We start from the raw sequence: 66,902 nt of genomic DNA, 5'->3' as shown, positions 1-66,902 counted from the left end.
GTGTCGTGGATGCGATATCTTGCTATCGACAACTGCTTGCTGAACGATAAAGGAAAAGGCAAACGACGTTAGATGACTTCTTCACAAAAACAAAAAATGTCAAATGAGGAAGAACCTTCATTACAAACATAACTTCTTTACTCAAGCTTTTTTTGATATTCATGAATGCTTTATGAATAAAAATCGATATTAGCAATAAATAAGTCTATAATTAATGTAATAAAAAGTATTTAACAATAAATGTTAAAAAATAAAACAAACAAAAAAACTGATAAATTTTCTTATTCACTATTCTGTTTCACTTATCCTCATTATTTACATGTTAAGATAACCTCGTTTAACGCTGTTTCGTTTAGCGCCGGAACTTATTGGAACGTATCCCCCGCGTTAAGCGGGGTCTTACTGTATGTAAGTTATTTTAATATATTTTGAGGCCTAATGACTTATTTTTTACAATATATTTATCACTATCTTTGGTTAAGTATTCGTTTGAAGTTGTCTTTTCATGCTATTAGCCTTTACATGGTGACTATTAACCAGCAATTGTTAATCAGTTAACCAGTATTAACACTAATGTTAATTAGTAAAGCTATTATTTCCACTAATTATATCTGTATTAATGTAATTCGCTTAATGTTATCAGCGTGTCCCGAACTGATCATTATAAGATGAGGCAAAAAATCTGGAAACATCATTTTATCTAGAGAAATTTGTGAGAATTGACTTTCTCACCCAGTTACTATCCCGGTGCCCGGTGCACGGGATTTATTTTTATGTCACTTATCCGTTAAGCGTAGAACTCATCCAGAAACATAATAGAAATATGGTCTTGCTGTAACACTATTTGTTAGGAGTTATTCACATGCAAATTGTTTACAAAGTGGTTAGAAGACTTGCTTAATGTGTTAAAAGTTTGTTTGAATAAACAAAGGACTGGTGTAAAACACTGCAACACTAGCGCAAAAAATGAAAAAAAATCGTTAAGAGATTCACCAGAGGATCTTTATCTCTTCAATTGCATCTATTACCTCTGCTGATATTTTGTTAACACTTATTTCCGTCAATACAAAGTTTTGCACAACAGATAGATAATAAATTCTAGTTGATTTAAAAAACAAAATTCCTCCTTTATCTATCCAGTCTGCATTATAAAGATCTCAGATTATTTGCTTAAAGTGAAACTTCAAATTTTTTTCTTGCTTTGGTCCAAGATCAAGATATGTCCCGAAAAGTTGCCTAATGTGGAATGGTTCTTAGAAAATAGAGATATTGCAGCGTCATTGTTGGTTCCATTAGCTTAACATAGTGGAGGTAGAAGAGGCTAGAATAACGAGGAAGCCAATTCCTCTGAGTGCCGCTTGTTCTGGAAAGTAGTGTTATGTGAAAATTACTTTTTCTGACATCAGAAATCAATTTTCTTGTGTATCCTGTAAGTACCGTAATTTTCAATGTTACTAATGTAAAGTGTATTGTTTTAGTCACAATGTGAGGTACAGTACTTATTTGTATATCACAGTACAAATGTAATGATAAAACATACCTTTTCGAATCCACCTACAATTTGCCTAAATTGGAACCATTACAAACTTCTTGCAATGAACTGGGAGGACTTTCAATGGGAAACTGGATCCTATTTAAGTGTTGACACGTGAACAATATTCAAAAAACTCCATGTGGCCAGCTAGTTTGTCGAGCGCTAACCCGTGACCAATTACAAGCATTCAATGCTTTTGCCATTTGACGCTACGGTTTGAATGAGTGTGGCAGGATGTATGTAGTTCCTAAAGTTAAAGTAAGTAGCTATTCGTATCATGATTCATTGCGTGCAGTGTTGCAGCTGGGTCCACACACTCATTGTGATAAAATAAAACCCTTGAAAGCAGAAAAATACTACCTTTCTGTGTATACCGTGAGCTAGATTCTTTCATAGCCTACCTTATGCTACAAGAAAATAGGCTAATAATTTTGTAAGCCTGTAAAACAATTTAATTACAGTATTTCTAAAGCTCACAAACGTATTTTCAATTATTGTCGAAACGAAGTGACGAAACGACTTCATGCATTCTTTGTCAACATTATAACTCTAGAATGAGTTGTCCAATCTCGATAAAATTTTCTAGGACGATTCATCATCACTCAAGGATGAACTGGTTAAAATTTCAACTCTCAAAAATGATCCATTTTTGTAGAACGGGAGATAGGGGTCAAAACGAAGATCGCGTTTTTCTTCAGTATGGATCATTTTTGAGAGTGAAATTTTAATCATTTCATCCCTGAGTGATGATGAGTCGTCGTAGAAAATTTCATCAAGATTGGTCAACTCATTCTGGAGTTATAATGTTGACAAGGAATGCATGAAGTCAAGTGTTACTCGCTTCCTGCACGCATGTGTAGAAGCGTCATCTAGTGGTGGGAAAATATGACAAGCACTAAAACGGTAATTTTGAAAGGTAAACGTTATCGCTAACTAGATACACAACAAATATAAAGAATCTTTATAGAATAATAAGTTTTAGTGGAGCAGCAGCGATCAATATTGATGGCTTTGCGATCCATTATCTCCTTCGTCTTCCTATCGTTAGTACGAAATTTCGATCTTTAAATGCAGAAGCTGAACAGAGATTCCAGATTGAGATGAAGTCGCTCAAATTCATCATCATCGATGAAATGTCAATGATTAGTGCAAGAATGCTTTACATGACCGAGAGAAGATTGAGGGAGATAAACCCCGAGGAAGATGAGCCGTTTGGTGGATTCTTTATTTATTTGGTGATTTTCGTCAGCTTCCTCCTGTTAAAGATACTCCTCTCTACTCGAGCGTTTTTTTACAATGTAATGTCCCAACAAGGTAGGGACCCTGTTGGGACATTACATTACATTTGCATTTGATTCTTTTGAGTTCATTGAACTTAGTAATTCTCATAGACAAAATAGTGCAGATAGTTTCTTCACAGATGTCTTACATCATCTAGCTTCGGGTGATATTTCTCTGATACAGATCTGAACATTCTGACGACAAGAAATGGAGCCTATTTATCCAGAGATGAACTTGATCAGTTCCAAACAGCAGTAAAGCTATATCCAACAAACAAGCAAGTTAAACAAAGCAACGTAAACTACTTGCAGTCAACTGGATGCCCTCTTGCTTATATAGCATCTGAAAACACTCCAGATATTGCCCCGCCCTCGTCCAAAGATGACTCATCTCTTGGTCTCTCCAAGTATTTGAATCTCTCAGTTAATGCCAGAATCATGCTGAGAGTCAATTTATGAGTGCAAACAGGTCTCGTCAATGGTTCACTAGGGATGATACGCTACATTCTATATGCTCCTAATGCTTGCCCTCCGGCTCTTCCTCTGTTTATTTTAGTGGAATTCGATAGCTATATGGGACCTTTCATCTACGGTAATCTATTTCCAAGAATCCCCATAACACGCTCTTCGAACGATGGCAGTATATTGCGATCTTGTAGACAGTTTCTCCTTACCTTAGCACACTCGATGACTATACATAAGTCACAGGGATTAACTCTTCCAAAAATCAAAATAGATATAGGGAAAAAGAGACAGCTATCGGTCTTACCTATGTTACATTGAGTCGAGTGAAAAAAATAACTGACTCAGTATTTTTAAAGAATTACAATAAAGATCGCTACGAGTCAATCTGTAAGTCCAAGGCCCATAGCGATGGACAGAATTTCGTGAGACGTTGGCATAGCAATTAATTAATGGCTTATTCTGACCTTATATTTGTACCTTTAAATGATCCAATAGAAATCAAATATATTGTTGAGAACGAATGCTTCTTTGTTTCTTTTTTCCCTCATAATTTAGAAAATAAAAGTGCGAGCAGCTTCGTTCCGACTACACGCTGATGTAGCGTTACTTAACTAGTTAATTTAAGATAGCATAAACAATAAACTAAAAATAAATTGTATGTTTCTTCTTGTTTTTACTTTCAGTTTAGCGTTTTGTAGTCTTGCTTTTATAAATCACGATAAATACATAGATACGTAGCGAAATGATCGCCTTAAATACTCCGGCTATGAATCCGCTAAATTTAATAATTAATACTAAGTAATTTGATACTAGAGGTAGACGTTAGGTGCCATATCTTATCTAAATTAATAATAAATTATTTAAAAATTATAATTAAATAATTTAGAATCATCTGGAAAAAAACTGGCCCAGGACAGGGCCAGTTTTTTTTCCGCCCCGGGCGTCAAGTGGGGCAATTGGCCGCGCGGTGCGCCTGCCAGTTGCGCCTCCTGGCGTCGGGATTGACCGCGTGGGGTTATATCTAAATTTAGGTGCATCTAGAGGTGAAAGCATGCTCGAAGTCCGGGTGGCGCAACTGGCATCAAGTAGACAATTGAAAAAATATCTTAAATTTTCTAAGACATCATATTCAGTTGGTGTCTACTTATTGATGAATGTGCCATTCCGTACCATTCGAGTACAGTGGGTGATCGGTTAACGAACATAATCCGTTCCAAGACTTTGTTAGCTATCCGAATTGTTCGTTAACCGATTATCGATTTATCATAGGTTTTTAATTCGTTCTGGAGACCCCAAAAATAAAAATATATATACTTTCTTACTACGTTTATGTATATGTAATAATAAAAATACATATATACACAGTCTTGCATTTTTATTAGTCATGTTTTTTCCGTGTGTGGTTGTTAAAGAATCTGTCTAATGTCGATTGCTTTTCTCTCTTCAGGATTTTTCAGAAGTAATTAATAGCATTATAATTGTAGAGATCCCCAAGCCTATTAACCTCAACCTGGTTTGGATGCCATTCTAAGACCGTCGTTCTGACATCCTCCCACTTCTTCAAAAAAATGTTTAATAGCAGATATCGACATTAATCCTCTTTTTCAAAAGAAAACATATCTCGCCGAGTTTCTTGGTGTTCTTCATTCAAGAGTTCTTGCTGCTCTTCTGTCGTCAGATCAGTTTCAGGTTCCATTATGAGCTCTTCAATGTTCTTTATTTCTCAGATGTGATTTTTGTTATTCCTTAATCTGTTTGAGTCTTCTTGATAATACAGTATATTTCTTAGATAAGATTGAATTGCGGCCTACTGCAGACCTGTTCGAGCCATACTACCCAGCAACATCAGACATCTTCTGCCCACTGCAACGTAGATTCTAACCTTTGCTATTGTACTTGCACTTTTCGAAAATAAAAGCCCACGCAAAACTTAACGAGTGCCTGCCCGACAGTCTTGAGAATATTATAAAAGAATTGTTTCTGTCAGAAAAATAAAAGGCTGGAATTATAAGGGAGAGTTTCAAAGTTCGGAGAAATACTATCCGACCGGGTTGAGCGTCGATGTCGACTTCTCCCGCACTCCAAAATGTTTCGAATTGTTACCTTAAGACAAGGGAAGACCAATTGGTATTCATTATTTTATGTCGCTTCTTCTTGTGTTTGTTTTGTGAGGTGTTCGATATCCGATCATGTGTCCGTTGTCCGAACATAAAAATCTTTCGCGAAAGTGTTCGTTAACCGATCAGCTACTGTATTGCGATAAACGTGACAATGGTAGGCTGAAATACAAAAACCATATAGAGTTTGGTTTTTAATGTTTGTTATTTTATAGTATTTGTTTACGACGAAAATGGACTGTATACAAGCACACACAATAATTGCACTATTAAAACAACTTTATTACTCACAACAATCCAAAACACTGCGATAATACTGCCCGGACTCCTCTCGAATCCGTTCCACAGCCAAGATGGCATCCACGCTCTCAGGAACAACCAAAAAACGCGCGAAACGAAAGCGCTCTCTCACAACATTAAAGTTTTCCAACAAAAAATAAAAAATAATTTAAACATTACTTTAAACATTACCCCCAGCCTTGACACCTGCAAGGTATCAATTACCTGTAGCTGGAGCGAACCGACAATCATTCGAATCGTAAATATTACTTAATTATTACTGGGTAGTGGACACAATTTTGTAACTGGCCTTATTAGCTTTCCAGTTGACGTGAATACAGTAACAACTCTTACGCGACCATCACTACCAGGATGGGTCTGTATAACACGGCCAATTTTCCATTGGTTTGGAGGAAGTTGTTCATTTTTTAGTAACACAAGGTCACCAATTTCCAAATTCGGTGAGGAACGATACCATTTACGACGTTGTTGGAGAGTTGTCAAATACTCTGCATTCCACCGTTTCCAGAAGTGTGAAACTGTTTATTGTACTAGAGTCCAACGTTTCAGTCTAGGGAGAGCAATATCACTCAAATCAGATTCTGGAATAGCAATCAAGGGTGCACCTATTAAAAAATGACCAGGGGTTAATACCTGCAAGTCATTGGGATCGCTTGACATTGGACAAAGGGGACGAGAGTTTAAGCATGCTTCCACCTGTGTTAACAACGTTACAAACTCTTCGTACGTTAACAATGTAGATCCTATAACTCTCTTCAAATGGAACTTCATTGATTTTACGGCAGATTCCCAAATTCCTCCAAAATGTGGGGCGGCTGGTGGATTAAAAATCCAGGTTATACCTTCACTAGCGATGAAATGAGCCAATTCACTACTCTTGTCGATAAGTGACACATTTTTATAAACTTCTTTCAGTTCTTTACCCGCCCTTTTGAAGTTGGAAGCACAGTCACTCACCATTTTAACTGGTTTTCCTCGACGCGCAATAAATCTCTTCAGCGCAGCTAAAAATGTTGGTGTAGATAGGTCACTAACCAACTCAAGGTGTACAGCCTTTGTGGAAAAACATACAAATATAGAAACATAGCACTTTGACGATCGAACACCCCTTCCACCTCGTAACTTAAACAAATAAGGACCAGCATAATCTAATCCAGTAATAGTGAAGGGCCGACTGGGTTGCACTCTAGGGGCTGGTAAATCACCCATTAACTGAGAGGCAGTTCTTCCCCTGGTTCTTACACAGGTAACACACTTATGTATAACATTACGAACTACACTTCTTCCGGACAATATCCAAAACTGCATTCTAAGAATACTCAAAAGCAACTCTTGGCTAGCATGTAGGTAAACTATGTGATAGTACGTTATAATAAGATTCGTGACATGACTCTTAGAGGGAAGCAAGACTGGATATCGTCGTGTTTCAGGAAGATTGGCATTCTTTATCCGACCTCCCACGCGGATAACACCTACAGCATCCAAGAAGGGAGTCAACTGAATTATTCCACTGTGAACACTTATCTCCTTGCCTAACCTTAAACAAGACATCTCCTCCCTAAAATATGATTGTTGTACAGACTTAATTATTGACATAATAGCTGTCTTTACTTCACTAGTAGTTAGAAAACCATGTAAACGGTTTTCTGGAGGGTTACGGCAATTATGCAGGAACCTCAAACATAATGATACGACGCGATATAATCTGGACCATGAAGAAAACCTTTTAAATATCCCATCTTCTTCAACTTCACAAGTAGCCGTCGTGTATGTCTTCTTCTCCTCAAGGTATATCTTCTCATCATCATCAACAGATTTTTCAGGTTCAGACCAAAGTTCAGGATTAATCTGTCTTAACCACTCTGGTCCCTGGAACCAAATCTCACAGTTAACTAACTCAGAAGGAAGAAATCCTCTTGTCGCACAGTCCGCAGGATTATGACTTCCACCAACGTGTCTCCACTTCACGGTAGGAATTGCGTTCTGAATTTTTTCGACTCTATTGGCAACAAACGGTACCCAACGATAAGACTCAGATGAAATCCAAGCTAATACAACGGTGGAATCCGACCATGCAAATATGTCACGTATGGGAACATCAAGATACTTCAATACGGTTTGCAATAAATTAGCCAATAGGACAGCAGCACAAAGTTCCAACCTGGGAAGAGATTGTACCTTAAGAGGAGCAACCTTGGTTTTGGATGTCAGTAAAGTGACCTTTACGTCACAATTAGTTGACATTGTTCTTGTATAGACTACAGCACAGTAAGCCTTCTCTGAGGCATCGCAGAATGCATGGATATCAAGGACGTTTAACCTTGGAAGTGAAACAAACCTCGGAATCTTTAAGTTCCCAAGAAGGGTTAACTCATTTCGAAATAACTTCCACTTATGCTCCACTTCAGCAGTGATGGGCTCATCCCATGAAAGTTGACACTTCCACAACTCTTGAATCAGAATCTTTGCATATACAACACATGGAGCAAGCCAGCCCAAGGGATCAAAGATTTTTGCTAAATCCGAAAGGATTTCTCTTTTAGTATAACCTGCTTGCTCATCTGAATATGGAATAAAAAATCTGAAACAATCCTCCCGAGGAATCCAGTTGATTCCTAAGATCTTGATTCCATTATCCTCTTGAAGCTTTACAGACTCAGAAGAGTCTCTTAATTCCTTAGGTATCTTCTCTAGTACCGATGGGTCATTTGAAGTCCACTTGCGTAACACAAATCCTCCTTTAGTCATCAGGGCCGTTAATTGGTCGACCAGCAACTGACACTCCTCGGTGCTTTGTGCACCTGATAACAGATCATCTACATAAAAATCTCTTATAATAGCCTTAGAAGCAAGGGGAAAATTGTCTCCCTCGTCATCCGCAAGTTGATGAAGCGTCCTTGTAGCCAGAAAGGGTGCGGGTGTTGTGCCGTAGGTAACTGTAACAAGTCTATATTCATGAATTGGATCACTAGCATCATTTCTCCAAAATACTCTCTGAAAATCTCTATCCTTTTCGTTAATCAATATTTGTCTAAACATTTTCATTATATCAGCAGTAATGACGATGGGAAAGGTTCTAAACCTCATCAAAATTGGGAATAACTCTTGTTGAATCCTAGGACCAACCATTAAAATGTCATTCAATGACACGCCTGAAGAAGATTTCGTCGATGCATTAAAGACCACACGTAACTTCGTTGTTGTGCTAGATTCCTTCATAACTGGATGATGCGGAATATAATAGGAAATACCGCTTGATCCTGACTGATCAACTAATTCCATATGGCCTAGCTCTATGTATTCTCGCATGAACTCCTTATACAACTCATATGTTTCTGGTGTTCGACTGAGCTTATACTCTAAAGCCTTAAATCGTTGTAACACCAACTCCTTAGTATAGCCCAAACACGAGGGGTTCTGTTTAAAGGGAAGTCTCACAACATAACGTCCACTCTTATCCCGGTAATGAGTATCTCGAAAATGATCTTCACATTCTTGGTCCAACTTAGACATTCGCCTTGCCTCCGGGACAGAGTCCAATGCCCAAAATTTCTCAACTAACTCCTTAGTGGTCAATTGAATATTATTCACAGAGAATATAGGTTGATTGATGGTATGGAGAAAGGCAGTTCCCGCAATAATCCAGCCGAGTTTGGTGCAAACAGCAAACGGCAGTGTCTCCTTTCTCCGTATTATATCTCCCTTTAGCATTGTAAAGAAAACATTAACACCCAATAGAATGTCAACTGGTCTTGTTTCAAAAAAGAATGGGTCGGCCAGAACTAGGTCATTAAAATTGTTCAGAAGATGTGGAGGGAGAGGTACATTAGGAACATCCGACGTTATTTTTTTAATCACGAATGCTTTTGTACTAAATTTCAAATCTGAACTAAAATGGGGGGTAAAGGTCAACTCTATTTCACCAGAAGTCACAGCATGAAAAGATCCCAAGCAAGAAATCCGAACATTAGCACTGTTTTTCGTCAAACACAGTCTATTGATACAGTCTTCTGTTATAAAGGATGCCTCAGAACCGCTATCCAGTAAAGCTCGACAAGTTACGAAATTTCCAGATGAGTCGCTTACCTTGACTAGAGCAGTACAAAGTAAGACCTGTTTAGTTCCTTTAAGACCTACTCCGATAGTACTCGAAGGATCAAAAAGTCCAGCACAAGTAGTGGTAGTTGGACTCGATAAATCATATGGCGTCGTTTGGGAGGGAGGAGCATCAGTCAAGGGTGGACCAAATGCCTTCCCAGAATTCAGAGTTGAAGACACTTCAGAGTCTCTACTGATATGTAACATGGTATGATGTAATTTACCACATAGTCTGCATCTACTTAAGCTCATGCAGGTTTTAGCTTGGTGTCGAGCAGTAAGGCAATTAAAGCATAGTCTATTCCTTTTAACTACATCTATCCTCTTCTGAGTGCTCATCTGTGTGAACCTTGAACATTTCGATAAGGAGTGCTCATTCTTACAAAGAAAGCAAGTATTACTACCAGATACCAATGATGTCACTTTGGGATACGAACCACTTCTCGGTTCCTTAGGTGGCAACTTAATAACTTGAAGGGTTCTCGCATGATCCTTCAAGAAGGTAAGCAAGGTCTCTAGCGTGCCCAGCTCATCCTTCTTTAAGGTACGTTCCCACCAACTCCTAGTATTTTTATCGAATTTTTCCGTAATTAAATAAACTATTAGCACTTCAGAAAACCCGGTAATATCCTGGTCAAGCACACTCAACGATCGGACGCATTCATTTGTAATATCCACAGCTTGTAATATAGACTGAGATGAATCAGTGATACTCGGAATGGTTATTAATTTCTTGATCAAAGCATTTACCAGCTCACGTTTATTAGAAAACCGCTCGCGTAAGAGCTCCATTGCAGTTTCATAGTTAGAATCCAATATCGGAAGTGACTGTATAATTTTCAAAGCATAACCTCTACAAGATGATTTTAAATATTGTAATTTCTGACAATTCGACAGATTAGAATTATTGTCCACACTAGCCTTAAACAGGTCATGGAACGATAACCAGTCCTCAACATTTCCACTAAAGGTCGGAAGAGACAATTTCGGAAGTCTTACATCCGGTACCTGTGATTTTAAACTATCGGCATCACTTGTGGAATTAACTCGTTGTTTAGAGTTCTTCCGTTCTACCGTTAACCAAAGTTCGTCAATAGTCTCTTCAATAGATTGCTGTTCCTCTATATACATTTCAATTTCCTTATCGTTACATTGCGAAAAGACCTCGTGAAATACGTCATGTAATTCAACCCTAAGTTTCTTAATTTTAGTTTGGAACAGTTCTATTTGGGTATCGTCTGCGACCTCAACACCAGCACTTATCCTTTCCCTAAGCTTGGTAGTGTTGGACTTAAGGACTTTCTTTTTGGTCAACGCACACTTAAGACCCTCCATAACACCGGGTAATAATAAAAGGTCAACTCACTTGCTCGAGCGATTTAATCCTATCTCTGCGGAGTTAATCCAGAAAAGGGGAGTACCAATACTCGAAGGAGAAAGTTTCCAAAGTTTCCAATCCAGCAGAATATGCTACACGTCCATTACAGTATCCGCTGCACTCCGTTACAATCCGTTGCGATCCGTTGCCATCAGTTGCCATCCGCCTCGACGGACCAAATGTTTACGACGAAAATGGACTGTATACAAGCACACACAATAATTGCACTATTAAAACAACTTTATTACTCACAACAATCCAAAACACTGCGATAATACTGCCCGGACTCCTCTCGAATCCGTTCCACAGCCAAGATGGCGTCCACGCTCTCAGGAACAACCAAAAAACGCGCGAAACGAAAGCGCCCTCTCACAACATTAAAGTTTTCCAACAAAAAATAAAAAATAATTTAAACATTACTTTAAACAGTATTTGATTTATATAACTACAAAGGTTAACTTACATAAGAGTTTATCACATCGAGTGCCCACTCTAACACATTTTAAAAATTCGTTATTTCTGTACTGTACACAATTTAAAGAATTTTTAAAATGTGTTAAGGGTTTATCACACCGAATGACTAATGTATAAGATAATCTTCGTAGTTCTATATCATAGTGTTGGATTTATATTATAATAGAAGGGTTCCAAGACTAAATTTATATTATAATAAAGGATTCCAAGTTCGACGGCCTGATGGCCGAGCGGTCATGGTCCACCTAGACCATTCTGGGGGTCCCAGGATTGAATCCGGACGGGTCGAAAAATCCCCAGGAATTTTTCGGGGTGGTCTGTCCGGATATGTCCGGCAGTCATATCCGGACAGACCACCCCGTCCCCCGTCCCTCACTACCTGGCCATCCCATTGTAGGCCTGGCCGACTCTCAATGGGCTTGCTTAATGCTCACAGGGCGAAAAGAGTAAAAAAGGGTTAGAAGAACGAAGTAATCTTAATCTTTGCTGTTGTTAGTTTTTAGCCCGGGCCACGCCGGGTTCATCTGTTAGTATTCTCTAAAACACTTATTACAGTTAATTAAACCAATTAAAACTATTGTCATTTTTTAGTGATTCTAAAGCGGCTTTGACCGCTCTTATTAATCTTAATTCTAATGATAGCCGGGTTAGGAATATTCAAAAAACCCTCAACGTAGATTCTAAATGCATTAAATTATTTTATGTGCCAGGTCATGCAACCGGGAATGAGATGGCAGATCCATACAGCCACATTCTAGGAATGTCCTGGTGGGGCTAGTTTATGAACATCTCATCAGCGAGTGGAATTAGTCGCGGTGTTCGTTAATCAAAAATACTAGTCACCAAATTATTCTACCCGACGGTATATGACTTTCTCAAAAATCCCATTAAGAGTTTCTCCTTTGCTCTTTCTCAAATTATAACGCGTCATGAAAACGTCAACAGCTATCTAGCGGCACGTAATTTGGCTTGCAGTGTCTTATGCTCTTGCCCAATTGGTAAAGCCAAAATTGTAAATAGTACAATCATAAAATGATGTGATCTAAGTTGAACGCTTCAGGCTAAAAGCTGGAAGTTTTATCTTCAGGGTTTGGATAAAGCGTTTAGCAGCCATCGTGAATTACGGTTGTTAGCTAATCATTGACTTATGTATACGCGTTGATTTATTTTATTTCGTGTTACTTCTTACCTTGTATTTGTCCTTTTTGGTGTAGTGTAATGCTCACTTCTGAGTGGCGCACTTAATAAACACAAAATCAAATGAAAATCAAAATATCCATATACACAGAAAACCTTCCCAACTATTTTGCATTTCTCAACGGTTCAAGGTTCAGTCCAAAAAATAAATATCTTGGAGGTCATGTTTTGACCGATTGCCATATTTTCCCTGTTATAAACAACGACCAGGAAAGTAATAACTATGTTAGATTTTATCAATTTTAAAACGGTGTTCTTCGAATAAGTTTTATTTAGATAATTTTATGGTGCCCATTATCTACAAAAGATCCCATTTATTCATACATATATAGGAAGTGAAATTAAAACCAGTTACGGTCAGTACACGTGAAATTGGTTTCTCTAACTTCCCTTTAAGTCGTATGCTGGCGCTGTACTACAAGGTATTTAGAAATTACCATCTTTTTTAGGGGAAGTTATTAAATATAAAGTTACGCCATTTTGATCCCGCTTCCAACCTACAAAAATGTGGCTTGATTCAAGTACGTCAGGACTTTTATACAGCATAAAAGAAAACTAGACGGACTATTTTATTGCGCGCAGACTGTATTAATCTGACTTAAGAAAGATGTTGCAAGTATAGAATTTGTTTTAGAAACAATTATGTAAAAGTATAAACAATAACTCATTATATAATGATACATTGCTGATAAGGAGAAATCGCAATACGTTTATAGCTGACTACATGGCAGTGATAATGTCAAATAAAGGACCTGATGTCCGTAGAAGTTAAGAGATCAGCTTACCGCTCTGTGACAGAGCGGTAAGCTGATCTCTTAACTTCTACGGACGGGAGGAGAAAACCAGGAATTTATTTTTGGTCTATCTGTCTCGGATATGTCGCGCCTCGACCCTCACCTATTGGCTGTCCACGAGAGGCCAAAAAAACACCCCACTAAAAACTGGTAGTTCATCGCGGGTTTGTGCCTGACCAACGGGCTGACAATGTGAATGTTACAGGGTTTCTTCACGTGTGTAACAATAGGAGTAATAGTTCTCCCGGAAGGATTTCCCTTTGGCAAATCGTCCACTTGATGCGTTGTCATATCTCACCGAAGCCAAACCAAACCCATATTAACATGGGAAAAGACCTTTCTAGCATAAAAAGAATTTAAAATATCAAATGAAACTGGCACTATAACTAAAGACACGTGGTCGATTAGAAATAATTTCCGAGATGAATTAATTAACTGGAGATTATACAATGAGGATCCATTTTATAAATACAAATGAACGAAAATCCATTATGAGGCAAAATATTTTTATTTTTGTTTATTTCTCAACACAACAAACAATAATCAGGTAAAATATTGTTTCTCAACGCTCGGTAGTTTGAAGTAAAATTTTTATTAATCTGAAAAAACAAATTCATTTTGAATTGTTTTAAAATTAGTTTTTTTTTATTTTTAAATTGCTTATTTTAATGCTACGAGATTCAAAGATAATTTAACAAATCTGAGAATTTACATAATAAAAATACTTCTTGGGGTGAATTTATAGTAAAATAATAGTAATAATGATAAGATACCTGAGATAATTTGCTCTTCCTCGATAACTAGAAATCTTTTGATAAAATACAGAAGTCATATATTGCTATTTAAATATGATACTAAACTGATAAGATATTATAGCCTAGTAACCTCTGAAAAATATAAAACAAAGTTGATAAAATTATACAATGCGCTGATTATAACATAACAAATTACCTTTGTCTTCCATATCGAAGATATTTTCCTGTTCAAGAGATTTTTGTTTTTTCAAGTACTTTATATAAATATAATAAATTAAACAAAGAAGGGAGCATATTACGAATTGGGCAGTACCATAAAACCATGGGATTAAAAGGATCGTAATGTTCTTCTAAAGAAGAAAATTAACTCAAAAATTTTGTATTGATACCTAACGCATTACCTGACGTAAATAATACTTACTCGGATATCAAATGACAACATGATAATGCTAAATGCTACAGCTGCATTTTGTATTCCACTTTCTATAGCTATGGTCTTACGTACATCACTCGGCCTTCTGCAAATTAATGCTATGAGATATCCCATTATCATCCCTGTCATGGGCATAGATATGGAAGTTAAGATTAGTTTCCAAGATACGTGGTGTAGTGATTCTCGAAAAGAGATGAATTCTATTATTAATACAGCCACAAGAATTATACAACCGATTGCACTCCCCCACTATAAAGGGATAAATGATAATTATTTATACTGTTACAACAAATGCAATTCACAATTCGTGTTTATAATTACCTTAGTGACATACACAGATTGTTTTGGAGCCTTCCATCTGATTGCCATACCTATCAGTACCGGAGAGGTTATCATAACTAGTGATAAAGCCATTTTCTCGTAGGGTATATGCAACTTATCAGATTCACTTTTAACTGAATAGATCCATACGTTAAGAGGCATCATCCCTAATGCCATGATAGTAGATATTGTAGTCATTGTGACACTAAATTTCCATAAAACAATTTTACTACGTGAATTTAATAAATATCAATAACATTTAATATAAACTTACCTTAAGGAGACGTTACCATCTAAATAATAAGCGAAAGCATTTGAGATGGCACCCCCAGGGCAACACGATATAATAAGTAATCCGGCAGCCATTCTCGTTTCAAACATAAATATTAAATTATAAATGTAACCAAAGAATGGCATCATTACAAATTGACAAAACAAACCAATTAGAGGACCGAATGGCCTTCGAATATGCACCCAAATCTACAAAAATTGCAATTTGTAAGTGTAATGAAACTAACTATTTAATCGAAGTACTTGCCTGTTTCCAGCAAATATCCGCCCCCATTGCGATCATAATTATTATTATTAAAATGATGATTAAAACATCTTGAGCTGTTTTAAGATCTTCATTAATAAGTAAGTCATTTATATAATTATTCGTTGAATCATTACTAGGGGTGTCTTCTGTAGTATTTATCATGTCTGCTTTGAAGTCAAATTCAATCTCAACAGCAATTGTCTCTCTTATCAGATCAGTTTATCGAGTAATTAAATAAATAATAATACGTGTTTAACTGAAGTGTTTATTCAGTTAATACACTTATCTTATAATATAAAATATAGAAAATATTAAATTTTTTAATATTAAATTCATTTTATTTAATAAAGTATAATTATAGTAGACAAATGAAATGTCTTTACGTGTTACACGACTTTAAATCGCTCCAGTTTTAGCTTATAATTTTAAAAATTCTTAATTTTTTTAAATATTATTTTATTAGGAAAATTATTTTTAGATTTTTTAAAAAAGTTCCAAAAATTAATTTGTTTTAACTCTTTAAATTGATGACGACGTCGAGACTTGGCGTATTGTCTAACTTACAATGCGTGTTTGGCGTCAATTTGACGTCATCGTTTCAGTTTTTATAATGAGAAAATTTAAAAAATGACGTCAGAATGATCTAACCAAACACACAAACGTCTTGATTCTAGAATAGTTGTAAAGTAAATGGAGTAACAAGAGATAACAGCTTATGAGGTCTATTTTAGTTTCTATACTTAAAACTCATATATAACAGCCGGAAAAGTAATTTAAACAGAGGAAAAGTATGGCGATCGGCCCAATATTTTTCATTTTTGGACTCAGGGCACCTTGAGACGTCGATAAACGCAAAAAATATTTGACGGTTTTCTCTGTATGTATGGATGTTAGTGTTTGTGTGGCACGATTTTGTTCATCCAGTTTGGAGATTAATAACTCCTGTGCCTTTTGTGAAAAATTTCTGAAATTATACAGGGAAGTTTGTGTATTAGGGACATTGATGCCGTGGTTACAGGTTGAGAAGATGGGAGATAGGGGATCACATGTGTAGTATTTCGAAACATGGACGATCTGCCGAGGGGAGATCCCCCACTGAAAGGAAGGATCTTCCTTTCTATGGAAAAGTGGTCCGTATTTAGATGTTAGAAAATGTTCTACGAGTAGAACATTCCATTTAAATTTTAATCTTTGTATTTAGAATACTTCAAAATACAATTAAATATGCGAATAAGAAAAATATATAATAAAAACTATGAGAGTATAACACACAAGCCAAATATGATTACAAGGAGGACACACAATTCAGGGATTTTTATGACCTCATATTTAGGGATTTTTAGAACTTTGGTTTTAACAAAATTTTAGTTTGAATCCGAAATATCAACAGGATTATTAATCATACCGTGTTTTTCGGGAATACACAGTATTAAGAGCAGTTTTAGATTTACGAAGACTTCTCTTACACTAATACTGTTTTCGCAGTAGATGTCTTAGCAATGGATCGAATTAGGATTGATGGATTAAGGCAATACAACTCATGCACGATCTGCCAAGGAGTCTCACGGGAAGACTTTCCACGGAAAACTGGCCTTATTTAAGTATATAAGAAAATATAAAAATGAATCTTATTATCTTTAGTTATGATAACTTCTTATTTAGAGATGATTATAAGGTGGAAGCTCCGAAATTGACTATTTTGTAAAACTGCTAGAAAAGGAAAACGAGAAATTTTATGTCTATAAAAGGACGCGTTTAAAAAGAAACTATTGGAAAAAGTGTACTTTTCGTATTAAAACAATAGAAGAATGTAAGACCTAAGATCAACCACCTTCGATTGCGATCGGATAGACAGTTTTGACTCATCCCGCGATCTAGGTTCCGATCTCGTTACCTTTCGTAACGAGTGATGATCAATTGGAGAGCGGAGATGAGTGGAAACAATCAATTTCTGTTCTAATAGTCAACATTATTTCATCAAATTTTGAAATTTACGAAACATACATCAAAGTAAATTACATAAAAAATGCTTCCTTCATCAAATTATATTATAGTGCATTAGAAAAGAAAGATTCTTCAGATATTAAGAATAAAATACAGTAGACCCCGATATAACACGGTAGATACGTTCCGTGTTACAGTAGAGTCCCGAAAACTCGGCCTAATGTGGACCGAAGGTGGCCAAGTTTGTGAAAATGCCGGGTTATCGGGAATGGACTTAAAAAAGAATAAGTACGAGTGTTTCCTCAGAAAATACTGCACTGTACTTGTATGCATTGTTTGCTTGAGAATACAACAGAGAATAAACTGCCCAAATACCCTTAAACAAAGGAAAAGTGCGTATTTTATGAAGGCATAGAGTCTTTACTGCATGAAAATGAAAATTAATGAATACACAGTACAGTAATTTGTCTGATAAGACAGACCTCAGAAAAATACTTTATGAGGCATAAAAATGAAAATTAACCAGCAGACTTTGCAAAAACTGGCTACTTTTTTAAAGAAATGCGTAATGTCCTGTTGTCTTCTGCACTGCACTCTGCGTTTTGCTGCTTCATCACGAAGACGAAGGAACAGTAAGTCCATTACCGACGCACCTTGTTGTTCAAAATACTGAAGGGCGGTTTCGACAGCCTTTATTTCCTCACTATGTGATATTTTAGGAGCTTGTACGGTGGAGTCCTCAACGTCAACATCTTCATCATTTTCCGGCATTTTTTCATTAACTGTGACAGCAGCAATAATTTCTGCATCAAACATAATGCACCAGACACGTGGTGGAGGAGTAGGAGTGTGGCCGAGTTATCCGGACTGTATATGAATCCGTGCTGTACGAGTCACTTAAATACATGAGCCAATCACAGCCCGGCACTTCTGCAGTTTAGGGGCTACGGCTGTTTGAAAGGTTTTCTTCCATAAAATTAATCGATTCTAGACTAATTTGACTCATCATTTCCAAATCACGTATAATTTTTTGGGAATAATCCATATAAACTAAGCTATAAACAAAAAATTGTAGGATTACTTACCGAGTGTGCACCGTTCGACGACGCCATTGCTTAAGCTTGTTTTCGCGTGGAGTGGCTCATCGAACGGCGGATGCGTTTCCTGATAAGTTATTCTTTCTGCGAAGAATTCGCTGAACTTTAGAGACATCATTAATAAAAATATAATTTTTATGGCCGTTGAATAATAAATGTTTTTTAGAAGGTCAAGTGCTCGTTTAAACTCAATGGTTTGTATAATATCCGCTATTGGTCCAGATTCGACCAATCCTGTCGCGATGCGAGTCGGCGATGACGTTTTACCGTGTTATAAGAGTCTCTTTTAGCGTGTTATATCAAGGACGCTTGATCGCTTCGCTAGTAAGGCCGTTCGCCGATTCTCTCTGTCTATGAGACTAAGCGTATAGACGATAGTTAATATTTTTTCCGCTTGTGTCGCTGACGATCGGTGACATTCCATCGTCAGCGTTTCAGGTTTGTACATTATCCTGGAGACTATAGAGGAGTTTGGAGACGTCTCTGTATTTAAGTATTTAACTCGTTAATGCAGATTGAAAACTTTCGACAATTAAGAAACGAGCTGTTGCAAACGATGTTCCCTAGTTCGTGAAAAAAGCAGGGAAATCGAAAAAAGCGAAATAATAATAATAATACAGTATTTTTCACACCTTTATTTTCATAAGACATTTTTTGGAAGAAATAATAACAGAGTAGGCCTATTATTAGCACGAAAAATACAAACTTTTCCATACTAATACCATTTAATGATCTCTGTTCGATTCTTAAAGATAACAGTGGTTAATCGTTAATGTAAATATTTTTTTACTCAAAAAATACGCAAACTTAGCAAAACTAGATCACCTACAGTATATTCTGTCTACTATGAAAAATTTTGCATTTTCGGACCATATAGGATAACTTTTTAAATGTTGTGTATTAAATCTGTTATAAAATTATTACTTTTTTTAATCAAGACTTCTGTAAGAAGAAATACCGATATAACTCTTCAAAAAATTTGCTTATTTAGATTATTAAAAACATTGCGAAAAATATGCGCGGAAATATGGTGATATTCAAGGTGAGAACTTACTGTAATTAATATTGGAGAAGTACACAGAAATATGAACAAACGCAACATATATTGTTTTAAAGTTGAAATTAACAGTATAGCTATGGTAAAAGTAACATTGCTTCAGTTTACATCTCTAATAAGTTTCATTTCAATCAGTTTATATCTCTAAATATAATTTTTTATAGAAAAAGCAAAAGCTTGTTACAAGGAAAAATTAATTTATTGAAAACTGTCATAATAAAGTGTACACTATGTTTTTGACTGAATTTTATAAACTGCAAAAAACAGAAATGTACTTATCTTCTTTCTTATCAGAAATTTACAAATATAAAGTAGATAACATTAGACTTTTAATACTTTTTTGAAACGGGCTTATGCTGCAGTCTGAGAACTTTTTTCCACAGTTTGACTTATTGTCAAACTGGGAAAAAGTTAATTGTGCAGTCCAATTAATCAGAAAAGGGCTAACCACTTCTGTCTCAGTGCTTCATTCAATGGGATTTCATGAAATGTAACTTTTAATTCTTCGGAAGAAGTTTTAGATCCAGCATGCGATGTGCAAAAAAGGAACGCAACAATTTTTAGGCATAATGTTTGAACCATACAATAAATGTATTTATATCGACACCAAGCTGCTGTTGAAGAAAAAGTCCCGTCAACAACTTGCGAATAAGTATAACTATATACAACTATAACTTTATGTAACTACAGTATTACAATTTCATAAAATAGTTATATCTGCACACGAAACGATCAATTTACTCAACATGTGATTCTCTCCGATAACTAGCTTCAAAATCTTTTGCAGCGGCGAAAAATGGAAACAGTGTGAATACGGCAATTTTCCTTACGGCGGACGACCTTACTAGCAAAGCGATCAAGTGGCCTTGGTTATACGAACACGATCGCAATTTTTTCGCCGTGTTATACGAACCCGTGTTATAGGGAGGTCTACTGTAAATACATATACAGAATCGAACCGCCAATCCGGGAGGACTTTCTATGGAAAACTGGCCCCTATTTTTAGAATATTTTAACAAAATAAAAATACAAATAATTTCCATTTAATTGTTTATACAGTACATTCGTTTACGTTATTTGACTTCGCGTCTTATTATACATAACGTTACCAGACGTCCCGGTTTGACAATGTTGTTCCAGCGTCCCGGCCAGTTTATCATTTTGTCCCGGTTATTTGGTAAAATTTTAACCTCTTAACAGTGGAACAGTCAGACCCGGCGCTACCAGTTAGTTGTGGAAGTAAATCGTGGGAAAATTTTTAAGAATTTTCCCACGCGTTTCTCTCGTTTCCGTTTAGGAAAAAAAAAATTTAAACAGTTACGTCTAGTAAAGAAAAAATTGTTCTTTATTGTCATATAATTATTATATATATGAATTTTTTTCGCGGTAATTTTTTGCTAAATTTTTTTTTTCAAATTTATATTAAATTCTTTTTTGATTTTCTATCCGATACGATTTTTTCAAAAGTTTTTAATTTATTTTCAATTTTATATAATTTTTTAAAGTTTTAGGCATTTAAGTCATGACGATTTTTTTCAACCTTCGAATCAAATTCAAGAAAATGTAATTGACAGTTAACGAATTTCATCCACAACAATAGATGACGTAAAAGTTGTTACGTTTACAACTACGACGCCTGGCGGCCTTTCCCCCCAGACTGAAATGTGGGTGAAGGTCGTCTCGTGTTCTACTTTCTGTAGAAGTGACGTAATCATTGTAAATAAAAGAAAATTTCAGTATATCGTTTATTTAAAATTTTAAAATTCGTTGTTCAAATTTACACCGAAATATTAAAGCGGATTAAAATATTAGCATTTTGTAAATAAACTTACTTGACATATAATAAATTTAAATAAATTAATCTTTAAGAAACAACAAAACAATAAAAAAATGTAGAAATATTTTTATATTCATCTTCACATTTATAACATATGTTATCGTCATTGACCGATATTTAATTTTAAAAACAATTTTCATCATTGGCATGCATCAGAAAAAGAAAGCATAACTTCCCTAAAACACACTTCATTGAGAAGGTCCGCTTCACTCTGAAAAAGCCGACAGTTTTATGTCAGAAATCCAATGTGTGACCTACTTTCTCTAACATAGTAAAACAAAGTAAGTTACAGTACAACAATACACATAAACATAAATAAATTAGTAGCCCAATAATACATACTTTCATGTAAATCCATATGTTATATCCAAAAGTCAGTTTTCCCAAATTGTTGAAAAATAAATTATTTTCAACTTTTCTTTTTGTAAAGTAGCATATTCTGAAAAACAAGTTCTATATTCAGCGTAAAATTTCCATTTTTTATCCGTTAAAAACAACGCAAAATGTACGAATCCACGTAATAAAAAATTATCGCAGTGAACTTCGAAAAAACCAGAAACACAGATACACCAGACTGCACTGTACAAAATTTTGCCACGAACTGATTCATATTTTAATGCACCTGTGAATAATTTCATCACATGACGAAAAGTTTTTGAATAAAAGCTAAAAGTTTTTAAAAATTCTTTCATAAAATCCGATGAATTTAATTAATACACAATAACTAAATCTGTTTAATAAAGATTAATAATTTTCCATTATAATTATGCAAATTAGATATAAAAAAGATCATCGCGCAAATTCTCCCGCGAACCATGGATGACTCTTACGTCATCTGGATTGAAGTTTCCTGCAAAATACTGAAAATTTTTATATAATTATTTTACTAATCCAGTCAAATTTAAATAATATAAAATGTCTAGATCTGTTTAATAAAGATTAGTAATGTACTATCATTAATATGCAAATTAGATATGACAAAGATCACTGTGGAAAAATTCCCGCCAAGATAAAAATAGCTTTCGGTCACGTGATCACCAAGAAATACGCCTTAAATTTAATGTTTGTGTACAAATTAATACATTTTAACTAATGTCATCGTTTAAAATTTAATGTTTCTGTAAAAATTAGTAAATTGTAACAAATTTCATCAAAGACAACAGAATAATTTTCAGCTTATAAAAACTCTACAATAAATGATTATTTCTTCGAAAGACGTCGATATGCACGAATAAATAATAAATATACAATAATGCTTTTATCCATTTTAAGTGGATATTGTAAAAATTAAGCTATTTAATTTGTTTGGCTTTTATAATTTAGTTTCCGAATATTTTACTGTGAAATTCCATTTAGTAAACAGAAACAAAGACAAGCTATTAGTTATAAACAGGACAATAGAATAATTTTTACGTAAATTGAGTGAAAATACAGAAAAAAACGAATTATATCAAAGATGGGGACAAACAAGCTTACATCCCCAGAACAGAGCTTATAATTTGTTGTCAATTTCAGCCTGTTCCTACTTTGACTGTTTTATGTTGGTAAAAACTTATTTTTTTAAAATAAAAGTACTTTGTTGTTAGTGAAGAAAGATAAAAGTATCGAAATATAATATTCAGAATTAAAAATATTGATGTATGTCCATATTAGAAATGTATATTTTTTTCCGATATTAGAAATAATATCACGAAAAAAACATTATATAAATGAAATACGGCCATAAACAATTTCTTTCTGTCAAATAAATTACGGATTAAACAGGCTTATCTAGAAAAATTCAATCGCGAATAACTGACTTTAAATATACAGAGGATACAGTATGCTTGTTATGTGATAGTATCTGCGTTTACAAATTAACAGAATTTTCCTTTTTTTTTACACATTATTATGCTATAATCTAGGAAACTATGTTTAATAATAAGACATACTACAGAAAGGGTAAGAAAGGAACGTCAGTCATTGTAACTAATGTATTATTGAAAGTTTCATTCATATAGATAATTAATTTTATCAAGATACATTTCTCCAAAAGAAAATTATCGATATTTATCGTAAATATAAGTAAATTTTATTATAATTTAGATAAAAACTCATTTTTTCCCCACGCATGGCTTCTTTCCCCTCCCTCTTACTCCTATACTTGGAACATTCCATTTCATAATTTGATGTAATAATAACGTTTAAAATGATTCTAAATAAAATATTGACACTTAAAGTAGGTTAATATAGGCCTATATTGTCACGAGTCTCAGGTGTATTCATAAAAATGTAATAATCTATACAATAATACTTTCTCACATGCTCCATGTGTTAAAGTTTGCAGCTGTAATTGAAGGTAATATATAAAGAAACAAAATGTTTATATTATCAATAGTTATAAAAGATATCTTATTTTCACGTAGAAAAACAAAATAAGACAGAAGAAACAGACAATCACACGATATGTCTATCCAGGACATTCTATAATTGATTTCAAATTTCTAATGTCGACATACATGAATATTTTTGTGTGTGTGAATATTATATTTCGATACTTTTATCTTTCTTCACTAAGAACATCTTAAAACATTAACTTTTTACCAACAAAAAACAGTCGAAGTAGAAACAGGCTGAAAATAACAACGAATTATAAGCTCTGTTCTGGGGATGTAAGCTTGTTTCTCCCATCTTTGATATAATTCGATTTTTTTCTGTATTTACACTCAACTTACGTATAAATTATTGTATTGTGCTGTTTATACTTAATAACCTAACTTTGTTTCTGTTTACTAAATTGAATTTCACAGTAAAATACTCGGAAACTCTAAATTATAAAAGCCACACAGATTAAATGGCTTAATTTTTACAATATCAATTTAAAATGGATAAAAGCATTATTAAATAATTATTATTTATTCGTGTATATCGACTTCTTTCGAAGAAATACTCATTTATTGTACGGTTTATGTAAGCTGAAAAATTAAATTTTAAACATATTTTTTGGTGAACACGTGACCGAAAGCTATTTTTATCTTGGCGGAAGATTTCCTAGTGACCTATCTCATATCTAATTTGCATATTTGTAATAATATTTGTGATAATCTTTATTAAACAGATCTAGACATTTTATATTATTTAAATTTGACTGGATTAATTAAATAATTATATAAAATTGTCAGTGTTTAGTGAAAAAGCTTCAATCGCATTGACATCGTAAGTTTTTCCATGACGTATAGTTGGCGGGAGAATTTGCGCAGCGATCTTTTTTATATCTAATTTGCATAATTATAGTAGTAAATTATTAACCTTTATTAAACAGATTTAGTTATTGTGTATTAATTAAATTCATCGAATTTCATGAAATAATTTTTTAAAACTTTTAGCATTTATTCTAAAACTTTTCGTCATGTGATAAAATTTTTACAGGAGCATCACTATATTAATCAATTGGCGGGAAAATTTAATAGCGTGCGGTTTGGTGTTTCTGTGTTTCTCGTTTTTTCGAAGTTCACCGCGATAAATTTTTATTACGTGGATTCATACATTTTGCGTTGTTTTTAACGGATAAAAGGTGGAAATTTTACTCTGAATATAGAACTTGTTTTTCAGAATATGCTACTTTACAGAAAGAAAAGTTGAAAATAATTTATTTTTTGACAATTTGCGAGAACTGATCTTTGTTTGGATGTAAATGAAGGCATGTATTATAGGTTTACTAATTTATTTGTGCATATAATTATCTAGTTCTAATTTCGAGACATTTATGGTTTTTAGTGTTTATAAGCGTGTTATTTAGACATGTCTACCAATTTAGTGCTAAAACGTAGAACTACGTCAAAGAAGAATACAAACTTTAATTAGCAAGTAGTATCTTTATTAGCAAACTAATTTGTTGGTAGATTTTTTTACATTTAAAGTGTAATTAGATGAAACTAAATGGATGTGAACATAGAAAGTAGAATATGGCAAGACTAATAGATAAAACTATTATTACATATTACTCGATCAGAAAAATTTATACTTGAAGAATTTTGTTTTGATAATTATTGCCTAGGGTTCATGTCGAAAATATTTTTCAGTTATATTTGTAATTACAGTTAATTCGAATAGTAATGGCGCTTAAATATTTATAGAATTAATTGAAGTTTTCGAATTTTGTTTTGAGGAAACTGAGGAAGGCAAGAGTATCTACAGTTGTATAATGAACTGAATTTAAGTAAATTAGGTGACTTTGTATGTTTCGATGTAGTTTTTTATAATATTACGATATACGAACTTTCGATTTTGTAAATTGTATTATACTAAAAAATAAAGTTTTTCGTTATTCTCCTACTTAATGATGTATTTATAATGTTTCTGAACTAAATAATACTTATTAAATTGAAATCCGAGCTTTACAAAGTACTATGAATATTAGAGAAGACCGTTTTACTATAAACTACTACGTTTTACTACAGCTTACTCCAATGTTGATTCTACGAAAAGTAGGTCAGACAAGGACCGTTAGACTAATGACGTAGGCTGTTTACTTTTTCCGGTCGCATCGGTGCACTCCCGATAGCGTCATTTACAGAAGTCACACCTACTTTTTTCTGACGCGAGCCAATTAGGAATATTAATTTTTTTAACCAATCAGATGACGGCGGGAGATTTAAATTCGATTTATGTCGATAGATGGCCGTCTAAAATTTTATATTTATTTTAATTTTTTTTCTTTTATTGTAATTTCTCGAGAACTAAAGGATATTCCAAAACAAAGTTGGAGAACCCAACTACTCGTGAAAATTCTACGACTTCACGAAATGGTCCAGGTATTTTATAAGAATTTTTTAAAAGTGCCGAATATACAAGAAGTAAAAATAGGGCAAGAAGTAAAAATGAGTATAACAGAGGGGCAATTTGGCAATTACCCCTCTGTTATACTCATTGTTACCAATCTAAATATTTCGTATCTAGATCTAAGTGCTTTTAATGTTGTCTAGATGTTTCCCCAAAATTTATAGCATATGGACTAATGAATTTAGATGTTTTATTTTTTCACAGAATTTATAATAGCACGTAGCCTATGAGATCCAGATATTTTTATTTCATTTTTTTTTTATTTAAATATTTTGTTTTAATTAGAGTTGGCAATACTGAAACTTACACTGGCCACGCCATTGCTGCGCATGTCATAACTTAGTCGAGTTCAAATTGCTGGTCGGCATTTGCGATTATTTCGTACTGTACATTAAATTCATTTAATCTCTAAAATGTCAAAACAAACCACGTTTTTACTGATGATTGAAAAAAAAGGCTGTGATGGTATTGACCAAGTGAAATATGAACTGTGCTTTCCAGAATTTTCAGTAGCTCAGGATGGGAATTCAAACATTAAAAATCACTTGAAATGTGCCAAACATAAGGCAAGCAATAGGAACTTCCTCAAATGTATTGTCATATTTTAAATGTACAGATTTAAGTGACAAAGAATTTTTTAAAAAGTTTACACTAGTGATAAATATTAATAACTTAATAATAATATAATGTTTAGCTCAGTTATTAAGAATTGCTTTTAACTTGTTGTTTTTGTTAACAACTACTTTATTTAGCCCTTTCAATCATACGTACTTATCCTAGTAGGCTTAATTTTCTGTTGCGAGTGTTTTCTCAAAATTGTCCCGGTTTGAGAAAAAATATTATGGTAAGCCTAATTATACATATCTTGTCACGCACACAGTAAATATGGAATTATATGATGTTACATTTATTTAATTGTAATGGGTAATCTATATGTATGGAAATTTTGTACCCCTAAATTAAATTAATTACTCTACTCGAACAATAATATTATAAATTGTTTTAACAATTACAAAACTAATTGTACTGAGTGGAACAATGTATAAAAAAAAAAAAAAAAAACTAACACACAAATCCAGTTAACAGAATAAACTAAATCATTGCGTAAAATTCGAATATTTATGATAGAGTCTATACCTCTGTTAAAGTTTCAACAAAGTCATTCACGTCTGTAATTGTACCGACGAGAATTTTCCATTAAATATATTTTTATTATCATTACACTAAATACACTCAAATAAAAGCGGTTTATATATTAATATAATACACTTAAAAACAAAATAAACATATTGTTGTTGCATAAAATACAAAGATTTAACAAATATAGCCTAAATAATTTAAAACGACTCTCGTTCTCATGTTCTATATTTTTATAATAATTATTATATTACATTTAAGTAACACGCACACGCACCTGAACACACACAAAAGCAGTCCTTACCTGTGACGAAGCTATTTCCTCATACTCTTTCCACTTTGAGCTTATTTCTTTAACAAACAATAATTTCATTTAATTCTGTACATAACTCTTGTATACGTTGCAGTTTGTGATTAATTTATACAAAATTTATACACTTTAACAAGAGAGTTTCTATACCTTGACTTGGCATATAGCCAGACAAATTAGATAATTTACTTATTGAAGTTGTCCTACTTTTTCCATTTTTTACTTTATATTCCGAACCTACCTTACATTCAATTATGGTGTCGTCCAGACAATTTTTTATTGACGAAATAGTAATCAAATTACTTTAAGTCGAATTATTTTTTCAGCTAAAATGAACAATATTTAAATATATTATTTTACTTCCTCGCAAATAATTTATAAGTTAATTTTCTTGGTATGTAATGGTATGTAACCCTAAATTTATGCATAATTAGCATAATTTTATATTTATTATAATAGCCGAATAGTAAAGTTATATAATTTACAATTATAATTATAAAAATTTATTATTATCGAAAGGGAAAAATTTTCGTTACAGGGAATACATATAAGTATTAGTTGACAATTTTAGTTTACAGAGATATTATATCGATTACAAATTAACCACAAATCAACCCGTTTTACAGTAGATCTTATTGTATCGACACAAACAAAATACTGCACAGTAAAACCTGTCTATGGCGACCACCCACGGTTTATTCAAAAAGTGGTCTTTTAGACAGGTGGTCGTCCAATACAGGTGGTGCTGTAATACCGTATTTCCGTACGTATTTTGCGCACATTTTAAGCCATTTCTAGTAAGCAAAACTCGAAATGAGCAAAAGTAAGCGAATATTTTTCAACGATGGAGCTATATTGGTATTGTATTTTATTCTTATCGGATAACTCGATTTACAGGAGTCGTCGTGATTGTATGTTGTAAGACAGATTTAATGCCAATATTTTAAAGATTAATACATTACTCGCATTTTCTCTATTATAATGTACACTTTCTTTTTTCCGACTTAATTAATTTTAATACTATTCCGGCTGTTATATATAATAGAGGAAAAGTATGGCGATCGGTCAAAAATGACCTTCCCCAGATTTATGAACTTAGGAAACCTTGAAACGTCGAGAAATGAAAAATACTTCGAGGGTAATTCTGTATGTATAGATGTTAGTATGTGTGGGGTTTTGCACGATTTTGTTCATCCACTTTCAAGCTTAATAACTCCTGTGCTTTTTGTCGAAAATTTCTGAACTTTTTCAGGGTGGTATATGTTTTAGAGGTATTGATGCTAATAAATTTTGATGGCTAAAGGTCAGGGAGATGAGAAGATAAAAGGGGTTATGTGTCGTAACTCTAGAAAAGTCGGAGTTAATGACGATTTTACTCGTTATTAGCATTTACATTTTGAGCTTATTTCTTTAACAAACAATAATTTCATTTAATTCTGTACATAACTCTTGTATACGTTGCAGTTTGTGATTAATTTATACAAAATTTATACACTTTAACAAGAGAGTTTCTATACCTTGACTTGGCATATAGCCAGACAAATTAGATAATTTACTTATTGAAGTTGTCCTACTTTTTCCATTTTTTACTTTATATTCCGAACCTACCTTACATTCAATTATGGTGTCGTCCAGACAATTTTTTATTGACGAAATAGTAATCAAATTACTTTAAGTCGAATTATTTTTTCAGCTAAAATGAACAATATTTAAATATATTATTTTACTTCCTCGCAAATAATTTATAAGTTAATATAATATAAGGGTAGGGATGGGTTTCATAACTTATAACTTATAGTTATAAGTTATGAAACCCATCCCTACCCTCAAAATTAAGCATTTTGCTATTTTTAAAGGAATTAAAAATATAAAAAGCTTTTTATATTTTAAATAAAATATCATAACAGATGGCGCAACCAAAAGTGGCTGGGAAAGTTAAGCAACTCGTCGCTGAATTTTTTTTTTTGTTATATTTATCTGTGTCCTTTCTCCTACACTTTTCGATCTAAAAAAATACTTTTTATACATAATTGTACAGTGCTGTATAATTGACCAAGGAGCCACTGTTTGACGAACACGCAAAATAAAACTTAAACCGCTGTTCTATAGGCCTACGGACACACTGCTCTTATAAGCCTTTTTACTAGTCATGTTAATAAAATTATCAGGCAGAAAATACTTACAAAACCTTTTAAAGTCACTTCTTCAATTTCCGGGAGGTGATCAATGCTGTATTGTACACGCATGTAATTACATGGAAAATGGTTTGCGAAAATTACATTATACACAACAGGGAAGAAGGGAGAAAGTAAAAAGTGGCTCAAAACTGCACATATCCACTCTGCAGTGACCGACGGATATATCCGTCAAGGGCGAACGTGTGGCAGTGGTGAGGGACGGATATATCCGTTAAATTCTTTTGGACGTATCGCCAAAAACTACCACGAAATAAAATCCACATAAAAAATGAATTATGTAATAATAAAAAAGACTTTTCTTTACTAGACATAACTATTTACAAAATCTTTTTCCGAAACGGTAATGAGAAAAAACGTGTGAGAAAATATTTTAAAAATTTCCCACGTTTATTCTCCACTACTTTGGGGTACCACACCTAACTATCCCACTGTTGAAAGGATATCATTTTTACGTTTATATCTATACAATATATTTGTATAATGGCCTATATAATAAAACTGTACAAATATTTCATTATCATTCCTTCCTATTTACTGTAATTCGATCTTATCCTCTCGCGTTGATAGCGACTACGATTACTGGAAATTAAGTGGTGAATCATTTTACTAATGAGGAAATCCTAAGAAATAACATCGTCATTTTATAACTTACATTAAAAAAAGTTTTGATTTAGATTACTTATTTAATAAAGTTTAATGCATTGAATGTTATTTTAGGAGACCTCCAAACGTGTATTTGAATATAAATAGAAGTTAAATGCTTGAAGGAATTATTCATTTTGCATTCATATCTTTCGATAATTAGGCAGCCATGTTGATGAATTTGTAATTTTTATTTTCCCGGCTTTTATATATAACAATTTTTCTCTGTTATGTATTAAGTATGACGATTGGTGAAAATATAAGGGGTCCACCAGCACCCAAGCGGTTCCGAACAACCTTACGTTATCCTAAAAAGGGTATCTGTTATTATTATTTTTTTCTTGCTTTATCCACCCCACTTTGGATAAAGCAAGAAAAAATTTAAAGTTTCACTTTAGTCAAATAATCTGCGATGTTTACAATTCAGACTGGATAGATAAAGAAGGAATTTTGTTTTTTTAAATTCAACTGGAATTTCTTATTTAGTTATTGCGCAAAAATGAGTGGACGAAAGTAAGTTATTTTACCAAAATATCACAAAATATAACTTTTAAAACTCGTACTTTTAAAAGTTGTAGAATTAAGATTAAAGTAACTTTGATTTACAAACTGTCGCTTAACCGGTTAAACGACAGTCCTAGCTTTATCCAATTCACTGACTTCACCCATAACGTATAGTCAAATATATTAATACATCTGTAAATACAGTATATACAATATAATTAGATATATTTTTGAAAGGCGTAAGTTATAGTAATTTACATGTAACTTATTTAAATATTACAATAGGACCAGCGCTTGCTGCTTTATGCTTTATTAGAGTGCTACAATCAGTGGCGTAGCGTAGTGGGGGCGGCAGGGGCGGCAGGGGCGGCCCGCCCCGGGCGGAACTTTTAGGGGGCGGCAAAATTTCACAATAAATAATAATATCTTGTAAAAATACCTAAATAAGGGGACGGCGAAATTTTCCTCCGCCCCGGGCGGCTGACACCCACGCTACGCCACTGGCTACAATGATTTAAATACATTAGAACAATATTATGAAATTTAGTAAACTTGTAAACTTAATATATATAAATAAGAAAATATATGTCGAAAGTATTTACTCTTGAAAAATTTTGATTGCGTATACTTTATTCTTGAAAGAAACGTCAGCATGAATTGTAATTTTAAACATTGCCAATTTTTCTCTTAAACTTTATATGAAAGTCAAATCGCCATGTAGCAAACCCATTAGTGCACAAGTGGATAAACACTAGTAATTGGTTTGCGCCTTACCAACAGGCTGGCCACGCGGAGTTTTCTGTGTTTTCTTCACATTAGTAACTCCTACATAGAAACTGCTATGTGAAAAAAACTGGTTTCTATGAGAAACTGGCCCCTATGTAAGGGCCAGTTTCCCACAGCGCTCCAACTATATAACATTCAAAAGAAACGGTATAGTAAGTTATAGCACAACTACTATTTCATAGAACGACGAATCACGAACCGATCATTCTGCAATTATTAGTAGCTGGAAACATTTCAAATCCTCGTTATGTGCTGAATCACTATTATTAATTTATGTTTACTATTTGTAATGGTGTTAATGAAGGATTAGATAGCCAATATTAATTCTAAAGTATCGAAGAGTCTATAACAAGTCTTATTAGGTCGAGAAGCGTGTACAGGAGGGTTAGAAGCTCCTATTTTCTTAGACGTTCTTTTAATGATATTCTGCTTAACCGCATTATATCGAAAAATTGGCATGTTACAATGATTTAATTAACAAATTGCGTTAAAAGAAAATCGCGCGTATTTTATTAAAATCAAGAAATAATTAAATGTCATACTTATAAAAAAAAACTTATCAACAATTAAAGTTTCTGTGTTCTGTTTCAATAAATTTTAATGACAAGTCAGTTAAATTGCAGATTATTTATAATTATTTAATATTTATCTTAAATTATAAGTTGGATTTTCATTATAATACTCAAAAATACAAAGTTTTGAAGCTTTAAATATTGCAAAAATCGAAATTTAACTCCACGATTTGTAAATTTGAAAGGACCACTCAATGGACTTTAAAGTATATTGCTGTACTTAACTAGTCTGTCATTTTGATGAATCATTACGAGAATATAAACAACCATTCATGCAATTTAACATTATGTAACTGTAATTTTTATATAATATTAACAAATCGTTCTTTAATGTTAACAGTTGTTTTTTTTTAATTATTTAAATATTTCGTAAATAAATATAATATTAAGTTCGAAATGAATTAATCAATTTATATCTAAATACATGCAAAGTTTATAAAACAATTGTGTCATATAGACTGCATGAATTCTTATGTATAGGCCTATTCATAATTACTTTTACTTTCCCGGCTCCGTTATATATAAATACATTTACATGCAAAATGTATAAAACAACGCGTGTCAAATATGAATGTATGAATTCTTAATCACAATTGCATGTCGTTATATTTTGTATTGTCATTAATTATAGTGAAGCATTTTCAAGTTTGTAGATGGTCTTTCTGTTAGCAATTCATCAACAATTTTACACGTGTGCCTGTACGAAGTTTTAAAATTTCTCCCTTTTAAGATAAGAAATATTTGTAAGTAAGTGATATTGTCTTAAAGATGATTTTTAATTATAACGCAGAGGAGCCCATTATGGTCTACAATAATTTTGGCCGTAATGGACTTTTTAATTTAGATTTACTGTAAAATTGTGATTTGTAAAAGAAATGAGAAACACAATAATTAGAATAATTAAAAGAATATTACTTTAGTTAAAAATTATTTTGTTATAAATTCAAAATTCCAGATCCAGTTCTTAATTTTTCCGAGGGACAAAGTATCTTTTTATGTTCTTGTTTACTTTAGGAATGTATTTTAAATATAAATGAGTAATTATGCATATTATGATCTACACAAGAATATAAGTTAATCTTTTGACCTATGGGAAAATTTAGAATTGGAAGAATTTTATCTAAATTTTGAATTTGATGAAATCAAATCACTTGTAAAATAATTTATTTTTCATAAATTTTATTATTTAAAATTTTTAAAAGTTTACATGTTAAGAATTTTTTTAAATTATGGTTAATTATACTTTACTATAAAAATACATTAAAAATATTTATATTGATTTATAATTCTCGATTTATATTTATGACAATAATTTAATAATTAATATCTAAGAATTAATTAATAAAATAATTTTTTAATAAATTACTATTATAAAGAATTAGATTCCAAATTACGTTTAGATTTTCTTAAAAATAGGGGTCTATCACTGGCTGAGTGGATAAAACCACTAAACACTGGTTGTGGGTTCGGGCCTGACCAATGTGGCCACGTGGAGTTTTCCGGCTTTTCTTCACGTGAGTAACAACTAAATAGGGGCCAGTTTCCCATAAAAAGTCGTCTTGTGAGGCATCCTTGCAGACATGGAGCCAATGTGCTGGGTGGCCGTAACCAAATAAACCAAAATATTAATTTTTATACTGGAATTTTCTTGAAACGTGATCAAGATAGATGAATGACTATTCTTTGCGTGACGAGTTGACACCTCTGGTTATCCTATATTCCGCACGAAGGCACTGGAATACGAAATGTACGCATTAAGGGGATAGTAACACCAAATTTTACTCTAGCGGCTAAATTTTAAAGCAAAAAATTTATCGAAAACAGAAACCGCATACCCAGGAGAGTACGAACATGAAATTAGGTTGAAATTTGCCTAATAATTCTTTCTACTGAGAGATCCAATTACAAGCTCCAATTGTTATACTATACTGTATTTACAAATTACGTTCTTCTAAATTTTACAGCCGAGGTCTAGAAAACCAGTTTGCTTGCAATTGTAGAATTTATGCTAACAAGAAAAAATGTAACGACGTTCAAACGATTCTTGATAACTTTTTCTCCAGAAACCAGTGGCATAGCGTAGTGGGGGCGGCGGCAAAATTTCACGATAAAGAATAATAATATCTTGTAAAAATTTGAACCTGTACAATACACAATAATGATGATTGTTCTTGCTGAAAAGTTCTTTAGAATTACTGTACTTTTTAGTCTTTTAAATTGAGATACCTAAACTAGTTAAGTAACGCGGTATCAGCGTGTAGTCGGAACGAAGCTGCTCGCACTTTATTTTCTAGATTATGAGGGAAAAAGAAACAAAGAATCATTCGTTCACAACAATATATTTGATTTCTATTGGATCATTTAAAGGTACAAATATAAGGTCAGAATAAGCCATTAATTAATTGCTATGCCAACGTTTCATGAAATTCTGGCTATCACTATGGGACTTGGACTTACAGATTGACTCGTAGCGATCTTTATTGTAACTCTTTAAAAGTACTGAGTCAGTTATTTTTTCACTCGACTCAATATAACATAGGTAAGACCGATAGCTGTCTCTTTTTTCCCTATATCTATTTTGATTTTTGGAAGAGTTAATCCCTGTGATTTATGTATAGTCATCGAGTATGCTAAGGTAAGGGGAAACTGTCTACGAGATCGCAATATACTGCCATCGTTCAAAGAGCGTGTTATGGGGATTATTGGAAACAGATTACCATAGATAAATTCCACTAAAATAAACAGAGGAAGAGTCGGAGGGCAAGCATTAGGAGCATATAGAATGTAGCGTATCATCCCTAGTGAACCGTTGACGAGACCTGTTTGCACTCATAAATTGACTCTCAGCATGATTCTGGCATTAACTGAGAGATTCAAATACTTGGAGAGACCAAGAGATGAGTCATCTTTGGACGAGGGCGGGGCAATATCTGGAGTGTTTTCAGATGCTATATAAGCAAGAGGGCATCCAGTTGACTGCAAGTAGTTTACGTTGCTTTGTTTAACTTGCTCATTTGTTGAATATAGCCGTTTGGAACTGATCAAGTTCATCTCTGGATAAATAGGCTCCATTTCTTGTCGTCAGAGTGTTCAGATCTATATCAGAGAAATCACCCGAAGCTAGATGATGTAAGACATCTGTGAAGAAACTATCTACACTATTTTGTCTATAAGAAGTACTAAGTTCAGTGAACTTCTCAAAAGAATCAAATGCGAATGTAATGTAATGTAATGTCCCAACAAAGTCCCTACCTTGTTGGAACATTACATTGTAAAAAACACTCGAGAAGAGAGGAGTATCTTTAACAGGAGGAAGCTGACGAAAATCACCAAACAAATAGACAAAGAATCCACCAAACGGCTCATCTTCCTCGGGGTTTATCTCCCTCAATCTTCTCTCAATAATGTAAAGCATTCCTGCACCAATCATTGACATTTCATGATGATGATGAGTTTGAGCGACTTCATCTCAATCTGGAATTTCTGTGCAGCTTCTCCATTTAGAGATCGAAATTTCGTACTAACGATAGGAAGACAAAGGAGAGAATGGATCGTAAAGCCATCAATATTGATCACTGCTGCTCCATGTTATAGAATAATAAGTTAAAAAAAGAAAACTTTTTTAACTTATTATTCTATAAAGAATCTTTATATTTGTTGTTGTGTATCTAGTTAGCTATAACATTTACCTTTCAAAATTATTGTTTTAATGCTTGTCATATTTTCCGACCACTAGATGACGCTTCTACACGTGCGTGCAGGAAGCGACTAACAATTGACTTCATGCATTCCTTGTCAACATTATAACTCTAGAATGAGTTGTCCGATCTTGATGAAATTTTCTACGACGACTCACCATCACTCAAGGACGAACTGATTAAAATTTTAACTCTCAAAAATGATCCATACTGAAGAAAAACCCCTATCTCCAGTTCTACAAAAACGGATCATTTTTGAAAGTTGAAATTTTAATCAGTTCATCCTTGAGTGATGATGAGTCATCCAAGAAAATTTCATCAATATCGGACTAATCATTCCAGAGTTATTTTGATGACAAGGAATGCACGAAGTCAAGTATTTTAGTCGTCACTACGTTCCGACAATAAGGGGGCGGCGAAATTTTCTTCCGCTCCGGGCGGTTGATACCCACTATAAGCCACTGCCAGAAACAGTACCTAAAGCAGGTTCAAGAATTTATTGAACATTTACCTTGCATTCTTTTTTTCCTAAAAGAGTTGTTCCAAATAGGCAATTTATTAAGCTAATACATCAATCGATCACGGACGAATAGGATGCTTTTATGGGAAACTGGCCACAATTAAGGTGTAAGAAAAACCGGAAAACTCCGGGTGACCAATGCCGTTGATGACGGCACGAACCCACGACCAAATATCGGTGTTCCGTGGTTTTATCCATTCGGCCACTAGTAAGGCAGAATGCTCTGAACTGGAAAACTTTAATTATAGCCGACCTGTATTAAACACCCTTATAAAATGCATTTAAATATGCATTTTATAAGGATCTTTAAATACAGGTCGGTCATAATTAATTTGTAAATAAATATTGACTTCTTAATATTTCTTTTATAAAACTATAAAAATTCATTAATTAATTTTTAATATATATTAAGAAAATTATCTCATTTCAGAATTGTTGAAATGATGTGAAATTTGCCACATAAATAACGTGAAACCACCCTATTTTAACATCGAAATCATCAAATTAAGTAATTTGCAATGAAAAACAATACTACAGAATTTATTGAATATAATTCAACAAGTAATAATATCACAGATGTTGAACCGTATGCAATTCCAAATCTTAAATTAATCCACGATGTATTATTAACCATGATATTGATTATAGTAATGGTTACAATGGGAGCGTGTATTTATTGGAGACAAGTAACAATAATTTATATAATTTATTAATAATATATTTACAATGATAATTGTGTTACATTATATTATTATCGTGTAGATTTGGGAGCACGTTCGGAGACCTGTTGGACCAATAATTGGATTATGCAGTCAGTTTATAATAATGCCTTTATTAGGTTACATTTTTAATAAAATATTCCAATTTGAGTCAACAGTAGCTGCAGGTTTATTAATAATATCGTGCTGTCCGGGTGGTGCTATCTCCAACACTTTCACGTATTACGTGGATGGTGATGTATCATTAAGGTTTGTTATACAAATATTAATATTTTCGCCAGAAAATTTTCATTTATGACTATTAAATGATTATTTATGAAAACAGCATTACCATGACAACGATTTCTACTGTTCTGGCATTAGGCATGATGCCTCTTAACGTCTGGATTTATGCGAAAGATACCGAGGCTAGCAAATTGGTCATACCTTATCTTAATATGGCTTTATCCTTAATTACGATTACGTCTCCCGTCCTTTTGGGTATGCTTTTGAAATGGAAAGTTCCAAAAGTGTCTGTATACGTTACTAAGGTGAGATAGTTTCTCATTAAATGTCTGTTACACATGTAACATTATAATATAACATTGTAATATAATGTTTTTGTTTTTGATAGTGTGGTAGCGTATTAGGTTTGGTACTTATTGTAGTGGTGTTTGTATTAGAATTTATATTATTCAGCTCCGCCCTTCTTCGTTTAACTTGGAAACACATTGTGACTTCTGTACTTATGCCACTGGTTGGAATTCTGATAGGATTTTTTACAGCATTTCTTTTTAGAAGACCCATCGCAGTATGTAAAACGATAGGAATTGAAAGTGGTATTCAAAACGTAGCTGTATCATTTAGTGTCATTTCACTATCTTTTGATATCGTGGTAAGTTTCATAATGTAAATAAGTTTAAATATTTATAATTTGAAAATATTCTGAAATGTATTCTATTTGTAGAAATATCCAACACTAATTATGCTTCCATTTTTATATGGCATATCTCAAATGGTTATATGTTCTGTAATATGCTTTATTCATCAAATTATATTATGCAGTTTTAAAACTAAAGAACCTGTAGACATTAAAAAAGTTACAGAAATTAAAGGTAAGTATTTTAATACAGTGAGAGTAGCGTGTAATATAAATTTGAGAAAAAGAAGTCAAAATAATTCACGTTATTTTAATAAAATATGATAATAGATAGCGCCAGCAGAATTTTAAATTTTACCCGAAAAGTTCAGCAATTCGTTTCTGGTTTATTTTTAATTAAGCCCGTCTGTAGTTGTTGCAAATGTTGTTGGCCATAGAGCCTGAACTTGCTACAGTCTCTCGTTAATCATTAAATTGATGAATAATTTTCCTATTGATTCCAAAATTATTTTACTAATTATTAATTTCGTTTGTGGCCATAAATAAATCTAATTTCGCTAAAAATATTTTACTAAAACTAGTTTACTTAATCTAAGAAATGTATCAAGTGGTTTTTAAAATAAAAATTTTGATATTTATTACTTGCTTTTTCAGTTTTAAATTTTACTTGAGTTTTAATTCATTGAAATTGAATTCTAATCCACGAAGGGTTTATACACACAACAATGACAATATACGTATAATGTATTGGCAATCGGAGAAAATTAAGTAGTTATGAAACATATCTATACAAATGTCAAATACCGTATTTTGTGCGGATTGTCTCATATACCTGTGTTTAAAATTCAATCTGAAAGGGTACATATTATGCGATCGGGCGATTATATTAGACATATGGATTGTAATTACAATCTCACCAAGAAATAACGATTGCAACCATAGGCTGAGGGATGTTAAAGGTGTAAAAGTTTTATTTCTTTTCTAGTTATTTCCTTCCTATAACCCGCGGATAATTCGCCACGGGAATTTCACTATATTACTTTCAGTTTCATTTTGTAAATTCCTGCAAGTCCCTTGAAACGATGTAGGAATTTTCGAAAATTTTTGTGTTTCTAAGCATTCTTTTGAGAATTCTGAAGTCTTCTCATGACCCTCCAGAAATTTGGAGATTTTTTCATGTTGCCAGTTGTGAAATTTCCAGCGGACCTATCGCGCTAGGCATTTCACTATATACGAGTTCCCCATACATTTCACTACAGTAACGTAAAATAAAAAAATTCATTAATATTTTCAGTATTTTGACTACTTTTTTGACAGAAATTTTAAACTCATAATTTTCATTTTTTTTAAATTTAATAGATCTAATATCTAATATCTAAATTTAATAAATTTAATAAATTATATAATCTGGAATTTAAAGAGATACATTTTTGTTTTTACAGATGTAACTTCTCTGTAATCCCAATTACTTTCTTTGGAGTTCAATTGAATCTCATTATATTTTCATGGCGTGGCATTTAAAAAATCTGAAATAATGAAATAATAAAGACTAATTTAATTAAACAATTTATATATTGTCCAATAGCTGGAAAAGTAAATTATATTTTTATAATAATAATTATTGTATTATTCGAATATTTTAAAAATAAATCTATATATATATATATATATACTAGCAGGTAGGCCCGGCGTTGCTCGGGCAAAAGTAACGGTAGCGAAGATTAAGATTATTACGTTATAGTCAATCTTACCCGTTTTCACAGAATGCAAGAATTGGGTCCCCCTGTTTCTAGACTACTGTAATTAGAGAATTGTTAGATGGGTCTAAAAATATGTTCGATTTCCCGCAAAAACGAAAAAAACCGCATCTGCGTCTTGCACGTCGCTTTCTCTTAACAATTTCATTGTTACGTAACACTTCCATTGTTACTTCACACTTCTATTGTTACTTAACACTTCTATTGTTGATGGAAGTGTTAAGGACTTAATCCTATCCTACTCCCCCGTGGGGAGAAATTTCGAAAAATCCCCTTTTAGTGTGCGTCCTTGTGACGTACCCTAACTGTGTACCAAATTTCAACTTTCAACTCCTAACCGTTTGTGCTCTGCGCTGATTATTATTATTATTATTATTATTATTATTATCAACTCGTCTCGATTGTATATATAGATGAAGATGTTTGTTTGTTTGTTCGCTATCAACTCTTAGGCCGTATAGTGTACTGTACATCGAATATCAATTTCTCATCGAAATATATTATATGAGAGATATGGTAACATGAAGACTAACTAAAAACAATTTATGTGGAAGTGTCTAGTGTACAAATAACAAACTGTTTATATGGAAGTGTCTCTACTTGTTATACTTCCAAGACCTAGTAGCAAGGTGACGGCCGGATGTTTGAGCGGTTAAGACTTCAGTCTACGCCCTGAGATCGAATTCGGTCTGTTGAAGAACCCAGGGTGATCTGTATCTGATGAGTCAAGTCCTGTCTCATAAAGTCCGGCAGCCCACATTGTGGATCTTCAGAAATCAATGATGGGTAAGATTAAAACAGCCCTGTCTTAGTGCCCTCGATCAATGTTCCCTCTATTTTTTTTGTTTTTTTTTGTATATGAGCGCAGGTTAGATGGAACTCGATATCGATAAACAAAACAAAAAACCACCAGCTGCTATATTGCAAGTATGATGAAATATACGATGAGCACGAAGATCTTTAATGATCTTAGGTAAGAGTTATCAATACTAAAATACCAGCGAGATTTGTCGCAGATAATTTCTTACAATACTAAATTTCCAGAGATTTAACAGAAAAATTCATTTGTATATTTTCGTCCAAATGGCAATTATATTATTAGATTCTGAAGACAAAGTCTGCCCAAAAAGGGACCACTATGGTGGTTCCTTTTTGGGCAGACTTTGTCTTCAGAATCTAAGAAAAATTCATCACAAAACGACTGAAATGCTATTTAATCCATGCAAGTTGTGATTACCAGAGTCGAAAGGACTCTGGTAATCACAACAAGGACTCAGGGGTTGGATTTGTAGAAAGGACCCAGGGGTTGGATTTGTGGAAAGCGAGTGTTCGGGTTGTTTCATTGTATCGAATTACACATAACGAGGCTCTTGAACTGTAGTGCGTGAGTGCGAGAATTCGAGTAAAGGTTAAACAGTGTATATCTTCGTGTACAGTGATGTTGTGTCCGTGTCCGTGTCCGTGTGTCCGTGTGTGTGTGTGTGTGTGTGAAAGACTTCTTACCATCGAAGATTTCGTGAAATATTCACTTTTATGATAAACGACCACTTCATCCTCTTCGTGGTAAAGTTGGGAGGAAGAAGAATCTCCCTCCCAAATGTTCCTACAAAACACAAAGACAATAAGAAAGCGAGAAGTTTATTTATTATTTAAGCTCGATATTATTACCTTTATCAGACAGTCTTTTTTCTCGAACAGTGTCATGAGAAGAGCGAGGGACCTGACAGCCTATCCTAGTCTAACCTAACTTAACCGAAACCTCAATCCTCATAACAGCTGTTTATGAAAAAAGGTCGGCCGAATGTCACGTCCGGTGAGTAAACGTGTCACAATCTGGAATCAAATCCGTTGTCGTCGACCGAGTGTCACGTTCGGGAGACAAGACCGTGGGGTCACATCCGGGTATGAAACGGTCACGTTCGAGAAAAGGTGTCGCATCCAAGTGTAAAAGGACGAAAATCGAAGAGGATCACCGTCTACACCAGGGGTAGTCAACCTTTTTATACCTACCGCCCACTTTTGTATCTCTGTTAGTAGTAAAATTTTCTAACCGCCCACCGTAACTGTGGAACCCACAGTAACAGTGATTTTTAAAGTAGGGAAGTAACTTTATAAAATTTATAAAGCAAAGTTACAGCAAGTTGAAGCATTTAATAATAATTACTTACCAAATACTTTACTTCTAAGTTTGGCAGAAAAATCTTTATAAAAAACTTACTGTAGTTAAATCTATCTTTTTATTTATAATTTGCATACATAGCAGCATGAAGTCTGATGAAATTACATTTAATTAATTAAATTATTAATGAGATCCCTGAGGCTGAAGCTGCGAAACTAAATACTGGATATCTGATTCAATTTTTGTAAGGAACAAACGAAGGTCTCTCCCCTTTTGGAAATATTCAGGCGGTTTCTTTCTTTGGTCATAATATGATTAACAGCACTAAAGCCCGATTCCACAAGATATGAGGTAGGAAAAGGTATCAATAAACTGAATATCATTTTCCACATATTTGGATATAACAAAGGAATTTTTTTTATTTTGCCATAGGTTTTCATATCCACCACTATCGAATTTATGTTTACTTTCTACATCATATCTAATTTCTAACAGTTCTTCTTGGCAAGTTCTATTAGCCTCTTCAATATTTGCGGTAAAAAATTTTTTCTTCCAGTCATACACCCTCAATTTCATAATATCTTCAAATCGTTCTTCCATGTCGAATTTTAATTCGTTGAGGTGGCTACTGAATCTGCCAATATCCTCTAGAGTTACATCATCTTTTATAGATGATAATTCAGGAAACTGATGAAATTCTCTCTTCAATAGATTAAACGAAGTAGTTCGTTAATAAATAATGACACAATACTTTGGCAAACTATAAGAGTTTTATTAGCTGCTTGAAGCTGCAAATTGACATTATTAAATCTCTTGAAAACATCTGCCAAATAAAAGGATCATTCTTTACTGTTTTTAACTGTTGACACAGATTGGTCTCATTATTACTTTCAAAAAATTGTATGACATTATTATATGATGATACAAAACGAACCGAAGATGTACCCTTTGACAGCCACCGAACTTCTGTGTGCAAAAGTAACGTAATAAAATCTTCATTATTGTCCTGGCACAGATGTCGAAACATTCTGTCATTTTTTGCATTGGATTTGATCTTGTTTACGGCTCGAATTATAGTTAAGGATGAATGGAGGCTTGTACAGTACTTATGTGTTTTCCTACAAGATGATGTCTGTGCACCACAGAATGAATACATAAAACATTTGGCACTTCTTCCTTCAAATAAGCAACAAATCCACTATAGCGACCTACCATTGATGGTGTTCCATCAGTAGTGCATGCAACAATATTATTAAAAGAAATATTATTTTTTGTAAAGTATGATTTCGCAGTATTAAATATAGATAATCCACTTCTATCTGTAATGAGATTTACTGCGAATAGCATTTCTTCTCGTATTGTTTTCATCAAAATAACGTACATATGCCATCAATAAAGCATTATTATTTGCAAGGTTAGATTCGTCCGATTGCGTGGAAAATGAAGAGTTTTGGAGAATATTTAAGTTTTTTTTGCAACACTAACTGCCATTTCTTCGTCGCTTTACTGTGCTATCGCTTAAGAGCAAGGTTTTAACATTTCAGGTATATCCTAATGCATTACTGTTGAGATAAATTTTTTGATAGAGGGTATTATTACAGTTTCTCCAATATTATAGCTTTTTTTACTTTTTGCAATTAATTGTGAAATGCGATAAGCGGCAATTAATCCATCTTCGTTCGCTGCATGTTGTCTCCTAAATGATGCAACGACTGGTTGAACAATTTTGAAATTTTTTATGTATTTCCTGAAAATATTCAATGGGCTTGTTCTTATCATTTGGATGCTTCGTATAAAGATATTCTCGCAATCGACTTGGCTTCATTGCCTCATTGATAATGTTTTATGACACAATCAACACATTGGATATTAGTTTATTTACAACAGATTCTATAAAACCCATTTTCAGATACTGTGGCAAATAGCCACGAGCGTATTCTTTTATTTATTTATTTATTTATTTTAGACATTAGAGAGGTTACGGCCGTCGTTTTCAGCCCAAAACATGAACGTCGGACGTCGAGCGCCGCCATCTGGCATTTCTAGCTTGACAATGGCGTTTGCTAGGTCTAGAATAGCGAGTAAAAGTTCGGCCTAAACTTTATTTTTTTGTGTGGGGATAAAATTATGACGTATTTTTTTAAAATAATGATTATTTAAGCATTTATGAATAATATTGTAAAGAAACAGACGATTTTAATCCAGAAATTATTTAATTATTCAATTTTTTGCAAGTGATGTAAAGTGCTTATAGAATTCACATATATTTCTGTTCATAATAGCTTATCATAATTCTGTAGGAGTAGGTTTGTTCTTTCACAGCATCTTCTACCATCAATAGCGTAATACGTTTGTAAAATTTTTAAAAATAATTTTTTGAGATGCTTTCGAATTCACATAAACCACTACCTTCGACAAAAGTATGAGGTAGTTCTATCGTACAGTAGGAGACACGACGCTAATTAAAAATAATTATTTAGTGTTATTAAACATCCTATAAATACTTTAAAATAATTTAATTCGTTTATTTACCTTCGCTAGTAACATTCGTCGTTGTTAAACGTAGTCCACCATTTTTCAATAATATCCCATGAGTCAATGCGTAATGTGAACGTGTTTTACTTGGAGTTCAAACGTCAAACGTGTACTCTGCTTGCCGTACAAGTTTAACGTTTGAACTTCGGCCGCAACCTCTCTAATGGCTCACAGTATTTCACAGCGAGATAGCCCGGAACGCCCCCTGGTGGGCGTTCTAGCAGCAGCGATGTCGTTCCGTGGTATAAATAATAAATTCATAGCAATAATAAATTCTCATTACAAATAAAAATAATAATATACTGTTAATAAATAAATTATACTGTTAATTTAAATAATAGCCCAAAATCAGCGCTAGGGACGCCCCTAGTGGGCGTTCTAGGCATTCCGTGACAGATTACAGATATATAAACAGTGGGATCAATGGCTTATATACAAGGTGTCCCATAAATTTGTAAATAGTTTAAAAATTCATAAAAGTTGAAAGAATTGGTATATTTTAATGCGGTTTATATAAAGGTTATTCTTACAAAGGGGGATTTTTTGGGTAGAGAAAAAGAAAATAATTCAAATTTTTGTCGATAGAGGGCGCTGAACGCAAGAAAATCGCTGGATTTCATGGGAAAATTACGTTTGTTTGCATGCAGACAAATGTTTACACTTACACGCATATTGCAGCACTAACAAACTTCTTCTATGTGTCTGCCATCACCACAAATGACAGTTTGCAAGCGATGATGCAGTGGTTTCAACTTGTATAGGTACAATTGTAACACGTAATGAAGGATGCGGAATACCGATGTCTTTGGTATTCCAGTTATTCGTGCCAGTTCTCGTGCGCTACTTACTACACTCGTTGACTGCTCTCTCAGATTCTCCATTTGCGAAGCCACATTGGACCTCTGATAAACGTTGTGCATCACTGCGTGGGCAATTACACAAACTTCCCGTTTCTTCGAAACGTCGTACTAAGGAAACCAATGCGACAGGAGTGATTGAACCTGAACCTTTCTTCATTCTGTGTCTTAAAACCTTCATAAAGTTTCAGCCGGCGATTCGTGGCTGAAAGAAAACAATTTCAGAAATAGTGCTTTATCCACCAAAGTCAACATCATAATGAAAACCGTATGTCAGCGCCAGTGCCGTAACTAGGGCGGTGCCAGCGGTTCCTAGGCACAGGGCGTCGACCCTGGGAGGGGCGCAGAAATGACCTGGACCAAGTTTTGGGGCGTAGTTACAGATGTTCGCACGGAGCGCATAAAAGGCTAGTTACGCCACTGTCAGCGCCAGTAACAGGAAAATTCAGAAATGAGCTGTTAATCGTAAACCCTACATTTTATATGATTCAGATTTGCACAATTCCAGCGATTTTCTCGCGTTCAGCGCCCTCTATCGACAAAAATTTGAACTATTTTCTTTTTATCTACCCAAAAAAATCCTTCTTCGTGAGAATAACTTTTACGCAAACCGCATTCAAATATACCAATTCTTTCAACTTTTATGAATTTTTAAACTATTTACAAATTTATGGAACATCCTGTATATAGATATTTTGTTTCAAGCTATAGGCATGTGCTTACTCTCACAAATCTAACCACGTACTGACCAGAGATAAATTACTGACTATGGCCAGTCTAATGCTAGGCGGTGGTAGCGCCATTTAGTTTCACTTACGTAACGTGAACTAAACTTATGCGCGGACGATATAAGTACAGTCGAGTCCCCAAGGGGAAGTGGGAATGTGTCGAGCTATCCGATGTGACGACCAAAGCGAAGTTGGAAAAAAACCACAAAACTACAATTAGGAAGACACAGTAGTGCGTTATACGGTAGTATAAGCTTACAATACGTTGTGTCCTCCATTTACAATTACTGTGTAGATGAAAAACTGAAAAATTCGTTTAGTGTTTTTTTTTTAGCATTTAACCGTCTCGACTCTTTTTCAACGATCATGAACACCTTGAAAACATCATCTTCGCAATTGTCAGTTGTTGGCAAGCAGGGCTGGATCATCGCGCATAGACAAATGAGACAAATGTCTAGGGCCCGGTTTTTTGGAGGGCCCGGTCAAACTGTCTATTTTGAAAAGATTTGTAAATAAGATAGTTTACTTTTTTGTTGGACAACTGTATTTAATAAACCAATAAACAAAAATATATTGCCTTTTATATGGTTATTGTGAATTCTAAAATCTAAAGAAAATGTATTCTTATGTTTCTTCTTATTGAAAGTAATTCTTCTGATAATTTATAATTTTTTTTATAGCGATAAGAATAATATTAACTACAAGATGATGAGTCCGGCGTTGCCCGGGCAAAAATAACAACAAAGGTTAAGATTATTAGATTATTTCGTACTTCTAATCTTTCTATTATATTATATTATAGCCAGGGAGGGGGCCCGGTGAGAAGAAAATGTCTAGGGCCCCAAAGTGGGTTAATCCGGCCCTGTTGGCAAGTAACGTGTAAGGATTCTTAATGCCTCTAGCGTAAGAAAATGCAAAATTGGATTCTGGCGTGACGTTGATGTAGAGTGTATATTTTCTTTTTGTTTATCTGTTATTATTTTATACCTAAAAATACATAAAATGTTAAGGCATTTTTATTAATATGTATATATATATCAATAAAATTAATATATTATTATATTATTAAATATATTAATTATATATTAATAAATAAATCGACTCCCCCTCCGAAAAAAAATGAGTTCGCACTACATGTGCGGAGTGAATTCATTTTTTCAGGAGGGGGTGACGACTTATCGGAGTGTGGGACAGCAAAAGTATGTCGAAAAGTATCCAGTAGTAACGAGTTAAACGGTGTCGAGTAAACCGGAGTTTTTTAACATTAATGCCTATGTAAGTCGACCGGGACTACAGAAAAGTGACTACTTAACCGATGGTGTCGAGTTATCCGGGTGACGACTTACGCGGACTCTACTGTAGTGTATTTTCAGAAATTCAAATATAAACACTAAGAAATTTTATGAAAATTTAATGAAAATGTTTTTAAATAATGCTATGAAAATTTTTTAAACAATACTTTAAAAATTTCCATTTCAATGTTTTTAAAAAGTCAATTAAATTAAAAAGTGGAAAGTGCTTCAGTATCGAACAAAACCCTACCTCCCACCATGAGAGCTGGAACGCCCACTAGTGGGCGGTAGGGACCAGGTTCACTACCACTGGCCAAGGCCAAGGCAACAACAGCCGTCCGCACCAACAAAACCACAGACCACGGTTCCTCCACTTGCAACGGCTCCCTCCTCCGATTCCTTCCCGTTCCGACTTCTGCGTCCTTACTCGAATGTTTTCCAAGAACATGCTATCAGGATCTTTGGAACTTTGGAACATCCACTTTACATTCGTTGCAAGAACTTTTGGACAACTAAATGAAATGAACTATGCTAGTCGACAATTTGACATCTCCTGGCGTATATTAATTTGCAGTGCAGTATGCACTATACTATGCACTGCCTTTCTACGACAACCATTCCAGGTGTTCTCTGTATTACGGCATCTCACAATGCCATCGCCATTCGGCCACGTGTATTCAACATATCATCATCTGTACTACGTATCCTGGAATAATAATACGTATATCTACCGCTATTCATACAGGAACACTTGGCTCATTGACTTTCTTTGGTTGCCATGCTTTAATACTATTAATATTTAATTTTTTTTTTTAGGTTAAGTTGAAATTATTTTAATTTAACTATTCTTAATATAATATTGTGTCATTCTATCCTAAAGTCTAGTTGGAATGAAATGTCTACTGGAAATACCCTATATTGTAACCTTGCCAGGCCTTCTGGCAGGGTACCCCACCTCATGCCACTACCATGTATCGTAACAATCTTCACCATCTATTCTACTCTATCGATCTGTAAACAAATACCTGCAATTCAATTTGTCCTTTCGTATAAATTATGCCTTATGTGACTACTTATTCTTATCCTCTGTAATTCCATTACTCATTGCAACTCATGTAAAAACTATGGTACAACCATTCCATCTAGATGTTAATTCACCATAAATACTGTAAAAATGTTACACTCAGCTATGTTTTGACGGTACTGAGTATGCGCGTATGTGCCTTAATAAAAATTGAAATGAAATGAAAATGCGTCCTGTCGGGGACGAACAGACAGTACACGAGAAAACAGGAAGTGACAACTCCTGTTTTCGTATGAGCCGTCACTTCCTACATTCTCCACAACAAGATCTGTGGTTGCACTTGGCAAAGGTTTTTGGAGAATCGAATGATTCCCGAAGACCTTGGCCAAGTGCAACGGATCCAAATTGTAGCGTCGCAGTATCCCGACTCCGGGAGACTGTGGAACACTTGGGGAAGGTCGATTCTCGCTCGACGGTCTCTTTCAACACCGAACTAATCGATTGGCAAGAGACACGGTCGAGTCCCCGCTCCCCCAACGTCTTTTCGGGCGCGGTAAGAGTCCGAAAGACTTGTTCCGCACCTTCCGAGGAACCCCCTCCCTCCATCGGAACCTCTTGCAGAACCACTCCAACATCTTCATTCTGTAAAAAAGAAAATTTTCAATTAGTCGAGTGAAAACAAAAGCTTAAATTATGTCGACGAGAAAAGCAAAATGCTCACTGCAGTTTCCTTATTAAATCTAAAAGATTCGAATCGACCATCGAACGATGGGCCGAGATGTATTCTGGCACGATTCTCCCGGGAATATTAAATAAATTCTTTTCACGTCTAGGGTCAATATGGACTACGTCTTACCTCAAAAATCTCTTTTTTTCTTTAGAAAACTCCTCAAACGGCAAAAAAACAGCACACAATCAAACAGCACAAGAAAAGCTCGCCGACATCAACCAGAAACAATCGAACTGCGAATCGACTTGTGTGACGAATTTCGAACAAACGTTAAAAGACGTTCGAATTTCGTAAAAATTAGAATTTAAAAAAAATCAATTATATTTTTTTTAGTTTATTTTTTAAAATTTCTGTATATTTAAAATTATATTTTAAAAATTTATTATTTTTAAATTTAATTTTAATTAATTTATAATTTTGCTTCAATCATTTTCTTGTGTTCGGAATTTGATAAATATATCATCTTCTGCATTGACATCGTGCAGAATGTCCACAGTAAATAGGTAAAAGACCATCTTCTTAAATTCTACAACTTGAGGCTTAACAATCTCCGAAAATTGCACGAAATTCGTTTGATTAATATCCTTTTTTGTCCATTTTAGGCCATCGGATGAAATAAATCAAATTCTTAAGATTTCGATTTATTAAGCCCAATACTATTTCGCTTTTCGCAAAGATTCCTCGTCGCCGTGGAGGTTGCACTTTTCCCCTATTAATGCAACGTCAAACTGGATAAAGTTAGTATTAATAATTGTGAGAAATGGAAAAAGCGTTGCATTTGCCCATCGAAAATAAACAAAGAAAACATGCTAGTAAGTGCAAGAGACTGATATGTAGAAACTACGCCATTAGGATGTGTGCAAAATGTGCACTATATCCATCATTCTGGATAACAAAAGTATATTTAGACGAACTAACCTTTTGATCCTTATGTTGCAGACGACAACTTTAGACACTGAAGCCGTGAGCCCGAATAGTGATTGGAAAATTGCCAATCCGAAATGCATTGTTAAATAGGCCAAAATAGACAAAAAAGAGAACTGTTTTAATCTTGATCTCTGTTAATTATGCATAATTAAGAAAGATGTGATAGATATTATTAGTCTCATTATTGGAAGAAACCTTTACTTATAACTTTTCACACGCTCTCCAGCCTGACGAAATAGTCTCTCTATCTCCTTGAAGCTAAAGCGAGAAATATCTTCATTACAGGATAGACTAAAGTTGTCTCGTTTGAATAAACCAAACAATGAAACAGTACAATAAATCAAATGATAATTTTTAATATTTTAAAGTTATGACAACAGATGGCATCACTTATGTATACCAGAAACCAAGTATAACTAAATTAATATATTATCGAATCGTTATAATTATCTAAAATTTTATTGACCTGAGTACCTATAATTAAATTTGATAGAAATAAATCGAAAATTTAGCAAAGTGTTCAATTATTTATCATTGAATTAAAATCACATTTTCATTTCCATTTATAGAAATACTATTTCAATTTGAAAATGTTTAATTTAAGAATATTCTTTGTTGATTTATGATTCTTTGTTAAAGCATGATGGAATAGTTTTTTTTTTTTTCTGAGAAAGTAGAGATTAAAGAATTGAGAAGAGTACAGATGCAGCTATTATTACTCGATGTTGCTCAAGTCGGACTTCACTGTCTTCATGGGTCTCAGTTGTTCTTATTCTTTTAGATCTAGAATTTACCTGACCAATTTTACTCTTACGCTTTCCCCTAAACATTCTTTTGACAAAATAGCAAGTCTTTTTATAAGAATCTGGCCTCTAAGTGTGAAGTAAGTAAGAAGTGAACAAAATCCGGAAAACTATGTGGCATGTCTGTTAGTGAGGTCAGAATCCACAACCAACGACCAGTGTCAATAGTTTTATAAACTCGGCAACCGGTGAGAACCCTTGGCATGCCATGCGTTAATGATGTTCTGATTATCTGCAAATTGCATATGTATATAGTAACTAATTATTGTATATGTGTTGTTTAGAACTATTGAACTTCAAACTACTTTTCAATAATCTTCTACAAGAACCCCTGTATGAGAATATTCGCTAAGAATGCGTACAACGAATCATATTCTGTAGTGCTCATCGCGGTATACGACTCCAATCCCAGTATTATGGAATTTTTTTACAACCATCGTGAAAAATTCGCGAGGCAGAGAGTGATTTCATTTTCGAGGTGTGTGGAGTATGGCAAAAAATAATAAGAGATGTGGCATAAGAGATGTGTAAAGCAGTAACTTTTCATTTTGTCTATGCAAAGCTCTATTCAAGTGAACATCAAAATTTGTTGGTAAAAATAGAATAATATGCCACAGTGAAAAATCGGTCAATCCATGTAAAATATGAAAAAATCTTATTTCGTCCCTTAGTACAGTACGTATCTATTAACAGGACTCATTAAACTGGCTTTAAGGAAACAGCAACTCAGTTTCACAGATTAGAAAATTGTTGTTTTATTAAATTTACCTGTTTAATTTAATTTAATCATGTAAAATATGGTTTGAGCGAATGATTATCTGTTCATTATATTTCTTAAAATACCAATTCAATTGACACATTTATTTATCAGAAAAAATCAGTATATGCGCCATTGATAGGAGAATCGAAACTGATGCAAGAGATTCAGTTTTTTTTTATGGACGTCGATATCGTATGCAGAGAAAGAAGTGTATTCCTTAATAATGGAAGTGTTGTCGTAACTATAATTTGGCTAAGAGAGGGCGGTGGATAGGGACCACAGCGACCCGATAGAGGACACTAAAATGTCCGCAGAGCGAAAAAATCCCGAAAATCTTCTATAAATAAATAAAAATTTAAATATATAAGTAAGATTAAACGTATTATTACAATTAAATATCGTAGTTAATATATAACAACAAAAAGTCAAATTATTATACTACGTTATATCATATCGAATTCACAAATTAAAATCTATATATATAATCGAGATGGGTTGATAATAATAATAATAATAAGCGCAGAGCCCAAACGGTTAAGAGTTGAAAGTTGAAATTTGGTACACAGTTAGGGTGAGTCACGAGAACGTACACGAAGAAGGGATTTTTCGAAATTCCCCGAGGGGAAAAGGGAAAGAATTAAGGCTTATTCTAAAGAATTCAGCATCTATTGTACTATTTTAGATGCAATTTTTTGTTTTTAACTGCGTTTTAGTTGGGTACCACGTGGGGACGAAAGAAGTGTATTCCTTAACAATGGAAGTGTTAAGAATGGAAGTGTTAACAATGAAACTGTTAAGAGAAAGCGGCCTGAAAGATTTACAGGCGCAGAAGCGGTTTTTTGCGTTTATGCGGAAAATTGAACATATTTTTAGACCCATCTAAAAATTCTCTAATTAGTCTGAAAACAGAGGGACCTAATTCTTGCATTCTGTAAAAATGGTTAAGATTGGCTATAATGTAACAATTTTAATCTTCGCTATCGTTAATTTTTTCCCGAGCAACGCCGGACTTATCTGCTTGTTTTATAATAAATATAATATAATAATAATAATCATTGATATAATAAATTTATTTTTAAAAATATTTCATTCGCTTTTGTGGAGCGTGCTATCAGATAGGCTTGACCAGTCTTGTTAACTTATAGATGCCCTATAGAGATTAGGTCTTAACTTATTGTCTATGAATAATTATATTATTATGTTAAGCCTTATTAACCTCAGCTAGTATGAAATAAAGCAAACATATAACGTTAGTGTAGTATAGAGTTATAACAATACCTTAATTCTTATAAAATAATAATAATTTTTGTGGTTAGAATACACCACAAAAATTTTCAGAGAATTTTTAGTGGAAAACTGTCCCCCCATTTAAATGTTAGAGACGAGAAGAAATCCTAGAAAACTGCACTAGCCAGTCCGTTGGTAAGGTGTGGTTTTATCAATTTGGCCAACGGTGGGCAAAATACGGAAAAGAGAGAAGCTTGATTCTCTGCAGTCTAGATTAACATGTGATAGTACAGTAGAAAGTCGTTAATCGAATCAATTGGGGACCGGGGTTGTTCAGATTAGTGATTTGTTCGGATAACCGATTATGTACGAAAAAATATTTTAACTTATCCAATGTTGAAATTTTTCTCCGTTGCGTTGAATATTCGTCGATGTTAAGCCTAACGTAAATTTTTAAAAATAATAATCGTGGCTATTGTATCGTTAAAAATTATTTCTTTATTCTGTACAAACAAAATATATTGAAAATAATAATAATATTTTGGAATTTAATCTAATATTAAAAACGTTTGAATGCAGAAATGAGTTACATACCTTACGTAGAGTAGGCCTACAGTTTAAGAAAAAAGTCCCAAATTGTCTTTTGCTTCACAGCTGAGAGTCGCTTTTTTGCCGCTAAATCACGCACACGTCTTAAAGACAGCAATTGGATAGCATCACATTCTTCTTGCTGTTCTAACAGAGCTTCAGAGCCGTTTCAAGGCAATGAAAAGCTTCCTCACTGGATAGTCTTTTTTCGGCACGGTCAGCGTCGTAGGCTCTTCCTCATCATCGCAAGAGTCTTGGTCGTCAATGACACTGGCAATAATTTCATCGTCCGACAATATTTGATAGCCAAGATCATTGACATCACACTTGAGCCAGTCTTGAATGTTTTCCTTGTCGCATTCTTCAAATCCAGAGCAATCTTTAATCAGGTCAATCAGTTGCGATACAAATTGGCTGTTTGGTGGCTCTTCAGGTGCAGTGATAGACTCATCTGATGGTAGGAGCTTATTCCAAGCTGTTGCTAGTGTAGTTTTCTTGACAGTAGCCTAAGCTTCTGTTACCATGTACATAGCATCATAGCATCTTGATCAAATGAAATTCTTTGGTGGGATATGATAGACCACCTTTATCAAATTTCCTTGTAAATTCTGCTAGTGCATTTTCAGAGTTAGGAACATCAGACTCAAGCAATATGTTAAGACAATTTTCACAACTTGAACAAACTGTTGAAATACATTTTCGAGCAACATAACCAGCTATATAATAAATTAAACGCGAGTCACTGTTCTTTCTGATATATGGGTAATGATCTTTTATCACCCAATTGCTACCAGAAATATATTTATCTGCAGCATGTATTTCTCCAGCATCAAGTAGCTCATCAATCTTTTTCTGAATATTTGTTTTATCAAGCTGTGATAAGTTTGGTGCAGAGATAAGAGAACTTAATATATTTTCTTGCACATTACCTGTTTTTGGTGACCTAGCCAAATTATAGAAGCTCAGGCAATTAATAATTGTGAGGAACTGACTTGCATTAGGATGGTCATTGCAACCAGCAGACTGCCGGACAATACCAAACAAATTTTCTATTTTGTCCTGGCTTAAACGGGATGTTAGGATATAACTATATTTGAATTGTTGAGTTAGGTATTTGAGTAACAAAAGAGTACTGTTAATGCTCACTCTGAGCCCTGTAGCTGTGCTTTTGCTTAAAAATCCTTTGCCATCACTACTACCAGCAGATTTCTCCCATTCATCTATATAATTTAAAAATGTCACCAAGAACTGACATTTATCCGAATCTAATCTCAACCCATTAGATGGAACACGTGAGGTCATAATATTAATTAAATCACTAATTTGCTTAACAAAATTTTGTGTAGCTGATATACTCCCAAAACCTTGCTCAATTTTGTCTTGATAGGCATATAGACCTTTTAGCATTTCATCACTGAACAGTCTGAATGCATAATTAACCCTCATTTTTTCATAATTATTTGGATTAATTACATAGCTGAAAACATGTGGCATAAATTTCAGGGTTTCGGGAGTATCATCCAGTTTCCATGCCTCTTTCATATGTTCAATACACACCTCCCCCTCAGGAGTTTTAAATGGACATTTCAAAAGATTGTTTCTCAAGCACTTAATGAGATGAGGGAAATCTGATATGAAATGAAGATTTCTCTTTGAATCTACTGGATGAGTTACCTTACATGAAATTTTTTTGCCAACTGGCTTATATCCAATTCCAAATTGAGCCCACATGTTCCTGTTCCATGATGCACCATCACATGTAATAAAGTCCACCATTAGCCCAGATCTTTCAACCAGTGCTATAGCTTCCAGAAGTAGTTTTGATAGCAGCTCACCTATAAAATAAGGATAAAAAATGTGTTGATTATTATGAGTTTATGTAATATTAACATGACATTTTTTTTAGAAGTATTTGCAAAATGTACAATAGAAAAGTACTATACTTTACTTACCTGATATATTTCCTCGAGTTGCAAAAACTCCCAGAATCTGTTGCCAGTCACCTGTTAATGGTTGGTACATTATCACCATGCCATGATCACATGGAGTAGTCTTCATTTGTTCTGGTGTAAAATCACCCAAGTCTACAAATCCTTCAATAAGACCAGAGGATGTAATGTGATAACTTTCTGAAAGTTTGAGTTCATCTACTAAAAGCCCACCATGTTTTTGAAATTCATCTAATTCTTTAACTTTTTCTTTTAGTGCATCAAATATTTTTGGGTTAAAGCCAAATCCACTTTTAAAACTTCTCATATACTTCTGTAGTGTGTTATGGCATGGTAGTGCAAGAATTTTATTGATTCTAAGATGCTCATACAATCTGGGACTTTTCATCCTCATGATGATACATTCCAAAATCCATTCTGGGTCATAAGGTAAACCACGGTTGGATTTACGTTTAGATGCTAGAAAACAGTGCTTTACTGCTAGCTGTTCTTTTGCAGGCAATGATTTTATTTTTTCTTCCAATGTAGACTGCTGAATTTTATTGTTTGATGTATGAATTTGGGTGATTACAGACTGTAAGTTATTTACTTTCCTTCTTAATCTAGAATTTATTTTATTCAAAGCTCTGTAAGTATGTTGAGGCTTTCGCACAGTTTTCGATGTTTTAACTTTAGTTTTTCTTTGTCTTGATTTACGGTTTATGAGTAAATGCCTTGTATATTTGCAGGGGATGCAGGATTTACCATTATTAGCAATAACCAAACATTTTGAACTGTAGATACAGCCAAATAAATTTTTCATATTTTTAAAGCCAAACAAAATGTTTGATTCTAATTCTGTCTCTGTTGCAGCACCATTGCATATTTTCAACTTATCTGTATTTTCAATAATATCCTCAGCTTGCTGCAAAGAAGAAATTGGTGAAATATTTTCAAATTGAACACCCTTGATATATACTTTGCATGAAAATACATCTTCATACTGGGCAAAAGTTATTAACTTTAGTGCATTTAGACTAGCATGATTATCTTCTAACTTTAGCTTGTTTTCTGCATACACAATTAAATTAGATTCATTTTTTAAAGGGCACCTTATCCAGAAATCTGGCACTTTTAATTTTTCAAAATCTTTAAGCTGAAGGGATGAAAATGAGGAAGATGCTGAGGATAATTCTGGCTGGATATCTAGTTCCTCTGAAGAGAGAAGAGGAGGGTTGACCTTCTTCTTCTTGTTTGTATTATTACTTAAATTTCTGTTTGATCTTTTCCTTGGCAGTGAAACATTACTATAGTACTTTGGGTAACCTTCAAACTTAGTAGGAACTGCATCAACAGACAGTATTGGAACATCACGGGGGATAATAACTTCTTCACCCTTCACAATATGTTTCCAATTTCTGATTATAAAATGTTCCTCAAAGTGTAATTCACAAACCCTATGCCAGGGCTCCAAAGTTAAGTCACTGCGTCTGATTAATTTTTCCCAATCTTTTCGACGATTGTCGTCTTTTGGTGCCAAGAAAAGAGATTTTTTTTCTTTGCAGGATCGGTACCCTGTTTTACACAATGGAACAAAACACGTACCTGATTTTGATTTTCGGGTGTTTGGTTCTTGTTCAGCCATTATTTGATTAACATTTCCTATAAATATATTTACTTTAAAAACACAAATTTAATCGCTTTCAATGTTGTTGTATGAAAGGATGCTATGTAAACAAAGCGAAAGTAGCGCTACGATTGACATCAGCGCCACCTTTTCTGTGACGTCACTAACCTCGACGCAGGACTGAACCGTTATAATAGAGGGATATAGCGCTTTCGACACTATATTTTCTAGCCACTTTAGTTTAGCTGGTGGAAGCTACACATGTATAACGCTTCCAATGATTCTATCCCGGACCGGTTCTGGGCTGTTAGCCGTCCTTGCCCGATTATGTGAATCATAAGTACTGTACATTTATAACTTAACCCAACTGATAGGAATTTACTGGTATGTTTTTATGATAGTTCTGTATAGTTGACAAAAGTTAAAAAAAAAAAAATCCATTAAAATATTTGATATTTTTATTCTGCTCTCCCATCTTATATTACTTACGGATTTCAATATTAAACCAGTGATATTACGATTTCGTATGTCCCATCTATAAGGGTATGTAGAAAAACGCGTGTACAATTCTTGTAAAATGTTAAAAAAATAACTGTTACTTTGGCAGCATCATTTACAACCAAATTTAATGAATGAGACGCACAAAGTACAAAAAAGCTTCAGAGTTTATTTTCCTTAAATTTACGATTTATGTATCCGTTGTCATAAAAATTTGTCTTTCCACTTTTTTCCCAAGACTACAAATATTCAGGTACAAAGTAACTGGTTCGACTTATTTCTACTTAAGAAGTAATTAAATAATTAAGAAATTAGGGAATTGGAGACATAAAAACCCTGCCGAAAGAGCCAGAATTTTATTTACACAAAAGCTTAACCGAACCAATCTCTAGCCGAGTACAGTGGGGACTGATTTCTTTGTAATATTAGATAATAAAGACAAAAATTTTTCCAGTTTAATGAGAGCTACTAAAAAGTTGTAAATTTTGGAAATTTTCGTGGACACCGGCCCTAAAACGAATTAGTTAGAAAACAAATGATCAACAATCTACTTAATACTAAGTTTAACATATTTAGATTTTTACAGCTATGGTGAGAAACGTTTAAAATTTACAACAATCCTGTCGCGTCCTTTGAGGTACACTAGTGATGCGACGAGAGACATTTGACTTTGACCGGTACCGGCACCCTCGGGATTTGGCATGCACACACTGCACACCTACCTGAACCGTCTCTGATTTCATCATTAACCACTCGTATCGAGCTATTTGATTGAGTGGATTGTTTTAAAATTTAAAAAGTAAAGAATATTTTATGTACGTTTCTTTACAAAGCTACATTTAATTATAATTTTCTTTAAAAGTATATTAATACAATTGAACAATATATTGTACCAGGTATGTATATCCACTGCACATTTTATTTCACCAAGTAAGTTTTTATGATTTATTTTTAATTTTAGCCCTTATATCGTGGCTAGCGATTCAGAATGTAATTGTGATATTAAAAATACATTTAAAGAAGTCTACAGTTTTTACTGGCTTATCGAACAAATGAATACGAATGGACCCTAGACCAGGGATGGGCAACCTTTTTCTATGTATGGGCCGCATTTTAAGACTTGAACTGATGCGGGCCGCATACAAGAAAAAGAGAAAAAAAAATGTTGGTAAATCAGAATTATTTATTCATATATAATTATAAATTAGCATAGGTATACTTAATTTAGCTTCTGAAACTGATGTAAACGTAATATTCATATATTGGAAATATTTGGTTAAATATTCGTCACTGCTAGTTTTAAATTAGTTTCGATGTGTCTGTTAGCCGGTTTCTTGTTTTAATTTTTACTAAATTCGTTGAGGAAAAAACTATTCACATAAATTGTAAAAATAACGTTTGAATTTTTGCTGCATACTGCCATAAGCTGGAAAATTGATATATTTATTTACATTTTATGCATCGCGGGCCGCAGGTTGCCCATCTCTGCCCTAGACCATTACTGATGCGCAATTAACTGATTGCCCCTGGAAGTCGGCTTCTTACATAAACACAGCTTTCCTGTCATCAATGTCACGGCACGCCACTGAGTAATAATAAGATGAAAACATGTTCACACGTTAAATTCGACAGAAAATGACTTGATCTAGTGTCCGATAATATATAATAAATAATAATAAAGTGAGCTGCAACATTCGTGTGAATGTTATAATGTGACGCAAGACCAAAACAGCTACGAATCGCTGTTTTAACATTTCAGAATCTGTAAAATCCAAATATTGCATCTTAATAGCATATCTAATATAATCAACCATTGTCTTTCATTCTAGAAGTTTGCTCATAACAAAACAACAAAATTAAATACAATTTGAGGAATAATTTCGTCGAATTAGCTGAGTTTTGTTATTAATTTTCAAATATTATCTATATCGGTCTATATTTAATTAGTTACGACTGAATGAAAAGAGTGTATAGTGAAGCTCAAACATATACAGTAAAACCTATCTAAAACGGACCGAATATTTTTCAGGTTTGGCAGGTTTCCGTTCTAGACAGGTTTTTAAACAGAAGATCGCTGAGCATTAATATGCATATTAACTATAATAAATAATACATAAAAATTTACCTTTACTTGTAAAATAAGAATGGCATAAAAACTAGCAGAATGTATATATTCCAGTCACTTTAACAACGTAAGCACGTTTTGAAAGTATAACTATGGAACGTTTCCTTGTAAACTGCTTAAAATCAATTATAATTTTAATAATATAAATAGTGCATTTTATATATGATATATCAGAAACGGGAAATTAACACACGAAATTGTTTAGTCTAATCAAGCGTAATATTACCTCAATTCTCATATAAACTAAAATAGATCTTTAAACTCATTTGAATGAAGGCATAAATTTAATGGTTATTACAACGTGATAAACTATATTCTATAAATTTCAATAGAAATTAAATACGTCATGTTCGGATCATTAATAAATTATGTAAGAGATATATTCTAGTTAATAATGTAAACAGGTTTCTGGAACAGAACATTTATCTATCGACAAAACACACAAAAAATAATGGATGCTTTGTAATGATAATTTCCTATTTATTATTCTCACAAATATTAATTATTGCCTTTTTATCCTTTCTTATTTATTTGAAATGTTTTGTAATAAATTTATAAAAAGTTTTGCCTGTTATAATTGCACACTCGAATAACCGTCGTTAAATATTCGCTTTCTGACACACAAAAAAAGAGTTTAATTTCTAAATTAACATTATAATATTATAATAAGCTTCACTTAATGCTCTTTTTTACATTGTTAACATAAAATTAAGTATTTACGCTTATATAAATTAATATAATAATAATAAATATTATCAATTTTCATCAGAGTATTTTATGTTTATTGTTACGTATATCAAATCAGATAGGCAACGATAAGCATCAAATCAGACATTACTTTAAATATGAGATTAAATATTCAAATTTGCTTAATTCACTCCATAATTTCTTCAATATTAATTCATAAATTTATTAATTATTGGATGGTATACACGTTTTTAACTACGTGAACAATATTCAGGAGTAGGCACTTACTGTACTTCATAAGAAAACGACACAAGTAACTTTATTTTTGAAATAATTTATAATAGGTTTATAAAAAGTAAATTATCTACCCGCAGGACATACTTTTTCAATGTTGTAAACCACTTTTTACACTTTTTACACATATGACACATTTGACTCTAGATGTGGTTCTTGAACAAGGCGAAAATCTTCCTGTTCTACATTCAGGTTTATCTACTTTACCTGTTTCTTCATTTATTTTTAGGACACAAAATATTTTTCAAACCACGTTTCTACGAACCGTTTGAAGATAGCTCAAACAGTTCGTAAAATGCAGTTTTACAAAATCTTTAGAAAGGAACATCTTTTGTTGATTATCTGTTTTCCAGGGGCATTTGAGAATTTCGCGAGTATCCTAGAGATGATTCTAATATTTAACAAATTTATTGGTTAGATCTTATTTTTCTAGAAAAGGAGCAAGTGTGGCACAATAAGTCAAGGATGATATCTCCCTTGATATGGTTGCAAAATTCATTTCTTTCTAGCAAATCCGTTAAATTCGGATCATCACTTTTTTCATGCATTAATCAAAACATTAATATAATTATTTTCATTATTAATGGCGAAATACAATATAACAATGGTTATCATGTTATACACAACATTCGCCGAATTTCTCTCTGTTTCTAACCTATAAAAAGATGGGGTAATTTTTTTATTGTTTTTGACCGTTTTTACTATGGTAAGCTGTTACTTTCCCGGCTGTTATACAGAGAAAAAATATGTGACCTCCGTAGAATTTTAAATTTTTGGACTTAGAACAGGTTAAAACGTCGAGAAATGCAAAGAAAGTCGGAGATAATTTCGGTATGTATGGATATTAGTGTATATGGAGTATGACACGATTTTGTTCATCCACTTTCAAGCTTAGTAACTCCTGTGCCTTTTGTCGAAAATTTCTGAAATTTTACAAGGTGGTTTGTTTGTTAGGGGTATGGTATTGGTATCATTGGTGGTATTAAATTTTGGTGATTACAAGCAGGGGGTAGGGAGATAATGGGGGTCGTGTGTATTTCCAGTAAAGTCAGACTTCGTGACGGTTTTACTGGTTATTCGTATTTATAATTTTTTTTATAAAACCCATTTCTACACTCAAAATTAAGCTTTTTGCCATTTTGTAGTAGTTAAAAATATGAAAAATTTTTAAAATAAAATATGATAACAGATGGCGCCACCAAATGTCGCTGAGAAAGTTGAGCAACTCGTCGCTAGATTTTACATTTTGTTCTACTTACGGATGTAATTCAATTGTCCAAAGTTATGATTTTCTTACTCTTATGGTAGGTAGCACAGAAGTTGTAGATGTTCTATTAATACCGAGGTTGAGGTCGAAGTTTAAAACGCGAAAACATGTACGTCGGACGTTCAGTGTGCTTTCCTGTAAGCCTAGAAGTTTGACAATGGTGTTTGGAAAGTCAGTGGAATCATGCTCGACATTCCAAACGCCATTGTCAAACTTCTAGGCTTACAGGAAAGCGGCGCTAGACGTCCGACGTATGTACGTTTTCGCATTTAAAACTTCGGTCTCAACCTCGCTAATATTATCATTGAAATGCCCTATTTCATGCAATCATAATGGAAAATCTACAGCAGTTGTAAAGCACAAAACTGCTACAAAATTGCTGTGACTATTTGTATTTATTGTTAACACATACACACAGTGGCGGCCTTAGGGGATGGCGAGCAGGGCAATCGCCCGGGCCTCGCTCTTGCATGGGCCTCGCGCAACAACTCGAGTAGAAAAAAGTTGATATTTAAAACTTTTTATTTTATCCTTAGCTATTAGTTATAAGCCACAAACATCATTTTTAAATCCCTGCGTATATATTTTAAGGCATTTATATACCTTAGTTTATCGTCATTACTAATTTGTCGTCTTTACGACTGTTAACTTTTATAAATCTTCTAATATAATATTTTAAAACTCTAAATTTATTTATTTATAACTTTTGTATTTCTTGTCAATCGTCAGAAATATCTATTTTCAATTCACATACTTTGCACAAAGGACAAGGGCCTCACAAAGATCTGCCGCCCAGAGCCTCGCAATCATTAAGGCCGCCGCTGCATGCACACTATATTAAATAATTAAAAATTTAATAATTAAGTCGGAAGTAGATCGAGTATTGTTTTACTTGCTTTTAACTGAAAATAATTTTTTGTTTTTAGCAGTGACACTATATTAACTTTAAAGGTGTTAAAGTTGAATTCTTGAAAGTGTATAAAAGATTTAATATGCTAAATATAATACAGAAAATAACATTTTCTTCCAGAATATAGTTTAGAAAAGTGATGAATCAACTGTTAGTTAAGCATATATCCAGATATAAAGAAAGAAATTCCATGTATAAAGTACTGTATTCATAAAGTACTAAAACATTCTATAGATCAAGCATATATTAATTAATAAAGAAAAGCAAATTTTATACAAATTTTATAACCGTCTCATAGACGATTTCATCTATTACGGCATATTATAACAGCTTTGTTTTCTGTCGAATCTTCAGATGAAAACATAACTGAGCCTTCATCTACAAAATTAAATTTAAAAAATATAAACGTTTTAGTTACATTATAATAAACAATAAATTTTAATAATAATTGTTTTATTAATTCAAAATCGATTAATTCAGTTTAATTTTCAGTTGATATGAACAATTATTGTACATCAATATTATATAGTGTAGTTCATGATTTCAACAGGTTCCAGAGTGAAAGTGTGGGTGAGTGTTCCTAACGTGTTCTGCTCATATGACGTTCTTTAGAGAACTGAAGTTTGCAGTGTGTTATGAACAAAAAGCCTTTTTTTTTTCCTTGGCAATCGCTTTAGGGAATTCCGTGACGTTATTGTATTACTATTATGTTGGGTTTAGTGAGATATACTCGGTTGACACCGATGGCTGTGAACTATACCGGACAAGAGTCAAGGCATACTAACCAAAACAAGACAAAAATGAAATAAGTGTGTCAGTGTGTGTCTGTATTCGGGAATTTCCTATCAATATAACCATGTATTCAATACATGAAATATATTTAATGTGGCCTTCTGTAGTGTGATGTATGTGTTTCTATTCAATTCTAATGTGCCCAGGCTTTTGTGTAGTGTGTGTGGTATGACACCTGTAGAGGAGAGAACAACAGGTACAATAAGCACCCTATCCATCCTCCACAGATGCCTTATTTCCTGGGCGAGTTCTGTGTACTTGCTAATTTTTTCAGTGCATGCGTTTTGTATATTGTGAGTGTTTGGAATGGATATGTCTATAATGTATGTGATTTTATTGTGTTTGTCATTGAGTGTGATGTCTGGTCTGTTGTGGTAAATTGTTTTATCTGTGAATATGGCTCTGTCGCAGTACATTTTGTGCGTGTTGTTTTCCAATACTGTCTGTGGAATGTATTTGTAGTATGGTTCGTGGTTGTCTACTAATTTGTGTTTCTTTGCAAGCTCTTGGTGTATTATATTTGCTACTTTATTGTATCTATATAAATAATCTCTGTGCCAAGAGCTTGCAATCAAAAGTGATGTATTGTATACTTTCTGGCATGATGTGACATTTTCTGCATGTGTCATTTGTGAGTTGTATCTTTGAGTATGTGTTTTCTGTAGTTTTTAGTATTTATGAACTGATCCTGTATGGCAATCATGAATCCTTCTGTCTCTCCAAAGAGGCATCCTCGAACTAACCAGCTGTTTGACACAGGTTTGTCAACAAAATCCTGAGCCAGGTCGTAGGAATGCCTGCCATGGAGTGCCTTTCGAACCCACGGTTACTTAATGGTGTCTTTTTATATATATTGTATCGTGTCTATATGATATGAGTGTAAGTTTAATGCTATGTTATTCGAGTCTGTTAGAGTTACTGTTTTATGTAACTGATGTTTCTTGTTTTTTGTAGAAAAACTGTCGCAGTGTTTGTATTTGTTTATAGTTAAGGTTAACTATGTCAATTAGGCCATGTCCGCCATCTTTACGTGGAAGGGTTAATCTTTCTGTGGCGGATTTAGTATGATGTTGTTTATGCATAGTAAGTGTTGTTCTTGTTTTTTTTTTTTTTTTTTTGAAACTGCTCGAGATCTGTGTGAGTCCAATGTATAATACCAAATGAATAAGTGAGTACTGGGACAACGTACGTGTTTATTGCTTTAACTGTGGATTTTGCATTTAACTGTGTTCTGAGAATAGCGTTTAACCTACTTTGGTATTCTTTAATTAACCTTTGCTTTATTTGTGTATGTTAGTTTGGCTGTTGGAATCCTACATACTTGTAGACTCGCCTCTTCCATGGATTCAATAACATCTCCATTTCCAAGTGCAAAATCTTCTCTCTTCAGGACTCCTTTTCCTATGTGAAGTGTTTTGCATTTGTCTAGGCCAAATTCCATTTGTATGTCCTTGGTGTATGAATGTGTGATTTGTAGGAATTGATGAAGTTGTTTTTGTGTGGATGCATAAAGTTTTATGTCGTCCATGTACAGTGTAAACTGTGCATGATGACATAAAACTTTAGATGTGACAGTGTAAACAGTGCCGTAGATGTGACAGTGTAAACTGTGTTGTTTTTTCATGTCTGATATTGTGGCCATATTGTGTGTTGTTTAACATGTTGGATAATGGGTTCAGGGCTAAGCAGAACAAGAGAGCACTCAAGGAATCTCTTTGAAAAATTCCTCGCCTAATGAATACTTGGTTTGTTTATAACTATAGTAGTGTTATGAATACTGAGATGTAGTGTTGTTCTCCATTGCTGCATAGCGTTTTGAAAGAATGCAATGAGTGATAGATGTATTTTGTACATGTTTAGAATATGTAGCAGCAAACTGTGTGGAACATTGTCGAATGCTTTTCTGTAGTCTATATATGCCGTGTGTATGTTTCTGTGTTGTTTGAGTGCTTGCCGTAGAATGACTGAATCTATGAGTAACTGTTCTTTGCATCCCCTGTGATTTCTACGGCAACCTTTTTGTTGTTCGGTAAGAATGTCGTGTTCTTCAACATGTTTGTATATTTTGTTTGCGATACAGGATGTCAATAATTTGTAGTGTGTTGGAAGACATGTAATTAATCTGTATTGTGTGGGGTCTGTCGTATTGTTGTTTTTAGGTTTCATGTAGGTGACATCCTGAGTAAGAAATTTTGGCATGTCTTGTGAATTGATGATGATGTGTGTTAAGTGTTTAGCTAGTTCCTGGTGCAGTGATATAAACATTTTGTACCAAATTTTGTATCATAAATTGTGAATGTTGTCTACACCAGTCACCAGGTGTCTTCCAGTTGTGTGTTCTGTTAACAGCGTAGCAAATGTCGTGTATGTTTATTTCAGCACAGGGCATAGTAGGTATGTTGTGCAAGTTCCGATAAAATTAAAAAAAAAGACCTGAAAAGAAGAACGCAACCAAACCCACGAACGCGGACATTGTTAACCCGGGAGACGTCCGAGCCGGTATCAAACTTAGATCTGATTACTACCATGATAAATATATCCACAGAATGTGGGTGTGGTCACTCTTAGCTTCATTTCTCCCCATGGACCTTACTGACATGGATGTCCCTACCAAAAGCTTGTGCTCCAGCCTGCATTGGCCTATGAATCAGTAAAATTACTGGGCTCTCCCACGATTACAAGGTGATGACCACGGAAGACTTGTTATTATTATATATTTATATATTATTACCGTAGTTTAACACCTATAATCAGGAAATCTATAACCTGGCTCTATTTCCAACAATTATAATTTCAAAATAGATTGTTCTTTTTTTATTCACTACCCTAGTAAATAGTGTATCACCTATAAACCATTTACAGTCGAATCATGATGTAGCGCGAAAAGAATACTAGTTAACGGATATTCTGTACAAGCATTAAATACAATTCCTCGACCACTAATAGGAAAAGAACTTTCCTTCACAACCGCTTTGCTACGTATTATCATAAGCTAATTTAAACATAAACCTCGTTATTCCACAAACAGCGACTCGTTATTTT

General features: G+C 33.6%; 5 protein-coding genes across 5 annotated transcripts in view; 1 reads left to right on the top strand and 4 right to left on the bottom strand.

Moving 5' to 3' along the window:
• Window positions 1-6,218: 6,218 nt before the first annotated feature.
• On the bottom strand, window positions 6,219-10,925 carry LOC136975549 (uncharacterized). The gene has a single exon (XM_067270623.1). The coding sequence runs from the start codon at window positions 10,923-10,925 to the stop codon at window positions 6,219-6,221; it is 4,707 nt and encodes a 1,568-aa protein (XP_067126724.1).
• A 3,154-nt stretch (window positions 10,926-14,079) lies between these two features.
• Window positions 14,080-39,897, top strand: LOC136975523 (sodium-dependent organic anion transporter-like). The gene is made up of 7 exons (XM_067270589.1): window positions 14,080-14,184; window positions 37,238-37,493; window positions 37,570-37,775; window positions 37,852-38,056; window positions 38,140-38,400; window positions 38,473-38,620; window positions 39,828-39,897. Exons 2-7 carry the CDS (start codon window positions 37,326-37,328, stop codon window positions 39,842-39,844), a joined length of 1,005 nt encoding a protein of 334 aa, XP_067126690.1. The 5' UTR covers window positions 14,080-14,184; window positions 37,238-37,325; the 3' UTR covers window positions 39,845-39,897.
• On the bottom strand, window positions 14,127-15,917 carry LOC136975524 (sodium-dependent organic anion transporter-like). Its single transcript, XM_067270590.1, has 5 exons — window positions 15,421-15,917; window positions 15,147-15,351; window positions 14,814-15,074; window positions 14,411-14,742; window positions 14,127-14,236 (listed from the first exon to the last, which is right to left on the bottom strand). Exons 1-4 carry the CDS (start codon window positions 15,564-15,566, stop codon window positions 14,554-14,556), a joined length of 801 nt encoding a protein of 266 aa, XP_067126691.1. The 5' UTR covers window positions 15,567-15,917; the 3' UTR covers window positions 14,127-14,236; window positions 14,411-14,553.
• Window positions 39,898-42,585: 2,688 nt separating the features above from the next.
• On the bottom strand, window positions 42,586-45,716 carry LOC136975548 (uncharacterized). Its single transcript, XM_067270622.1, has 2 exons — window positions 45,645-45,716; window positions 42,586-42,963 (listed from the first exon to the last, which is right to left on the bottom strand). Exons 1-2 carry the CDS (start codon window positions 45,714-45,716, stop codon window positions 42,586-42,588), a joined length of 450 nt encoding a protein of 149 aa, XP_067126723.1.
• A 17,538-nt stretch (window positions 45,717-63,254) lies between these two features.
• The window catches only part of LOC136975520 (ileal sodium/bile acid cotransporter-like), a 5,825-nt gene continuing 2,177 nt past the window's right edge, over window positions 63,255-66,902 (bottom strand). Inside the window, exon 6 of the mRNA XM_067270586.1 lies at window positions 63,255-63,446. Coding sequence (XP_067126687.1) covers window positions 63,373-63,446 — 74 coding nt within the window. The 3' untranslated portion in view covers window positions 63,255-63,372. The remainder of the gene's footprint in view (window positions 63,447-66,902) is intronic.

Source organism: Centruroides vittatus, unplaced genomic scaffold (assembly GCF_030686945.1).
Source record: "Centruroides vittatus isolate TY-2023 unplaced genomic scaffold, ASM3068694v2 contig_374, whole genome shotgun sequence".
NCBI classification, from domain to species: Eukaryota; Metazoa; Arthropoda; class Arachnida; order Scorpiones; family Buthidae; genus Centruroides; species Centruroides vittatus.
This window is presented reverse-complemented; position numbering and strand designations above follow the sequence as displayed.

What these genes read in the sequence shown, in the direction of transcription:
- LOC136975549 (XM_067270623.1), bottom strand. Translation starts at nt 10,925, where the DNA reads ATGTATATAGAGGAACAGCAATCTATTGAAGAGACTATTGACGAACTT.
- LOC136975524 (XM_067270590.1), bottom strand. Translation starts at nt 15,566, where the DNA reads ATGATGCCATTCTTTGGTTACATTTATAATTTAATATTTATGTTTGAA. An exon ending in GATGGTAACGTCTCCTTAAG is followed by an intron (nt 15,352 to 15,420) that starts GTAAGTTTATAT and finishes ATGGAAATTTAG; the next exon opens with TGTCACAATGACTACAATAT. An exon ending in TGTTGTCATTTGATATCCGA is followed by an intron (nt 14,743 to 14,813) that starts GTAAGTATTATT and finishes TTTCTTCTTTAG; the next exon opens with AAGAACATTACGATCCTTTT.
- LOC136975523 (XM_067270589.1), top strand. Translation starts at nt 37,326, where the DNA reads ATGAAAAACAATACTACAGAATTTATTGAATATAATTCAACAAGTAAT. An exon ending in CGTGTATTTATTGGAGACAA is followed by an intron (nt 37,494 to 37,569) that starts GTAACAATAATT and finishes ATTATCGTGTAG; the next exon opens with ATTTGGGAGCACGTTCGGAG. An exon ending in TGTCTGTATACGTTACTAAG is followed by an intron (nt 38,057 to 38,139) that starts GTGAGATAGTTT and finishes TGTTTTTGATAG; the next exon opens with TGTGGTAGCGTATTAGGTTT.
- LOC136975548 (XM_067270622.1), bottom strand. Translation starts at nt 45,716, where the DNA reads ATGCACAACGTTTATCAGAGGTCCAATGTGGCTTCGCAAATGGAGAAT. An exon ending in GAGAGCAGTCAACGAGTGTA is followed by an intron (nt 42,964 to 45,644) that starts GTAAGTAGCGCA and finishes AATCTATTGAAG; the next exon opens with AGAGAATTTCATCAGTTTCC.